General features: G+C 45.1%; 3 protein-coding genes across 4 annotated transcripts; 1 reads left to right on the top strand and 2 right to left on the bottom strand.

Moving 5' to 3' along the window:
- Positions 1-8512: 8512 nt before the first annotated feature.
- LOC124702614 (uric acid degradation bifunctional protein TTL-like) lies at positions 8513-12479 on the bottom strand. Of its 2 annotated transcripts, none has more exons than XM_047234777.1 (6): positions 12203-12479; positions 12008-12081; positions 11873-11930; positions 11690-11791; positions 11071-11227; positions 8513-9174 (listed from the first exon to the last, which is right to left on the bottom strand). In XM_047234777.1, exons 1-6 carry the CDS (start codon positions 12335-12337, stop codon positions 8711-8713), a joined length of 990 nt encoding a protein of 329 aa, XP_047090733.1. In that variant the 5' UTR covers positions 12338-12479; the 3' UTR covers positions 8513-8710. The 2 variants fall into 2 exon arrangements, with proteins under 2 accessions (XP_047090733.1, XP_047090734.1); XM_047234778.1 differs by having other exon boundaries at positions 8513-9099.
- Positions 12480-15263: 2784 nt separating this feature from the next.
- Positions 15264-18815, bottom strand: LOC124702615 (cytochrome c oxidase subunit 6b-1-like). The gene is made up of 5 exons (XM_047234779.1): positions 18682-18815; positions 16673-16933; positions 16503-16585; positions 16340-16421; positions 15264-15597 (listed from the first exon to the last, which is right to left on the bottom strand). Exons 1-5 carry the CDS (start codon positions 18715-18717, stop codon positions 15544-15546), a joined length of 516 nt encoding a protein of 171 aa, XP_047090735.1. The 5' UTR covers positions 18718-18815; the 3' UTR covers positions 15264-15543.
- A 25579-nt stretch (positions 18816-44394) lies between these two features.
- Positions 44395-49173, top strand: LOC124702613 (abscisic acid-inducible protein kinase). Its single transcript, XM_047234776.1, has 9 exons — positions 44395-44682; positions 46752-46826; positions 47649-47750; positions 47826-47879; positions 47972-48064; positions 48150-48242; positions 48327-48431; positions 48521-48619; positions 48712-49173. Exons 1-9 carry the CDS (start codon positions 44563-44565, stop codon positions 49000-49002), a joined length of 1032 nt encoding a protein of 343 aa, XP_047090732.1. The 5' UTR covers positions 44395-44562; the 3' UTR covers positions 49003-49173.
- The last annotated feature ends 16646 nt before the right edge of the window (positions 49174-65819 follow it).

Raw genomic sequence — 65819 nt, 5'->3', positions numbered from 1 at the left:
AAATCCCGAGGTTTTTCCCGAAAGTTGGATTTCCGCACAAAAACGAGACACCATAACAGTTCTGCTGAAAACAGCGTTAGTCCGTGTTAGTTGCATCCAAAATACACAAATTAGAGGCAAAACAATAGCAAAAGTGTTCGGGAAAGTAGATACGTTTTAGACGTATCACACGCCGGACCGACCGGTGTGAGGGCCGGTTGACCGGGCCATAGGCCGGGTACTGTCGAAATGTGAGGTGATGCCCAGATTTTGAACCACAAAATCATGCAAAAACTCATATACTTGTACATATATTACAACAATGTAGAGTGAAACATGTGCATAGTGGTGAGTGACACTCTAATGGCATGAGGACTTAGACAAACCCTAACACTAAAATCTCGAATCCCTCAACAAATGTACAATGTAAGAGGGAATCAAGATGTAGGAAGGAGAGGAGGAGGATTACCCGAAGACATTGCACTTCCTTGCTCAAGGGAGCGAGAAGAACACCAAGAAGAGGCTTGATGAGAAAAAGACCAAGATCTCCAAATAGGGCTTGAGAGGGACCAAATCCCTTGGTGAATATCTTCCAAGGTGCCTGATCTATGATGGAGTGGAGTTTGAGGAGGTTCTAGTGGTGGGAATGCCCTAGGGAGTGGTGGAGAGGTAGGGGTAGCGCCAATGGAGGTTGTGGGAGCAGGGGGAAATGAGGAAGAAGATCCCCAAAGGGTAACCCCTAGCCCCACTTAAAGCAGGTCGTCGACCGGCGCACCTCCCGGCTGACCGGCCTGGAGATCGGGCGGGCCGACGCTAGGGCTGGTCCAACCGGACCAGGGACCGGGCAGCAGTTTTTGCCTCATTTTGCCCTATTCTTTGTGCAATTGTGTGTGCAGGATCAGAAGATGATATGTACATATAGATAGATAGATGTATGATGAGAGGAGCACAGACATGGGGTAGAAAACGCAAGATTTTCTAGGCATACCCATTGGAGTGAAATCCAAACAAGATGCAAATACCAACAATGGGCATGATTCAAAATATATCAAGAATCATAAATCATTTTTGCAAAAGTTTTGCAATAAGATCATTTAGCCTTATATAGTGAAATCATTTTGCAATTGAGGCTAATGAGGGGCGGGGGATTACTCCCCCTGTGTTAAAGCGCAAATGTCATGAGACCTCGAAGAGACATGCTTGGGTCCATATAATGACATTGGGTCTATTTATGTTGCACACATAGGTATGCATCATACCAAGACATGGAGAGAAAAGGGGCTCTATAAAGACGAAGGTGGCGTGTACCGCAACACGCGTCCGCTATGCACGGCTGCAGCGTGCACTGCGACACGAGTCTAACCCTGGGATGTTTGGTGTACTCAGTTATAACCGCGGGCCTTATACATAAATTTTATCTATACTCAGTTTTCCCCTCGAGTACTTAGACTGGCAAGTGCAATATACTAAGTTTTACCCTCAAGTAGCTGGTCAACAGAGAGTCAACAAATGAGATTAACATATCTAATTGAGTCATTTCATGCGCAAAAAAATCCAAAAAAATAAAAACATAGTGGCACCTACTCATGGAGTCTTCCTACGCAACATGCCACCTAGAAAACCTTAACAAACATATATAAATCAAGTTTTACCACAAATTGCCACTTCTCAGAATCACTAGTGTAGCTATGAAGATGCATGGTTTTCCACTCAACCCCCTTTGCAAAACATCTTCCCCAAAAACATAGTTTGTCTAAATGATGCCATAATTGTCACACTCATGTATATTTGAATTGCAAATAATTTTATGTAGCCCAATATGAATTATATTGTAGAAAACACGCATTTTTCATTTGTAATTCTTTTGTTTGAATCCCTTAGTCTATTTACTATTTATGTGCCCTTGGATTCTTAGTACTACTCAGTTTTGCCCTCAAGTTCTGTCACAAATGCTCTCAGAAGTCCAAACTTATCCTGATTGGTTGAGCCGTTGTCACACGGATCGACTCCACGAACCGTTGATCAACTGATCTAACGGGCAGTATACCCCTCTCCGTCTCTTCGTGACCACCCCTCTCTCTCTCTCTCTCTCTTCGTGGCCACCCCTCTCTCTCTCTGTCGGTGGAGAGTGCCACCCCTCTATTTATGTGCAATAACGAGTTTGCCACGTAACATAGTTTGCGGATTTCGGTGAATGCATTATTTGTCACCCCTCTAACAATTATCAACTATCTTTAGCTTTCATTTTCTTTTAGGGAATATAGTTTGGGATATAGTATTGGTAATTTGAAACGGCCCAAAAGTGGTATAATTTTGGTATAAACATGAGGCATACATATTTGCGGATTTCGGTGAATGCATTATTGTCACCCGTCTAACAATTATCAACTATCTTTAGCTTTCACTTTCTTTTAGGGAATATAGTTTGGGATATAGTTTTGGTAATTTTAAACGGCCCAAAAGTGGTATAACTTTGGTATAAACATGAGGCATACATACTTGCGGATTTCGGTGAATGCATTATTGTCACCCCTCTAACAATTATCAACTATCTTTAACTTTCCTTTTCTTTTAGGGAATATAGTTTGGGATATAGTTTTGGTAATTTGAAACAGGACAAAAGTGGTATAATTTTGGTATAATGATGAGGCATACATATTTGCGGATTTCGGTGAATGCATTATTGTCACCCCTCTAACAATTATCAACTATCTTTAGCTTTCCTTTTCATTTAGGGGATATAGTTTTGGCATATTTGAGGGATTTCTGTGAATGGATTATTTGTCACCCCTCTAACAAATATCAACTTTCTTTAGCATTCCAATATAGTTGGTAATTTCGGTGAATGCACACACTAACTATGAAAACAACTACAAGTACATGTAACTGAATAATGGATGTGTAACAAGGTATCGCTTGTAACAACTTCTAGCGCCTAGTGAGCAATGATAACAATCCGATCGCAATTATATAACAGAAAAAACAACCAGCCATCAGATTAGCTTGCTTCTTCAACTCGATCAGCTGCCTTAACTGCTTGTTCATTTTCTTCAGTTCTCCCTTCACTTCCACCAGTCCTGCATTGGGAGCATTAGGCATAATCGGAACGGCTCCTCTCTCCGCCGCATTCTCTACAGCAAGTCCCCCCCCCCTCCCAAATTGCGCTCCCCAATAGCGCCAATTGATTCCTGCAATTGAAGCCTCTGAACGTACACATCGATCCACTTGAAATGCCTGCATTTCTTCAGGATCTGAAAACAACAACGTGAACCCTAAATCCCAAATTCGAGGGAATAACAAGAAAATCGAGAGAAGACATAGAAATTGGAGCGAGATCTAACCTTATCCCCCTCTCTATATGGCAAGCTCTCGCATGCAAGGAACTCACGTCCACGGTTGCCGTTGTCGTCCGTCTTACAGATCGACCGCTTCAGAGGCTCCTGGCGTGGGCAGTCAGGGCATCTTGTCAAAGGCACGGGTCCATACTGCGGCCATGAAGAACGGGATGTCAAAGAGAAACTAGACATCACCCGCCTACCAGAGAAGGGCTGCCGCTAGCGGAGAAGAAGAACAATGGGGCACGGGGAAAGAAAGGGGAAGCAATGGCACGGGCACGGGCGCGGGGAAAGAAAGGGGAAGCAATGGCACGGGCACGGGCGCGGGGCTGGCTCGGGCTCCCATTTTGCAACGGTCACCTGGGTAAGTTGTGGGTCCGGCGTGCTAACGTGGACAAGTTGTGGGTCCCACAATGATCTGGATAAGTGGAGACGTGTTCAATGCATGGCACCAACAGCGGCCCCACTTGCCAGCACCAACCAACATCAACTAAATGGGAATCCTCCGTCCGAGCTCCTTCTGTGGGTTTAAGACAAGGGATTGGGGAAAACTGAGGAAAAACTAAGGAGCTGGGGAAAACTGAGTACAACTAAGGACCCGAGGGCATGGAAATAGAAAACCCTATAATAAATATTCATTATTTTTGTCTCTAGAGCACTATCTCCAATAGTAGGATCATCACTCTACCTATACAATAAGAAACACTAAGAAGGTTCAAGTACACAAATTAGATCCATAAGACTCAAGGAAGACACATGGACAAATTAGATCATCACTCTAACTATACAATTTTGTGGAAATAAATAAGTCTATTAAAAGCAAAGGCAAATATAAAAATGATACACAAATATATACCTCATAGTATATTAACAATTGTCCATGGACAAGAAGTATTAGGAAATATTTCCCGATGGTAGTTTGAAAGCATATCCAATATCATATTTAGAACAAAGAAAGCATATGACAAAGTATAAGAATTGAACACCAAGACAAGAGAGATATTCTTGACAACCTCAAATATTTAAACAATCACACATAACAATGATTATAATAACATGGAGCAAATGGTTTTCCAACTTTAGATGTAGAGATCCACATTTTAGGTAAACCTTACCAAGAATATATCTCACAAACAAGATCCACAAAGATATTACCAATTAAGCCATTTGAGCAAATTGGAACTTGTTTGAGCAAACATACCACATAATAAAAAGATAACTTAGATATCAATTCTATGTGACACGACCTCAATTGTTAACATTTTCTATGATTGTAACATGCACTAAGCATATTACTCCCCCCATAATGTGATAAAGCATTTATTCTCATAAGAGGAAAATAAGATCGAACTAGAGATAATTAATGGACATAAAAATTTGAATTTCTCATGAGGATGACATACCATATAGATACTAGATAGTCTCGAAATATCAATTCTAAACGGTATTCCTCATCTACATGCAACTTTTACGATTGTGAAATGCACAAGGCATATAAATCCCCAAAATATACAAGCACATGCTAGGAGAAAAGCCAGCACATGCAAAGGGGCGAGTAACATTCAATGTACATAAGTTGAATATATGTTACCGCAAGGAGGAACACTGGATATATGATAAACACATGATAATACAATTTACTTGACTTGAGACAATATAGTTGATGAAGATTACTTAATTATTCATGATATAGCCAAGTCTCCAATGCCCTCCACTAAACACCTATTGATAAATTTTTGGCTTGTTGGCCCCAAAAAAAGTTGGATCCTAATAGGTTAGTCACAATAGGCTTGGCAACCCAAATGGTTATTTTCTTGGCACCACTTTGAGTGGTAACATATTTGGCAAACATATTGCCAACCTCATCCTTCCTAAGAGAGTAATAATGATCAATTATGATAGGGTTGGATGAGGTAATAATAGTGAATGAAGAGGAGTTGTGTCCCTTGTCATGGCATATGTATCAAGTTCTTTTCTTCTCCTTCTTCTCACTTGATTTCTCCACAATGGGAGCATTAGCTTCTTATTCTTTGGAAGTTGCATTTCTTCAACTTGAGGTTGAGCATGACCATTAACTTGAGGCCGCTTACCTTGTTGCTTCTCACGAAGAGGCTTTTTATTCAAAGGGCAAGATCTAACATCGTTGAAAGGATCGTATGGCGCACCTAGAGGGGCAGTGAATACGTGCTACCAAATTTTTAGTTGCTTTACAATTTATGCTTGACACAAAAGGTAAATTCTCTAGATATGGAACTAAGTTAATTTACCTAGATGACAAGCTACACAACTAAATAAGCTACAACTAAGAAAGATTTAATAAACAACAACGATAGAGGTAACAGAGAGTCGAGCACGCGGAAACAAAGGGATGATTCCCGTAGTTCCTTCCTTTTCAGTGTAAGTATGTTTACATTGGAGGGGTGTGGTCACCACAAAGGCAGGCCAACACCACAAAGGCCTCACCCTAATCTCCGGTGAGCAACGCAACAAAGGCCTAGCTAACTTGTCCACTAAGGGATTTCCTCGAGGCGGAAACCGAGTCATTACAAGGTTCTTGGGGCACGCATCCACAACCAAATTGGAGCCTTCCAAGGCTATTACAACACACCAACAAGTTATCAATGGTGTAAACCAAAACTAGGATTTCCAAAGGAAACCTCTAGCCAAAGGGCCCTCAAGTGAATGACGGGCAAAATAAAATTTCTTTGGTGAATATGTAGATCATGGTCTTCTCCTTCGATTCTCTAAAGATCAACAACGTTTGGTGGTTAAGGGAGGAGATCTAGTGAGATTGGTGACTCAACTTTAGTGTTGCTTCTTGGGAGATCTAGTAAATTCTATAGATATGCAACTAAGTGAATTCACCTAGATGTTAAGCTACACAACTAAGCAAGCTACCACTAAGAAAGATGCAATAAACAGTAAGGATAGAGGTAACCGAGAGTGGAGCACACGGAGACAAAAGGATGATTCCGGTAGTTCCTTCCTTTTGAGGGGAAGTATGTCTAGTTGGAGGGATGTGGCCGCCATGAAGGCCAGACCAACGCCACAAAAGTCTCATCCTATTCTCCGGTGAGCAACGCCACAAAGGCCGAGCTCACTTGTCCACTAAAGGATTTCCACAACCACAACCGAATTGGAGGCTCCCAAGGTTGTTACAACACAACAACAAGTTATCAATGGTGTAAAAAACAACTAGGGTTTCCAAAGGAAATTCTAGCCAAAGGGCCCTCAAGTGAATGAGAGGGAAAATCAAATCGCTTTGGCGAAGATGTAGATAATGGTCTTCTCCTTCAATTCTCCAAAGATCAATAACTTTGGGTGGTTGAGGGAGGAGATCTAGTGAAATTGGTGGCTCAGCTTTAGGATTGCTTCCTTTGATGAAGGAGCAGATCTTCATTGGGGAAGAAGCTGCTATATATATGAGAGCAAAGCAAATCTGACCGTTCAACACGAAAACGCGTCCAGCTGGTACTTCTTGGCAGACAAGCAGATGCAGCCAAACGCGGGGTATGGGTAGTAGTACTGGCCAACTACCGGCCCAACTTCCGGAAAAGCCTCCAAACCTTCTGACTAAAATCCAATTTCCGGAATTCCACCGGAAGTAAGGCGGTAGTACCGGCTGGGGTACTACCGGACAACTTCTGGCCTTCGCAGGTGTGGGTGTGCGGTCAGCAGAGCATCTCGGCGGTAGTACCGGCCATATTGGCCGGAACTTCCGCCCACCTGGAGCAAAGCCGAAACACAGCATAACAGCCACAATTTCTTCTTCGAGGCATCCAATATTGACGTGTGTGATAAACTTAATAACATGTGTACATCAACACACATAAAACTGATCACGCAAAACTCATTTGGGGCGGGAAATGCTCTTTCAGTGGTGCCCTTCAATTTTTGCACTTGAAGCAAGTACTCTTGGCTGGAGCAGTGGCAAGTCAACAACCTTGGCTAAGGCGGGTAGAGGAGGGGGGCAGAGCAGCACCTCACGCAGAGAATGGCCATCAGCCAGGCCACACGCGGAGAAGGGACAACAGTGCTGGAGCGCGACACACATAAGCATACGGGAGAGATAGGAGGAAGGGCTGGGCATCGGAGGTTCGAACGAACCGGCGGATGCATCAGCCAGTCGGTTGCATAGGGCTCTTTTGATTCATAGGATAGAAAAGGTATAGAAATAGAAAAAACATAGGATTAAGATGTCATGCCTACTTGAATTATATGGGAAGATGGAGTGTGTTTGATTGTAGCAAAGGAATCTATAAGGTATGACCTAATGTTTTTTCTATAGATTTTGCACTACATGATTATTGTAGGATTAGTTTCTATAGGATATGTTCCTATGAATCAAACAACTTGTGTAGGAAATTTTTCCATAGGATCCAAATCCTACACAATTTCTATACAAATCATATGAATCAAAGGAGCCCTAAGAATTTTCCATCTTTTAAAGGTTTTGAAACAAATTTCTATGGAAACTTGCAGGCATAGTAATTTATCTTTGGTTAATGGAACAAAACCTCATCAAGGAATTGTACATGTCCAAAAAAAGTCCCGAGGAAAAGAAAGAATGAGTGGTATGCCAAATTCATGGTTTGGGATGTCTCATGTATGCTACTCCCTCTGTCCAAAATAACTTGCTCAAAAGATATCCTAGAGAGTAGCATGCGAGATCATGTTAAACATTTATTTGATTACGTGAAAGGGATTATTGATTACAATGGTTATAATCTCATATTTCATGGTTATGCTGTTGCTGATTGGCAAGGGGATTCAAATGACAGGATATGTACTTTAGGTTATATGGAGTACTTACTTTGGCAGGAGGTGCTATTTCTTGGTGTAGCAGGAAACAGGACCCGGCTGCTCTTTTGTCCATGGAAGCTGAATATATCGTTGGTGTGAGGTAGTGAAGGCAGGTGTATGGCTAAGGGAATTTCTTGCTTCGCTTAAGGTCATGGAAAGTGCATCACAACCTGTCACTATTTTCGATGATAATACGACATCTATCAAGGTTTCCAAATATCCCAAATTTCATACGGAGTAGCAAGAATAAACAAACTGAGACAAGGCATCATTATATTCGTGATGTTACAAATAGGCTCAAGTTCATCCGTTCGGATTATTTTCCCAGTACAAACCAGGACTTGGAAAGGTGGCGAGCAATCATCTTTCGGACATACATATCATGTGTTAAGAAGTAACAAAACTAATCACAAATATTAAGTTATAAAAAATATTTAAACACACTACTCCTTTGCCATTGCAAGGTTCCCGTTAGATGGAACAATATTATTAAGTATAATAGTGTCAGTGACATGTAATCAGACTCATAGCCATTTAAACATGTTCTAGGAACACTTCCCTGATCAGATGCAACTTACACACAAGTTGACATCTTAGCTGCCACGGTAAGTGGTAAAGGAGAAAGGAGAATGCAGCAAAGGAACATGGAAATGCTCGGTCGTCTGACTCTTTTTTATCTCAAATATGATGCTCACATAAGGGAAGAACCCTGACGGTGCATACTTGGAGGTATTGAAACTTATGCGGTAGAAACCAGGAGCCACATTGTCGACGATGTCCATCAGTTGACCGCTGCGTCCATCATTGTTTGTAATTGAAGAGCCTAGCATTGTCCATCCGTTAAAATCTTTGTTCTCGAATGATGGGGGACTTGACACAGCCTTCCACATCTCCAGGTGAACTTCAATTCCAGATGCTGGTGATCCAAGAGCAGTGTCCAACACATGGGTTGTGATAGGAGGGCGTGTCCGGTTCGAACTACCTGTAGTTTGAGAAGCTTTATTGGCAGAAGGCTGGGGTAAAGCTCCAAGGTGTGCTCCAATAATCCGCATGCGGTCTTTTGAAAGTTTCAATAAAAAAATTAAGAAGGTAAAATTACCAGAAGTTGCACAGATATAAGAAAAAATACTATCAATATGTTCCACTTCCAAAAAAGCACAAGAAAACGTGCACAAAACAATTTGGCCAATTACGGAAAAATAGAGTGCGAACAATTGTACTGCAAAAACAACTGCCAAGATGGATAAAAAAGACAAAACCCCCAGAATGAGAAAATCCAGGCCATACAACTGTCTTTCCAGCATATGCTCATTCAGCAATATGAACTATATCCGTGACGTTTCAACACAGTTATCTTCAAGACGATGTTTAGAATGGAAGTTAAATTGTTTACTTCATTTTGACTATAGTTTCTATTTGTCTAGATGTAATTGAGTTGCATTCAGATTAATAAATGGAGAACTCTTTAAAACTGCCGGCTGATGGATTAGCTGGCTCGTGTTTTGTCTCTTGACTGCCCTCCTCCACCCCGCTGCTCCTCCTCTATCTACTGCTCCTCTGGCTGCTACGACAGGCGACAGCCACCCCTTCGCGGGTTCGCCTACTACTCCAGCTGTTGCAGCCCCGCTCCTCCACCTACTCCTCCGTCTGCTGCGGCCGATCGCCCTGCTCCTCAGCCTACTACTCTGGCTGCTGCGGCCGCTGCTACTCCGTCATCCTCGTCGGGTGCTCCTCCTGTGGCGCCACGCGTGAAGGACGGCGAGCTCACCATGGATGCCATGGACCACCATGGATTATACTTGTTTGTGCAGCCATGGACGCTCGAGGGGAGAACTCCGATCAGGTCAGGGAAGTTGGGTGGAGAGAGGAATAACTGCAGGGTCGCAGGATCAGGCTCCAGCAAGTCCGATTCATTGCCAGCAAGCTCGTGGACGAAGGGCTAGATGATGGTGGAGGTCAGTTTTTTTTGAGATATTTTCAATGTTGCAAAAGGTGTTTCTGATTTCAATAAACGACTATTGATTTTGTTGTTTAAGCATGGGTAAAATGCTACAATGATTTGTGTGCGCATGCTACAGAGAGATTTCTCCAAGGCTGCATACGTGTTTCTGTTATGTTGGAAGAGTTGGGCACAAATGTTGCATGTATTGGTTTTCTTGTTGTAAACATCGACACGCTTTACCGACGTTTTATTCTGAACAACAGGGATTTGTTGCATCCAATATTTCTTTTTGCTACATTGGTGTTGTCCAAAATGTTACTACATTCTACACTTCGCAAGTTTTTAAGATTCACGGGAAAATGCTGCAAAATGATGTTTGCACTTCTGAAAAATTACACAGAAAAAAATTTGTTCAGGATTTTTTTTGCAGCAATGATCAGGGTCCACCCACGCATGTGAAAGCAACGTGGCAGCCAAACTGCATGATGCTTCAGCAACCTTGACTCCTAGTGCTAGAACCACAGTAAGCAAAGTTCTTGTATGTGATAATTGCAGGAGTAGACCTTTATTTAGTATTCATAAATACAAGTCAGTATATTATGTTTGCATAGTTCGTATACCAACCTATTGGGGGCTTGCTCCAAAAGAAAACCTATGAGGGGCTTGCTCTAGTATGGGAGGCAACCATATTTCCAGATCAAAGTAGAAAGATTAGACAACATCAAACACGAGCCTTTGCATGCAAAGTAGCACCACCCTATGGAAAAAAAACAAAAAAATGCATAGTAGAATTGTACACTCAATTTTACTGGCCACGAAAATGATTTCCAGGCTTGGTAGCATTCAACAGATAGACCAATAAGACTACCATTGGAAGAAAACCCAAGCATGTGAGGACAATTTCTTTGAACTAAATGGTAGATAACAAAGAAAAGGCACAAGTAACGCAAGTGGAGAAAAAAGTAGATTTTTTTACCACGTACTGTGTCAATAGATATAGTTGATCAATACCTGCTGCTTTATCTGGCTGGCTAATATGGCCTTCAGCTGAAGTAGTGGGAGCAGCAGCCTCTGACGAGAAAAGCTTTGCAAGGCGCAGCTCAGTGATCTTCAGCTCTTCCTGTGCCGCACCCTCAAGTTCAACAATTGGCCTATTTGCATAACGCCTCTGAAAAACAGAAGGAGTATGGTAAGATAACTCTAAGGCCATTACAAAAATAGGAAGGAAAAAAGTCGCATCAAAGCTTTCTAGTAGTACGATTTGGGGATCATGTAATAGTATGTAGATGCACTGTATCAAGGATAACTCAACATTATGTACCCCTAGCGATGTAAAAAAAAAAAAGCCAAATGAACAACATAAATTAGTTTCAGTACAAGAATCCTGATTCACATAGGAAGGGCACTACTATAAATTAAGAACAAGCAGTACTTCCATGATTCTGATTTTGCTGATATTCCACGGATGACAATACCGCATTACTTGAGAGAGAGGACTAATGGCAAACTGTTGAGCACAAACAAGCCTCATTGCTGCTAGAAGAATTGTTGAAATGACCCAAACAGGCATATATGCGTCAATTACAGGAACCAAATACAGTATTAGAATTTAGGATGGACATATGCAGACCTTAAGCTCAGCTAAGACCTCAGGGGCAGTCCTCCCAGACGCGCATATCATGAACACGAAACCAAACTTGTCCCTGTATCTGGCGTTCCACTCGGCCAGCTCCTGTAACAGTTCGAATAAAGGGAATTGAGTCCACAAATCAGATCACAGACGCAAGGGACGCAGCGAACAAGGGCGTGTCACCTGCGCGGTCGAATCAGTGGCTGTGGAAATCGCTGCCGATTGCTCCTCCTTGCTCCACCTGCAGCCAGTGACTGAAGATCATCGACAGCAAGAAGCGAACTGAAGCCCAACAGAAGTAAGAGTAAGGAAACCAACTTGGAGACGGAGGGAGAGGTGGTGCCGATGGCCGGGTGCGCGGCGAAGGCCTCCAGCCATCCATTCACGTCGACCTTGATTCGTTAGCGATGGCACGCGCGCGAGCAGCAAGGATCAGTACGGGAAGTGAGGTGGATCGGGACGGGAGGAAGGGAAGCGCGGGGGAGAGAGACTCGGCGATCGAGGGCTACCTACCTCGTTGAGCCAGATGCGGCGGGCGGCGAGGAGCGCGTCGGCGAGGGAGGCGAAGGGGGAGGCGGCGGCCAGCGCGGCGGCGAAACGGCGGCTACCGTTCACGCGCAGCACATCCTCCACAGCCAACGTCGCCATCTTCGCTGGTGGCTTGCTGGACTGCGCAAATCTCCCCAAGGAGGCTCGGGATCCGGAGACGGTACAGTCCAAGATTTTGCTTTGGTAGGGACTGTGGAGTGGGGAAGGAAGAAGATGATGATCCAGAAGAGAAAATGTGGTTCAGCTAAAACAAAAAGAGATTTGCTAGAAGTAACTTTAGGCTGCTCATAGTGGGGAGTAACTTAGACTAGTAACATATGCCATGTTACTAGTCTAGGTTACTACCTTCATAATGGGTAGTACTACCTCCGTTCCGGTTTATAGGGCTTGCACGTATTTCTAGGTCGTAAATTTTATCAACATAATACAAAATATATATTATAAAATATATATCATTAGAAATCTTAGATATTCTACTTTCTAATGATATAATTTTTGTAATATACCATTGATATTATGTTGGTCAAATAGGCAACCTAGAGATACGTGCAAGTCCTGTGAACTGGGACAGAGGGAGTAACTTATATGTGGTGTCATGCATTGTGTCATTTATTATGTTATAGACTCATTTTGCCTTGGGGTGTGTGATGTTATGGTAACATAGCTAGTTACCACCTTACTCTCTTTCTTCATTTATTCGCATGACATGTCACCAAAATGCCTTGAGATGTGTGATGTTACTAGCTATGTCACTCCCACTACGAGCAGTCTTATGCTCGGTTAAGTTTTACATCATTTAATTTGTATCGTGATTTTCGTTCTAGTTATAAGTTATAATTAAAATTTAACGACATCATCTGACAGAGAACGAGAAACAAGAAACAGGAACCAAAAAAAATTGAAGAAAATTTGGTATTTGGCGTTTACCAAAACACATCGTTTGATTGTGTCTTTGCTAGCTACCATTACAATTTTATGATACATTTGCCGCAACACATCACATTTAAAAAGGAAAAAAATACACTTTTGGTTGGAATGACCATGCTATGACTGGTTTTGAAGAAAAAAAAGTGCAAAACTTTCCGTTTTTTAAGATTGTGTGTTTTAGTAAATCTGTCACAAAATTGTAATGGTACTGGCAAGAAACAATGGAACGGTGTGTTCTGGCAAACGCCAAAAAATAGCGATGTCCTGTAACAATTTTTCCAAAAAGACGGAACGCAGATTTCGTGCTCCCGAGCTCCAGTGCTCCTGGTTAGTTCAAAAAATTCAAAACCATACCTGTGAGTCTTTAAAAAATTGAAAAAAAAAAAATCGGATGTAGTTCATGAATTATCCCACAAACGTGTAAAATATCAATTCCAAATACTTTGTATTCTGAGCTGTAAAAAAGTAAGAAAAATGTAGATATGTAGAAGTATGTTTCAAATCCCCAAACTTTATCAGATTTGTCATTTTTGTGTAGCCCACAATACAAAGAATTTCAAGTCAGGATTTTACATGCTTGTGGGATACAACACTAACTATGTGCAGAATTATTTTCAGATTTTTTGAAAACTTGTAACCATGATTTTAGGTTTATTTGAACGACGAGAGCACTGGTGCTCAGGAGCAAATGATACTTTCCGAAAAAGACGTGGTTTAATTTTCTTCCTAGTTTTTTTTACCTCAGTGTTCATATTGAGTCAGCACAATTACAAATTTCAAAAGAGTGTGAGCAAAATTCATAGACAAATGAAAAAGAAAATATCATAAAATCATGTTTACAAGTTTCAAATATAAATATCAAAGAAAAACAGTTATTTCACTAGGTGTAGTTCAATGAGCACGCAAAATTTCAAGTTTAGATCCAAAATCATTTAGGAGATCTAAAAAGGTTAAATACATTGATGAATAGTATTACATCCGTTTCGATGAATACGACGCATGTGTTTTTTAAGGCGAAGTTTAACCAAAAAAATTGAGCAACAAAATCTTAAATATATTGTACCTAATTAGTATCGTTGGATTTCATATTAAAAACACTTTCTAATGGTGATAATTTTACGCCAATAATTTTTATGTATTTGAAGTAATTCTTGGTTAAAGAAAAAACATGGAAAATAAGGGTGCCTTCATTGAAATGGATGGGGTATCAAGCTGTAGACGCTACTATCCATTGTAGAATTTGTCTTTTACATGGCTACAAAATGAAGGAGTTCAAACTTGAAATATTGCATGTTTCTAGAACATCACATTCCTTTTTTTAGGGAAGAACATCACATTCCTAACACACCGTATTATATTATTATTTTTAAGAAACAAGCTGTAGATATACACCAAGTTATTGCTTGGTGTTCATGGGGTATTTGCTCTAACCAAATATGACCAATTTGTCGTATGAAGAAATATTGATTGGATACATTTTTTATGGCATTAGTTGTAAATCCTTCTTCCTTTTTACTAATGATCATCTTTGTAATGAAATTTTACATGCCTTTCATGCTGTAAGAGACTGTACAACCATTTGCATATTTTCTGCAGAGGCTCTAGCCATGATGGTGCCGCTAGGAGAGACAGACTGAGAATGTACTCCATGCATCGTTCCACACTTCTTAGTCGTGGTTTTATTTTAAAACTTTGTTTCAAAATTCTTATCACAGTTTCAGTTCAAAATGAACTAAAACCACATCAAGATTTATGAAACAGAGCGAGTTGATAAGCAACATGAATATCACTATATCAGGGCGAAATGAGTAGGGCAAAGGATGCAAACCAGAGACAGCATAAACCCACAAACAGGTCGTCAGACTAACAAGTTTTAGTTTTGATATAATGTGGGCTTGCAGGTTTACTCTACATCCTTAGCAGCACAGCAGTTTGTCTTGTCAGAACCGAGGTATGAGGTACTTCCGTGCAAATTTTGAAATGGCAACCTAACAGGTGGAGATCAACCCTATAAAAACGGTATTGGCAAAATTTAAGCACGGTCTGAAGAAATCCTAAAGTGCATGCTTGCACGCTCACCAAACTGGACACGTAAAAGTTACAGTGAAGATAACAAAGCATGAACATGACAAGATTTATGTCAACATGTATTTTCTCCAGGCGAGCAACCTCATCATCCTGAGAGAACAGTAGCACGAAAATTATAGCCATAATGCACGTATCCCTGGCGGGAAGTGATCGTTAGGAAGAGTCCTAAGACATCATCCAGGTAACTGAAGAATATTTATTTTTAAAGTTCTCCAAAAAAGAAAGACGATCCCTCCAGCTCCCATAACCTGTCATCAATCAGAGAGGCAGAGTTTTCCCTTTACGCAAGATTACAGAGGTCCTGGGAAGGTGCCGTTTTCCCGTTGCTCATTCCAACGGTCAACCTGCAGATCAAACACAATATTAACAACGGTCAACTCTCAAGAGCCCAAACGTTATTTAGGACTGATATAAACATGTTACATTGCGACTAGATGCAATATACAACTAAGAAGTGGCAGATTCAATCATGCTTATAAGTGTCCATGTGAAACTGATGATTAATGTACAAAAAAATATGCATTACAGTAGTAGTGACTCAACTCAATTCTCTCTAGCTCATGTAGACTGGTTTATACGAAAACCAGCAAAAAAAAAGTTTCAGGGTTTACAGTTTTGCGTTGTTATAAATTAAATTATCAGAAGTAACAGTAAGCAGGATAAATGATTCTAGAAAATAGAGCTGCCAGAGTGTCATTCACCAGGCAAACCGATTTGACACTTAAAAATGAATCACAAGTTCATGGATCCAAAGGTATTCATCTTTTTTTGGAAGAACTACATATCCAGCTTAATAAACCCACAGTGCAAGGAGACCAAAGTCAGTGAATACCACTTTCATACCAATAGTAATCTTTAATAAACTATGTCTGTACCAATAACACTGCAGAAGCTTATTTTGGCCTCTTCAAAATTCATCTATATAAAAACATTAATGGCAGTACTGCCAATTGCAACAATTATCACCACATGAAGAGCATACACAAACGAGCTAAATCATGGAATGCACAAAAATACTTTGTTAATCTCAAGTTCTCAATACCGAAAGGAAACTTTACAGACAGTGTGAAAGCAGGAAAAACATACCCATTCACCAGGGCAAAGAGATCGGTAGTATTTTGCGAACTTGTCACATTCAGGGGCATCATCTCCTTTCGCAGCAACACACCTGATTAAGCAACCACAATTACTGAGAATGCCTGCATGTGAACCAATACACCTCTCCACTCTATGAAAGCAATAGTCATACCTATGATACTCAACATAGCGCGTGAAACAGTGCCTTGATTGATTAGTTGTTGGAAAACGGAAATCTGCTGGTGCTGTCTCAATCTGTAAAATGAAACATGCTCAGTAATTGGCACTTATAACATGAACTGTTATTTTACCATTAATTAGTTTATAATAATGGTATCAAACCTTGATTTCTGCTTTCTCTTCAGCCTCTTCCTCAGCAGTCTCAGTTGCTTCCTCTGTTGCAGTGTTGGTTTCCTCTGCTTCCGACTTGTCAACATCATCTTGCACAGATGTTTCACTCTTATCTTCTACAGTAGCTGGCGCCTCAGCAGCTGGAGGGGCTTCATCATTTGATGCAGGGACAGGTTCAGCCTCAGTAGCAATTTCAGGTTTCTCCTCAGCTGCTTTTTCCGCAGGAACCTCTTGTGGTGGGAGTGAATATTCCTGCAAATGGAGGTCAAGTTTAAAACACAGGTTCTGGATCTCAAAAGACCAAAAGTGATGGAATACCACAATACACACAAACCAACTTACATAACAAATACTTAATATATCATTATTTATGTTTTGGGCAGACAAAGAAAGAAATCAAATCCTGCGTGTAACATGAACAATATTCTAATTCTATCATGCAGCACATAACTAATAATCACATGGTGCATAACTTTGAGAAGGGACACACATACACACACATATCTAAGTTTTAATTATCATAGTCTACTCTACATTGCCTAGCCAAATATGACTATTGATAGAAGGCCTAGCTCCAGATTCTTTGCATCTGCGAAAGACCAAGTACTACATAGTTTCTAAGAAAATTGCATATACATTCTTACAATTCTTCATGTACAACAAATAGTTACTATATAATGCATACATGCAAATTCACATAACTACCTTTCTTTTGTGAAACAAGCCATATAACTAAATCATCACTAAGACCTACAAAATCACAAGCTATTTCAAATTTCAACAAATTGTATGAAAATGTCACAGAAACTGAAAAAACAAATAAAATTGCAAAGTGCCTTAAAGCAGTTGTCTACCACCAATATAAGCACATCTATAAAAAAATAAACAATGCAGTATACAAAAGCAAGCAACAGTACTAACTTCCACGCAGAACCTTTTGCCACACCAGAAGCTGACGTGTAATTATGAATATATATACATGAGATGCATTTTCTTCAAGAATGTTATAGACACAACAGACTTTCAAATTTTGGTAAGGAAAGGATGATTACTAATGAGCACTACCAATAAAAATCTGTAAAGTGAACTATTCCAATAAAGTATCCTGGTTCACATTCACAAAGTAACTGCGTAACTGACCCAGCAGTATTGCGAGAACCATTTATATCATCTTCTGAAGTTCCAAGTACCTAGATTTTTTTCTCTTTCGACACAAGGATCGAGGCAAATGGCAGTGGTCCAATTGGTGGGTTCAGTTGACCCTATTTATGGTTAGGACAACCAATGAGGCTGAGGCTTGCAAATAAGAGATCACATATTTAGAAACTTCGCCTGCAATATCTAGTATATACAAAGATGTCCTAATTGTTTTGGAACATTCTAGAACCACCAGCAAAATTATACTTCTGAAAAAATCTCAACCCATCTAGAATCTAGAAAAAAGTATGAGCTCCTACTACTCATTTACAACAAATCCTTCAAAACAATTTTCAGTTTCTCCAGCCTCAAATCGACCACACTACTCAAACCTCTGCACGAATCACACCATCAGCCCACTTCACTAAAAAAAATTGATCCCCAAACAACCCAACTACACCCTGAACAGCATAGCAGACGTAAAATTCACATCCACGGGCACTTAGCACGAGCCAATTACTGGTTTAAGCTGATCAAGACAGGCCGGGGGCACGAACTACTAACTATTCCACTCCGACTCCTGACAATTGACGCGTACAGGCTCCTATACTCGCAAGTACATCGACCAAATGAGACAACCACTCCTCATCTCGGAATCCGCGAAATACAAACAACATCTGTAAGCCAGCCAAAACCTCAACCGCTGAACAGCAACCCCTAGACCCCTACGGCGAAAACCCATCAGAAACCGCAGATCTGAAGGCGCCCGCTGGATCTACCTACCCTGCCGGGCCGAGAAGTCTAGATCGGGAGCTGCTCTGTACAATAGGAAACGGGGTAGGGGGTGTTCCGGCTGTGTTTACCTCGGCGAGGGTCGGGGCCTTGGCTTCGCCTGCCATGGTCTGGGACTCTGGGTAGCCTGGAAGCTTCTAGAGATGGCGGCTGCGAGAGAGTGGGCGAGGGAGACCAGCAAACTCGATACAAGAAGAGGATGGAGATTACCGTGATGGCTTAACGGGCCGGGCTGTAATATCGGCCGTACGAGCTGGCGGGTTCGTCGTTTAGAGCGACCTGAAGCGGATGATTCATAGGCCGGTCCAACGCGGCCCAACAAATAGGTACTGCGTTTTTTCTTTTTTTCTTTCTGCTTAAATTTTAAAAATTATTTAAAATATTTCAAATTTGAAGCAATAAATAAAAAACGTTCAAACTTGAAAAAATTTCAAATTCGAAAAAAAACTAAAATTGTTCAAAAATGAAAAATGTTCAAAATATTAAAAAGTTCAAAAAACTAAGCAAGAAAACTGAAAAACCAGCAATAAAATCGAATAAACAGGAGAAAAACAGTATAAAACCAGCGAAAAAACACCCGAAACATCCCACCCCCGCTATTGGGCCTGACCAAGCTAGCACCCGCTGCGGGTTGTGCCCTAGTGGGCGGTGAATAGGGAATAGTGGGTTCGTCGACTTTTCGTGTACACCAACTAGGTCGGCGCGTACGTGTGTCGCACACCTCGCCCGGGTACATACCAGAGCAATTGGGTGTTGGCCTTTTTTAATCATGGTTTTCTGTTATGTTCTGTTTTTTCTTTTATGTTTATTTTCCTTTTATTTTTAAGAATTAAAAAAATGATAAATTGGACTTCTACCACCTCTAGGGTCTCCCATTAGACTTAACACCTCTTTAGCATATAATATATCCACCATATGGTAATGAAGAACTAGAGCCAATTGGACTCCATGAGGAACCGAAAGCGATACCATGATTAATGTATCCACCATATGGTAATGAAGAACTAGATGAGGAATCGAAAGTGCTACCATGATTAATGTGCTTGATGCATCGCTATACCACAACGCTTGTCCCAAAAGAGTGCTACCATCATGATCTTTCATCACCAAGGTTGAGGTACCATGATGTGCTTCAGCATCAAAATTGATATCCGGAACTCTCATCTCTCTAGTCTCTGCCTCTAGGGCCCAATGAACTAAGTCGATGATCAGTTGGCCTTTGTTGCCATCGAGTTCCTTTTTTATCAGACTGACCAGCAGCCACATAGAATCACACAAGTTTCATCCCTTGTGGACTTTGTGCCATGAATCAAATCAGTTTTCCATGCATGATCTAGGCCGGTGAAGTTTAAGGATTTTGATCTCGCACCGCTTTCTTTAATTCTTGCCAAAATATACGTACCTAGGTGCACACAAAGAGTCCCTGGAATATGGTCTCCTGCTCCACACCGCAAGTCTTGTAGAATGCAAGTTCCTATATATGTCTCATTTTAAGCTCTTGTCTGCACGGAATATGCTCATTGATCACCCTACCGGGCTACCACCGTAAAGAACGAAATTTGGTTGGCACTTCTAACTTCCATAAAATCGTCCACCAATTGTGAGAGCTTGACACATGCTCAATTTGTTGGGAAGATTAATCCATTGCTTTGTAACTTGAACGTGTAAAACATCCGCTTTTCTCTAGCGCACATGCCCATAAATCACCGTTAAGCCTTCCCAAAAAGTATGTGGTCTCTCGTCCCTCATTTTTTTGTCGAATCTTTTCCTTTTTTCAAAGTCTTTTTTCTTAAGTCTTTTTTTCCTTTTCAAATCACGTGATAGTCTTAAATTCCATGTTTACACCCCTCGAATTTTGTGAAGCGTCAACACAAAAATAGTCATGCATCTAATACAATAGCGCAAAACACCAAGGCCATCGTGCATGTCACCTGCAAAACTGCAACCTCTTAATCCTTAGGGTGTAAGTGAGATTGACTGCATCAAAGTCATTTAGTTTGAATTTTGTTGCTCAAAAGTTGACTTGTGGGTTTGCACATGACTTACGAGTGGGATTCCACATGTGATGCAGCCATGCCAATAGCCTTCCAGATATGATAATCCATATCAAAGAGGTGCAACTAGCATGTGGTGCCACATTTTAGTTTGGATTTGTCGAATTGTGTCTTATTTAGATTATCATCCAATCTCCTATGAAAAAGTAGCATCATAAGTAAGAAAAGAATGAAAAATAAGCAAAAAAAATGATTAAAGAAGATAAATCATAATCGATATGGTTGGATACGAGTTTGCATGCACGTCTGTTTTGTGGGATCCCCACACTAAGGCGTATAGTCTAAGGGCATGATGGGTTGCATGCGCTAACTTTGGAGCTATGAGGGAGCATGCCCTAGGGGGCATGGCCATAGGGAAATGACCCAAAATCCACGTTGTTGACGTTGTTTGGTTTGTCGGGTCATATACTAGAAACGTAGAGGTGCAATTGATTGGATGCTTGAAGTTTCCGTTTCTGGGAGGAGGAGCAGAGACAAAGTAGTGTTGTTTGGTTGCCAGCAAAGCTGCCATAGGGACACCCACAATGAGATGTGCTCGCCGTATTAAAAAAATGGTGAGGTTACGACATCACAACCATAGTTGAATTATGAACTAACACACACAATTGAGAATTAATGACATAGATACTTAAGTTGAACATCACGCGCATCCAATGTAATCTGACTACTATTTACACCAAGGGAACACTCCCCTGCCACAAAAAGAAGGATTTAAACGACCTCCCAACAAACTAACTAGCCAATAAAACTAACAATACTTACATTGTCGTGCCATGGCATCTACAAACATGAACGTCTCGGAGGAGGTGGTGTTCTTGAGTAGCATCATCTTGAAGCCATCGCTCAACAGCTTGAAGACGGCGATGTATTTTTCACGCGGGGTTGTCTTCTCGTCGAACTTTTCTGCCCTCTCATGAAGTACAAGTTGTCATGGTATTGTGCGTTTTTGTGGAAGTGATACCTCTGTCTTGATATCGTGTGCGTGTTTAAAGTCAACTCAATAGGCCATACATGGTTACACACGATTAGAGATATTGACTTAACTAGGGGATTGACTAGATCAAAATATGTTTTATACACCTAGCATGTTCCGTTCATATATAGAAAGATATAATTCTAACAGGTACCACTATATATGTATGCTAAACTCATAGAACTTACCAGGTCTTGCCGCCACACTCACATGCGCAAGTACAACGATCTTGAGCTGCCTAGCCATGACATGCGCAATCTCAGTGGGCAAGGAGAGAGCTACCTGTGAAATCGCTCGCCTTGAGCTGCATGTAGAACCAGCGAGGTACAACAGGGAAATCTTGATGCCCCAAGCGTGCACGACGCCCCTCTCGCCCCCCGCTGCCAGATGCACATCCACTCCATGAACATCGGCCCTCTGCTCACGTCATGCTCACGGTACAAGTTGACGGGGCTGTTATCCTCCTGCTCTGGGAGAGGAGCGTCGTGTTGTGCTGTGATCACCAACATTAACGAGCACGTACACGCACGGCCGTGGCGCGGTGATCACCGGCATTGATATGCACGACGACAGTAGGACGCGCATAGCCCCATGATCACCACGAAGAGGGCTGTAACATAGTGCGGGTTATCCCACCCGTCTATGTGGATCCTTTCTTAAATCGCGGTGAAGGCCGTTTGGACGCCGTGCCGCGACATCCACGAGCCTCCCGTATGCGAAAGCAACTGCGGCTCGCTCCTGTACTGGAGCTATGCTGGAGACAAGCTGACCGGGCTTGGAAAATGAAATACCGCGTCCATCCAGACGGTCGATGCGACGTGCTCAGCTGGCGGTGGGACGGCGTCTCCTTCGCGACTATTTTATCCTCCGATGTCCGATCCAAATTAACACTACGTGAGCAACTATAATCAATCGTCAGTTCATTCCGACTTCGCTGCTGCCTCCGTGCCGTCAGCTATGTCGGCAAAATATCGCGATCCTTTTCACAAGGACTAGTGATCGATGGCTTAACCAATCAGCCCTGCTCTCGTAAACTAGCTCTAGGTAGCTGTTTCTGCGTAGCCTCTTCCTGGTCAACCACCTCGATGAACAAGATTGGAAATGGATTACCGGTTTATCTTTTTGTGCACGTCAATGCCTTCTCACGAGCTTCGGATCAGAACAGAGCATGAAGACGCGCTCACGAAATGAAATAAATCCCCCGGTTGGCTTCCACGCGATCAAAACCACTCACCTACGTAAACATGGGTCTTGCCGGTACGCCTTCGATCCTCTCCCAAGTCCAAGCTGTTTGCGTAGTTGTTTAAAAAATCAATTGTTTCTGCTAATATTTTTCTACACCTATCTATTAATAACCATCAATATTTATATAATAAATATAAAAAGTAAATAAAAATATACATAGATCCAGACCACCTAGCGATTATTGCAAACGCTCAAACGAGCTAAATGCGTGCCAGTGTCTTTACCTCTGTCTCACTGGAGTCGGACAAAACATGTCATCATAGAACTTCACTGGTAGAAAAACGACCATTGGTCGCGGTTCGCAACTGCCATTAGTCGCGGTTGCGCAACCGCGACCAATTATGCGCGACTAAAGGCCTCCCTTTAGTCGCGGTTCCTTACGAACCGCGACTAAAGGCCCGTCCACGTGGGCGGCAAGGAGCGCCAGGGCGGAGGACCTTTAGTCGCGGTTCTTCCGGCCAGCCCGCGACTAAAGACCTCCGCGGGTTTAGGGTTTTAGCCCCCCCCCCCCCAAACCTGGTTTCTTTTTAATTTGTATTGTTTTATTTATTTTGGGTTTTAATTTTGAAGGAGTTTCACATATTCTACGGTACTACATATATACATGCATATGAATGTACAATTTCAAACAAATTTGAAATTAGAACCAAAAAGAATTCAAGAGGAATATACAATATATATTCAATATTGGATGACCATATACAATTTTGAACAAGTTTCCATCCATAATTTAGTGCATATGAAGTTCTACGTCCTCTACGTAGTGTTCTCCTCTAGGATCGATGACTTCCCTCGCGAACCATCCAGCTAGTTCCTCTTGAAGTGGCTCGGAAGCGAGCTTCGGACTAAGCGTCTTCCGGAGGTTATTCCTCTTGATGTTGGTCTCGTACGACCGGTCCCGCTCATTAGTGTATCTTCGGATCCTCTCACAAACATAGTATCCACATAGATTGGTCCCCGGTGGCTGAATATCCCCAGATCCCGAGCAATCGCCCTTCTAAATTGTAGCTCTTTTTTGAATTCACCGACCTTTTCATCTACGAACCGTCTCCAAACCCTACGAGGCAAAGAAAATTAAATGAACAAGAGAGTTATTAATTAGTTACTTGATATTAGGAAATGAACGAAATAGGCCGATCGATATAGAGCGCAAATGAATGAAAATAATTACTTTTGCATCATTTTTCTCATGTCGGCCCAAAGCGCCGCATCCATATTCGGAGAGTCGTGGATGAGAACTGTGGAGGTGTGAAATTGAATTACCATCGGAATCCAAATGGAACCTCATGGACACGATACATGCACAACCATGCGTAACTCATCGATTAGCCACATATCATGCATGGAGTAAACAAAAGAGAATGTGCTCAAGACGAAACACTCACCCAAAATGGTAAGGAAATAGAATATCACTTTTGAGTTCCTGTTTTCTAAGAAACCGCCACAAGTCTTCCTCCACGTCGGCGGGGTGGTGTTCTAACACATATGAATTAACGATGTGTGGGTCAATGAACCCAACATCATGGATGTTCCTTATTCGCATTTCCCGCTTCTTCATTCCGCATAATAGCGTACACAACAAGATAGTTAGGACAATATATATATATATATATATATATATATATATATATATATATATATAGGATAAATACTTCCTACTCACGGGTGTAACTACACCCACGTCTCATATACTACCATACGGAAGTATATAACATACTTTATTGGTTTGAGTATGTTCGTACACTATATCTAAGATACTTCATACCAACTTTGGTGAAAAAAGTTTAAATACACCCATAGTTCGCACTATATATACAAAATACATGCATATTTATACGTAAAAAATGAGTCTACGTAAAAAAATGTACATACTGCCTACAAAGTATTATATATACTACCAAAATAGTCTTATATACTTCATACTACATGTATATACTCTTCAGTATGATAGATACTACCTAGATTGTGTGAAACACACGTGGGAGTAACTACACCCGGGTGTAGTATGAATATGTCCTATATATATATATATATATATATATATATATATATATATATAGGATAAATACTTCCTACCCCTGGGTGTAGTTACACCCATATCTAATATACTACCATACGGAAGTATATACGATACTTTATCAGTTTGAGTATGTTCCTACACTATATCTAAGATATTACAAACCAAGTTTGGTGAAAAAATAAGTGAGCATGTAGTTTGCACTATATATACGAAATACATGCATATGTGTACGTAAAAAATGAGTCTACGTAAAAAAATGTGCATACTGCCTACAAAGTATTATATATACTACCAAACTAGTTTTATATACTTCATACTACATGTACATACTCTTAGGTATGATAGATACTCTCTAGATTATGAGAAACACGCGTGGGTGTAACTACACCCGGATGTAGTATGAAAGAGATGGGGTAGAAATTAATAAATCACTTACAGAACGTAGCAACTGATGATAGATTTGTCGAGCTCGCGCAGATTGAACAGCTGGAACAATTCACTCCGATGAATTGTTATATAGTAATGTTTGAAGTGATGCTCATATCTAACTTCCGCATAAATATAGTCTTTGGCGTTTTTAAGTTTTATGTAACCCTTGTACCAATTTAGCAGACCTTTCATTTGTCGAGGTAGATCCTCTTCCTGCGCAGGCTCGACGAGAGGGCCATTCTCCACATATGTAAATACTACGTCCTTCATTCACGCCTCATCAAGGCCTAACAGTGCACGAAGAGTGATACCTAAGGTGGCCGCTTGTTCTCTGGCACTCGTTACAGTCAATCCATGTGCTGCCGCAGCTGCTATGATATCGGGGGCATCCGGACCGGCGGCTTGCACTATGAGCGGGGCGATCGATTGTTTACTTTGTTCCCCGAGCTGGGCAACTTCTTTCCCCCTTTCTAATTTTTTCTCGGCCTCCTCCAAGGCTTTCTTCTCCTGCTTCTCCGCCAACTCTTGGTTCCTCTTGAACGCGAGTGCTTGCCTACGAAGTTCACGTGCATAGTCGTCGGGCGATTCTTCGCGGCTTGGGACGGTGTGTTCAAAAATGACTTAGCCCAGCTCTTTTGCTTCTCAGAAAATACTTGCTTGGGCTCGGGCTCTCTATTCTTCTTGCATTCCTCCTTCCATTTCTCATAATCGCGAGTCGCGGCCGCGTCGACTTCCTCGGCAAGACGTTCCCAAGGCCTCGTGGGGAGAGGCTTCGATGATGGACCCGGTACCTTTGTGGTCTTAGGTACATAAGGGTCCGGGTTGATAGTCCAGGACCGCTCCGCTTCTTCGCCGGAGGTGGATTGGGGGCGGCGTCCGCTACCCGCCCGGGTGGATCGGGGGCGGCGGCCGCTACCCGCCGGAGGTGAATTGGGGGGCGGCGTCGGCCCTCGTGAAGGAGGTGTAGGTGAAGCACCACCACCACCACCACCGCCACCGCCACCACCACCGTAGGGGGGTGGACTTGTTGGCGCCTCGCCTGAAAACTTGATAAACTTCTTTTGCCATAGAATGAACTGGCGCTTGACATCTCCAAGTCTTCTCGCCCCTTCAGGTGTAGCAATGTCAATGCCCGAGTCCTCAAACCCTTGGACTATGTCCTCCACCGTGACACGAGCATAGCCATCTTGAATGGGGTTGTTGTGGTGGAGTGCTCCAGGTAAACATGGTAAAGCACCGCCGATGGCTACCTTCATGGACATGTTCCCGATAGGATAATACGGATGACATTCTTTCATCTCCTTTATATCGTCCACGGGGTAGCGAGGAGGCTCGGTGCAGTAATTTCGACCACCGCAGGCTCCGGTGCAGTAATTTCGATCGTCGGTGCACCAGCCCGGTGGGGCCTCCGTGGAAGCCACGCTCGCTTTTCTGCCGCTGGCTTCCGAGATCCAGTGGATGATCTTCATGCTGCGCCCGAGCTGCATCTCTTTCGGCTACTAGTGCACTCACGGTTTTCTTCATCACATCCATTTCTGATGCCAACCGCGCCACAACATCTGCTTCCCGATCCATCTTTCTCGTACGGCTTCTGTAACCGTACGGGTCATCGTTCTGGGGGAACCCTATTTTCCACGGAATGTGCCCCATGCCTCGTACACGTCCTCCGTGTTCGGGATTCCCGAGGGCTTTTGTCGCCGCGTCGTTCTCTCCGTTGAACTTGATCTTCCCCTCTTGAGCATCCCTCATTGCCTCAATAAGCTTTTGGGTGGGTTTAATTATTTTTCCCCGGTAAACACACTCCCCCGTCTCCGGGTTCAGCCGATCCCCCATGCCCGTACCACCAGCTTTTGGCCCTTGGGTCCCATCCCTCCGTACCTGGACGGATTCCTCGCGCCCTCAGCCTCGTTCTCCATCTTCTCCCATCTAGGCTCCCAAAGGCGATACCCTCCTCGGCCCCATAATATGATTGGACTCCTTCTTAGCCGCATTTTCCTTATTTTTTTTCGATATTTCAAGGAACTGCTCCGATTTCTTTTGCTTCACAAATTCTGGCCAATCATGTTTCAGTTTCTCATATTGTCCTTTGAAATCCGGAGTCTTGTTCTCCTTGACAAAGTCATGGGCTAGATTTTGCTTGTATTTCCGGAATGCGTTGGCCATCTTATGAAGAGCGAACTCTTTGACTAGCCTCCTCCTCTCCTTGTTTTTCTCAATCTTGTTACCCTCCTCATCGAATTTGTTGTATTCCGGAGGTAGAACGAAATGTTCCATAAGCTTGTTGAAGCAATCTTTTTTTGTTCTCTTATCAACAAAAGTGAAACCAACTCGTGCCTTCTTTGGCTCATTCCACTCCTGGACGGTGATCGGGACGTTGTCTCTAACAATGGCTCCGCATTGGCTGACAAACTTGGTGGCGTTCTTGCGGGGCTCCAGCGGCCTACCGGTTGCTTCCTCGACAACCTCGATGGTGCATGTTTCTCCTGGTTTCATCGTCTTGGTTGCGCCACGCTTTGACGACGACGTACTCGATTGTTTCGACGATCCGGCCGAGGGCTAAAATAAGAAAGAGAGTCGCGCGCGTTAGTACACACATATTTATTCAAATCGGTTAGTTTGTATCACCGCAGGCTCAATGTATATATATATACCTCGGCGCCGGAGGTGGTTGCTACTTCCAATTGAAGATCGTCGTTTATCGACGTTTCTTCGGCATCATCTTGCCGACGGCGCCCTTCATCTTCACCGTCAAGGTTCAGATAAGAATCGATATCATCTTCTTCTTGTCCGGTCGGCACATATAGAACATCGCCTTTTATGATGCCGAAGATATGTTCTTCAGCGTCCGGATCATAGTTGTCCATAATCGGGTCAGCTCTATCGTCCGCCATATGTCAGTCCTGAAAACATGTAGTAAAAACAAATTAATTGTGTATATGCCAGCATTATCACATCTCTTCTACATATAAAGAGAGAGAGCGACGAGGGAGGCGAGAGGGGGGACACGTGTATTAGATGTGTATATGCGGACGATCGACCTCGCCTCGCAGTGACCGCGTGACCGAGAGACCGGTGGCGGTGGCGAAAGGGCGGTGGCGGTGCCGGTGCCGGTCCTCTCTCTCGTAAAAAACAAAAAAACCCGCGCGTATACGGAGGGGGAGGCGAGGCCTCGCCGCCCCCTCCGTATACACGCGGGGTCGGTGACGAAAGGGCGGTGGCGAAAGGGCGGCGGTGGCGAAAGGGCGTGGTGGTGCCGAGGACAACACACATAACCCTCGCCGCCCTCTCGACCCAAAAACACCGCTCGTATACGGACGGGCGATGAGGGGCTCGCTGCCCCCTCCGTATACGCGCGGTGGTTAGTTTTTTTTTACACAATCTTTTTTAAGTCAAATTTTAGTTTTTTTACACAATCTTTTTTAAGTCAATTTTTAGTTTTTTTAAGTCAAATTTTAGTTTTTTTTACACAATCTTTTTTTAAGTCAAATTTTAGTTTACAATTTTAATTAACAAATTGTGAGATAATTAATAAAAACAAAAAAAAACAAAAAAAGGGGCCGGCGCCGGCCACGGCCCCTTCGTCTCTCCCTCCCTCATCTCTCTGCAGCACATGGCCGGCCGCGCGCGTGGCCGGAGGCCGGCGGGCCGGCGAGCGCGCGCGCGCGGGCGGCGGGCGAGGGCGGGCGCGCAGCGGCGGGCGACGGCTGCGGCGGCGGCGGGCGACGGCGACGGCGCGGCGCGCGGCGGCGGGCGACGACGGTTGCGGCGGCGCGTTCATCGAGAAGACGTACGGGGCGGCGGGCGACGGTTGTGGCGGTGGCGGGCGACGGGCGACGGCGGCGGCGGGCGACGGGCGACAGCGTCGAGGGCGCGATGGCGACGGGCGACGCGGCGATGGCGCGGCAGTTCGATCGGCAGAAAATGGAGCGGGCGAGGAAGAAGAGAAGAGGCGCCCGAGGAAGAAGAGAAGAGGCGCCGCCGCTCTTATTTATAGAGGTGGGGCTTTAGTCGCGGTTGGGGTCACCAACCGCGACTAAAGGGTACCCTTTAGTCGCGGTTGGTGACCCCGACCGCGACTAAAGCCTTTTTTCGCCCCTTTTGGGTTCCCGCGGAAAATGACCTTTAGTCGCGGTTGGTGACCCCAACCGCGACTAAAGCCATTTTTCAAAATTGAACTAACTATTCATTTAATACAAATAAAACTAATTCATTTCAAAATCTAAAAATACAAATAATATATCAAAAAAATCAGAAAAATAAAACTAATTCAATTCAAAATCTTAAAAATACAAATAATATATCAAAAAAAGCAGAAAAATAAAACTAATTCATTTAATAATCTTAAAAATACAAATAATATATCAAAAAATTAAGAAAAATAAAACTAATTTAATTCAAAATGTTAAAAATACAAATAGTATATCAAAAATTTAAGAAAAGTAAAACTAATTCAATTCAAAATGTAAAAAATACAAATAATATATCAAAAAATCAGAAAAGTAAAACTAATTCAATTCAAAATCTTAAAAATACAAATAATATATCAAAAAATTAAGAAAAGTAAAACTAATTCAATTCAAAATGTTAAAAATACAAATAATATATCAAAAAAATCAGAAAAATAAAACTAATTCAATTCAAAATGTTAAAAATACAAATAGTATATCAAAAAATTAAGAAAGGTAAAACTAATTCAATTCAAAATGTTAAAAATACAAATAATATATCAAAAAATTGTATCCGCGCCAGCTTCTTCCCGCTAGCTTTAGTCACGGTTGCACCCTCCAGCAGGACTAAAACTTACCCAAACATCCTTATCCCACCCGCCACTTTCTTCCCGCCTCCGTCTTTTCCCGTGCGACGTGTAGCCACCGCTTCCACGTGCCTCGCCCCGCCGACGCCGGCGTGCGACGTGTGTAGCCGTTGCTTACACGTGCCATGCCCCGCGTGCGCTATATAGAGCGACGAGTGCGGGCGCAACCACACGTCGCCACCGCCTCCGCTCATTCATCTCCGCGATGCCTCCACGTCGTCGAGGGGCGTCCGGTTTCCGTGGCGTTCGAGTGCGTCCGAGCGGTAGGTTCACCGCCGAGATACGCGCCGGTGGCTTCCGCCTCACCCTCGGCACGTACAACACGCCGGAGCCGGCGGCGCGCGCTACGACGCGGCGGCGTGGCGCTTTCGGCTGCCGTGGCGCGACATGAACTTCCCGGATGTTGAATCGCTAGAGGAGGCGGAGTTCCTCGCGCCACCGCCGTGCCTCGTCGACGACGAGGACCGTCGCCGGCACCGCCGGCTGCAACGCAGATCGCCATCGCCGAGCGCGACGAGCGGCTGATGCGCCGTGGAGGGCGCAGCTTCCCAACGATGTCGACAACACCGACGCGTTCTTTGCTAACCTTAGGGCACAACGCAGGTCCAACAGGCGCCACCATCGGGCCGTAGCCGCCTTCGAGCTCGAGAACCGGAATACAACTTGGACCGAAAACGACCCTCGGTGGGATGACATTTGGACGGAGACAACCTCCGACGACGAGTAGAGACTAGACTAGTAATTTATCTATTTTATTGTAATTTCAATAAAGTCGTTGTCGGTTCTATTAGTTTAAATTTAGTTTATAAAGTTGTTGTCGGTTGTTTTTGTTCAATAAAGTGGTTCCGTCTTTCCGCGCGGATACATGGCCAGATTCGAAGGAGGAGGCTCTGTCTTTCCGGCGCCGGCCCCCTCTTTCCGTCTCTGTCTTTCCGTCGGCCCCTCTTCCCGCCTCTGTCTTTCAGCCGGCCCCCTCTTCCCGCCTCTGTCTTTCCGCCGACCCGTTCTTCCCGCCTCTTTCTTCCCGCCACTTTCTTCCCGCCTCCTGTCTTCCCGCATCTTTCTTCTCGCCACTTTCTTCCCGCCTCCTGTCTTCCCGCTCCCATTTTTCCCGCCTCTTTCTTCCCTCCACTTTCTTCCCGCCTCCTGTCTTCCCGCCTCTTTCTTCCCGCCACTTTCTTCCCGCCTCCTGTCTTCCCGCTCCCATTTTTCCCGCCATTTCTCACTACATATATGTAGCCCGGCTTGGCCAGCATTATCACATCTCTACAATCTCTCATCACTCTCTCATGGCTTCCACCGCACCCACTCTAACCTACAAGCAGGTGGAGGAGCTTTGCGCCTCGAACTACCCTTGCCCACCGGGCTACCGCGTCCCCGCCGGCTGGAGCCTAAGCGCCGGCGGCGTGCCGGTCCCTCCCCTCCCTCGTGTACCGCGCGCCGGCGGCCATCACGAACCACTACTACCTCGACCTCACGCCGGAGCAGCGGATGAATCCCCGCCGGCATCCCGATAACCAGCATACTTGGGACGCCTTCTTCATCAATCGGCGTGAGAGGGCGCTCGCCAGTATGAGGAGGACGGTCCGCCTCCGGGAACTTCCACGAGGCCGGCCGTCGGCTATGGTGGTACGGCCGGACTCCGCGAGCGTCATGGACTACATCACGGCCGGCGATATCCCCCGCCGGCGCTACCCTCGGTTCGAGCCACGAGCGCCGCCCGACGACGACGACGACAGCAGCGACGACGACGGCGGCAACTTAGAAGGCGACGACTACCAGTACAACGGCGGCGACTATGAAGACTACGAGTATGCATATTATACGCCTAGGCAGGAGTATGCCTAAATCACTCCAAATTTCATGTATCATCAGTTCTATCTCGAATCAATCGAATCATTCGAAAATGGACACCAGAACACATCACGGATAATATAATTCACATGATCCATTCAACAAAGTTTAGTACAATAAATTATTACACATCATTTCTTTCCTTGTGTCCCTGCTTGCTTACGATTGGGCCGTATCCATGGAGCATCCTCATCATTTAACTTAATGCTTGGGTCGGTGTTCACTTTGAAGGGCGGAATTTCACCAAACATATTATAATCTTCTCGACATGTCCGTCTTGTCCTCCACTCCCACGATGTTTCTTTTCCCCGAAAGAACAATGTGGCGCTTTGGATCATCGCATGATGTACCGATCGTTTTCTTATCTTTCCGTTTCCTCGGTTTGCTACTCATATCCTTCACATAGAAAACCCGAGCGACATCTTTCGCTAGGACGAATGGTTCGTCAAGGTAACCAAGATTGTTGAAATCCACCATTGTCATTCCGTATTGCTGGTCCACCTTTACCCCACCTCCTGTTAGCTTGAACCATTTGCACCGGAACAAAGGGACCTTAAAGGAGGGTCCATAGTCAAGTTCCCATATCTCCTCTATGTAACCATAATATGTGACCTTTTGCCTATTCTCGGTTGCTACATCAAAGCGGACACCACTGTTTTGGTTGGTGCTCTTTTTATCTTGGGCGATCGTGTAAAATGTATTCCCATTTATCTCGTGCCCTTGGAAAGTCGTTATAGTCGAAGATGGTGTCTTGGCCAACATGTACAGCTGATCTACAACCTTATTGTCATTCATTAAATGTTTTCTCAACCAGCCGCCGAAAGTCTCCATGTGGGCCTTCCTAATCCAGGATTCAAGCTTCCCCGGGTTGTCCGAGCGTAAAATATTCTTGTGTTTCTGAAAGTACGGATCCACCAAGCTGGAATTGGTCAGAACTGTGTGGTGTGCTTCAGTCAGAGAATGGCCGTCCATACATATCGTTGATTTCCTTCCGATCGTGCCTTTTCCACTTAGTCTCCCCTCGTGCCGCGATCGAGGAAGACCAATCGGCTTAAGGTCAGGAACAAAGTCAACACAAAACTCAATTACTTCATCATTTCCATAGCCCTTGGCGATGCTTCCTTCTGGCCTAGCACGGTTACGAACATATTTCTTTAATACTCCCATGAACCTCTCGAAGGGGAACATATTGTGTAGAAATACAGGACCGAGAATGGAAATCTCTTCGACTAGGTGAACCAGGAGGTGCGTCATAATGTTGAAGAAGGATGGCGGGAACACCAACTCGAAACTGACAAGACATTGGACCACATCGTTCGTAACCGTGGTAGAACTTCTGGATTGATTACCTTCGAGAGATTGCATTGAGGAATGCACATAGCTTCACAATGGCTACTCGAACATTTTCCGGCAGGAGCCCCCTCAAAGCAATCGGAAGCAATTGCGTCATAATCACGTGGCAATCGTGAGACTTCAGGTTTTGGAACTTTTTCTCCGCCATGTTTATTATTCCCTTTATATTGGACGAGAATCCAGACGGGACCTTCATACTCGCTCAGGCATTCAAAAAAGATGACCTTCTCTTCTTTGGTCGGAGCGTAGGCGGCACGACCTTGAAACCATTCCGGATGCCGGTTATCAGGGTCTTTCAAACGTTGCTGGTCCTGCCGTGCTTCCTTTGTATTATTTGTCTTCCCATACACGCCCAAGAAGCTTAGGAGATTCACGCAAATATTCTTCGTAACGTGCATCACGTCGATTGCAAAGCGGACTTCTAGGACTTTCCAATATTCTAGCTCCCAGAATATAGATTTCTTCTTCCACATGGCTGCGTGCCCGTCGGCTCCCTTCGGAACCGATTGTCCGCCAGACCCTTTCCAAAGATGACTTTCAAATCCTTGACCATATCAAATACCTCAGCACCAAGATGCGTTCCGCAGTGCTTCGGCCGGTGATCTGCCTTGCCGTTGTAATGCTTGCCTTTCTTTCTTACTCGGATGAATTTTCGGAAGAAATCGACGATGCCCAAGGTACACGTTCTTCTTACAATTTGGCAAATGTACACTTTCAGTCTCATGTAAGCAGTGCGTGCATGCATTGTATCCCTTATTTGACGATCCGGAAAGGTTACTAAGAGCAGGCCAATCGTTGATGGTTACGAAAAGCAACGCTCGTAGGTCAAATTCCTCTTCTTTGTGCTCATCCCACACACAGACACTAGGTCTGCCCCACAGCTATAAAATTTCATCAACTAATGGCCTTAGGTACACATCGATGTCGTTGCCGGGTTGCTTCGGACCTTGGATGAGCACTGGCATCATAATGAACTTCCGCTTCATGCACAACCAAGGAGGAAGGTTGTAGATGCATAGAGTCACGGGCCAGGTGCTATGGCTGGAGCTCTGCTCGCCAAAAGGATTCATGCCATCTGTACTTAGACCAAATCTTATGTTCCTTGCGTCAGCTGAAAAATCTTTGAACTCTCTGTCGATCTTTCTCCATTGCGTTCCATCTGCGGGGTGTCTCAACTCCCCGTCAGACTTACGGTCCTCTTTGTGCCATCGCAACAACTTGGCATGCTCTTTGTTCCTGAACAGACGTTTCAACCGTGGTATTATAGGAGCATACCACATCACCTTGGCGGGAACCCTCTTCCTGGGTTTCGGCCCTCAACATCGCCACCGGGGTCATTGCCTCCGATCTTATAACGCAATGCGAGTGCATACCGGGCATTCATTCAAATTCTCGTATTCACCGTGGTAGAGGATGTAGTCGTTGATGCATGCATGTATCTTCGTAACCTCTAAACCTAGAGGGCAGACAACCTTCTTTGCTTCGTACGTATCGGCGGGCAACTCGTTATTCTTTGGAAACATATTCTTCAACATTTTCAGCAAGTTTTCAAATGCCGAGTCAGCTACACCTGCCTGTGCCTTCCATTTCAGCAAATCCAAGTGTGCAGCCCAGCTTTTTCGGACCATCATCGCATCCGGGGTACAGCGCCTTTCTGTGATCCTCTAACATGCGATCCAAATTCTCCCTCTCATTTTCAGTTTCGCAGCGTCTCCGTGCATCAGCAATGGTCCGACCAAGATCATCAATGGGCTCATCACATGCCTCTTCTTCACCTTCCCCTTCACCTTCCCCTTCACCTTCAGCATCCTCCATGAAAGTATCACCGAAATGAGCAAGATAGCTTTCATCGATGAAATCATCCCCTTCTTCATCTTCTTCCATTATAACCCCTCTTTCTCCATGCTTGGTCCAACAATTATAGCTTGGCATGAAACCGTGCCGAAGCAGGTGCATGTGAACATCTCTTGAGGAAGAGTAACCCTTCTGATTCTTACAGTTAACACATGGACAGATAACAAAACCCCCCTGCTTGTTCGCATTAGCCACTACGAGGAAATCTTTCAAACCCGTAGTGAACTCGCCGGTGAGTCGGTTACCGTACATCCATTGCCGATTCATCTGCATTATTATAATATAAAATATATAATTAACCATCATGCATTTGTTAAACTAACTAGCTACAAACAATATAAATTAAACAATGAACTACACACATGCGCATATTTTATCAATGACACATGAAAAGGTTCAAGTTGCTAACCGCGATCGAGGAGGAAAAAATAAATAAGGAAGCTCAAGTGTGGCTCCAACACTTCATATCATGTTTGTTTCATGCTCTTGGGCATTTTTATCAAACACCTTGTGTGCATAAGAGGAACCAAAAGCAAACCTACACCCCTTGTGAAGCTTGTGAAGAGAAGTGGCACCAAATGGCTAAGTGCTGTGAGCTGAGGCCCTTTTATAGGGATGGGCCTTTAGTCCCGGTTGGCCTGGCCAACCGCGACTAAAGCCCCTCCCGTCCACCAGCTGGCCAGCGAGCGCGCTAGGCCCAGCTCCGAACCGCGACTAAAGACCCCATTAGTCGTGGTTCCTATATTTTGGCGACTAATGGGGCTTCTCGGAAGGCCATTTTTCTACCAGTGCTTGTTATAGTAGACAGATGAAAATTTATCGTGCTAAGATCCCAATGAACTAGCACACGTGAGCGGTAACCATCATCAAAGATGTGAACCGTAGATGGAAAGATACAAACACGCAACCACGCAAATGAACATGAAAACTGACCGGATCCTAGGAGATCCGCCGGACATACCACTTCATGTGCCCTCCGCCGGTACAAAGCTCGCAAAAGGAGCGGGGCACCTTATTCTAACCTCAGGTTGTCACTGCTGCCTCACCATCTCAAAATAGACACTTAAACTTTCTAAAATAAGAACTAAAATCCCCCGATGGTGAGGGGTTGTGGTCCGCCACACCTCCAAGGCCCAAAAGTTATTGGAGGCGGGACGCATCAGAGGTGGCACCGACGAGGGGGACATAAACCCTAGATCAATTCTGGATCACCTCTTCACATGTTTACACGGTTAACATGTCGCCAAAACGATTAAATAAACTAGCGGTACTTCCCTCGGTGACCTCTTGTGTTCTGCTCTAAGTGTCCAAAACATTTAAGAAAGAATACAAATTTGTCTAATTTTGAAGTTCTGGAAAAATATAGCCATTGGAAAATTCTTCTTATTTTGACTTTCAAATGTTATGGTTTCATATGGTGTCAAGTTGATTCAACACGTCCAGATAATGTGGTAGCTAATTAGGTGAACAACTCAAACATATATTGCACATCTGACATGGCACATGTGTTGCTCAGTTGCCATACCGAATATACGGTACCTATTTAAGTTCTATGTCTAATAATCTTATATTTACTAATTGGAGGCACCGTAAAAGCCTCCACGTTAACCCACATCATCATAATAATTAGGACAATTAGATCTAAAATTTATGGTTAGGATTAGTCGAGAGAGACGTGATTTATTTTGTACCAAAGAGAGTCACGTTGGCACGTTAAGTTGTTTTATGTTGCACCGTACAAGGTTGCATGTTAATCCTAGGAGCGGCTCGATGAGATGGCCCAATATATGACGTCTTTAGATTTCAACTTTAGATCTACGATAGGGTTCTGAACATATCTCGGCAGTAAAATAAATTTAAAGGGCTGATCATGTACACAAAGTCTTAATTAAACGGCTAATCGGCCAGACATGAGATCACGAGCAGCTGGCTGCTCCTAAGTCCTAACAAGAAATCTCTTAATGTTTTCTTTTAAATAAGGAGTCTGAGTCATGTTACTCATCCATAAACATGCAGATCGGAACAACTTTATTGGTTATATCGAAGATACAAAGTGCTCTCGCCACCATCGTCGCCGGAGCGCTCTCGCCACCACACCTCTCTATATGGTTGATGGCGCCCGGCGCACCAGGCTGCATCTTCACCATAGCCAATCCTGCAACCAGCTTCGAGACCACATAAACCTTCATCTTTTCAGGTGTGATCAAGCCGTCAAGGCGTAAATCTGGATTGCATCATCCTTTTGACCGCTACCAACGACGGGATCCAGCGTAGCGCCTATGGTAAACAACTCACGGATGGTAGATGACTTCATCCATCGGGACTTCCATCCATCGGCACTTCAAAAGGCCACCAAGTTTCAAAGAAAAGAAAAGATCTCCAATTTTGATCTGTCATCTGCGTCGAGTTAAATCAAGCAGCCTTCATGGCTTAATCCTCTGATTGATTGGAAGTGCCCATGCATGGCGGAGAAGCCTCTGATCTGCCTCCCGTTGCTGCTGGCATGTCCCTATGTGTCTCTTACGAAGTGAATTCAGATAGATCTTGATCTTGGCGAAGTGAATTCAGATAGATCTTGACATCGATTGTCTGCGTTGCCATAAGCTGGCCTCAAAATTGGTACATGACGAAATTGCAATGTGTGACCATGCGGTAATTTATATTTGCCTACACAGCTTTTTCTGATGTTGGTTTAAGGTAATAAAACAGCTCCTACCTACTACGTGCAGCTCATCATTATTAAGTATATGCAACTAGCAAAGCTCCACTCATCGTACCCGATTTTTCATGCTGCAAGCTGATTTGAACAAAAACGTAATTCATGGAAATTGTAAGACATATGTGATATTTTTGTGTACACCCTCCATACTGGTTTATTAGATTGACACGTTTTTTTTTTGCGAGGATTATTAGATTGACACGTATTTCAAGAAAAAAAATTAACTCTAAATTTGGCTTAAAAAGTAAATTATATATCACAAAAATATGTCATTGAAAATATCTTTTGAATATGAATTTGATAATATAATTTTTGTCACATGTAATTCATATTATGTCGATCAAATTTATAATTAAATTATTTTCTTAAACTACGTGTTAGCCTAATAAATCACTATGGAGCTAGGGAGTAGAGTGATTAAGTGATTTAATTGTTAATAGTTACAACTACTTTCAACCTTAATCGCATTAATAAGGTGATGCAGACAAATGATGCGCCCACATATTAAAGCGTGTGATTTACTCCTAGCCACATAATTCATTTATTTAAGTTTGACAAAAAAAAAAATTCAGTACAATGGCGTGGGTAGGTTCATCTTATATGCAAACCAAAGAAAAATATTCCTAGCTGCACAAGTACTTTATATTAAATGGCTGTATAGCAGAAAAATAAATATGTTTTGTACACCATTCTTGAAAACAAGGATATTAGTTTAGCTATTTTTTGTGTAAGCATGACTGCACGCGGAACTCAACAGCTTACTAACAAACTGCCAGGAAGTTTTTTTAGCCGTGAAAATTGATAGGAGGTGAACAGTTCAATCACATATTTGATTGTTAATTCTTACTTTTCCCTAGGACCATGAAGATTTTGCCTTATTTTTTATAGTTAACGAAGGTAGCAACTCCCTACTTTTGGTCAAACAGGTGTTTATACAATACACTGCAATTTCTCCCTCTTTCAGTTCTTATTTGGCTTGCCTTAATATATTTACGCCCGGGTACTGTTTCTAAAGCTACCTTCTAACTGAATTGTAGGTTCCATGTACTCCGGTCCATGACATTTTTATATTACTGGTGATTCTTTGTAATGCAAAATGCCCACATGGTAGTGTCCATTATTATATCCTTTTTATATGTGGTCCTCTTAATTTATCATACCATATTTTATCTTTTTCTTTCTCCATTTAATATAAGGTAAATTTGCACAATGTCTAATAAAAATGAAAATTTTATTTTCTGAGAAACTATAATATAAGAAATATCTATCTTTTTTGTTCTTACATGAAACACTTAGATGCTATACAATTAATTAGTGATCCAGGAAAACCATGTCTATTTAGAAGATGATTAAAAAAATAGCAATAGGTAACTACAATTTTAAACAACTATTTTCTTATTGCTTATCTTTGATTGCTAGCCCGTGCTGGAGCACGGGTTGATGACTAGTGTACTTAATGTCAATTAAAAGGAAACGGAAGGAGTATCTCGAAGCCTACGATCTAGTCAGTGGCGGAGCATGGCACAAACTCTGGATGAAGCTACTGAAAGGTACGTAGCCCCTGGCTTATGGAGTTGCAAACGTGGAGTCGAAGGCTCACGAAACCAAATGCTCATAGAAAATGGTAATGCCGTACAAAATGTACACATCTTACATTCAAGTAGGGCCGTCGAGCTGGAAACCTGTCTGGAATCCATGGCTACGTACTGTCCTTTATTTTTTTGAGCATACACACACTTGTGCCCTTGTGCGCCACCAGAGACCCAAGATGGGATCGAAAACTCGAAAAGGCACCGTGAGTGCCTAACCAACATCCTCTTTGTTGCATGTCATTGTGCGTTGTCTATGTGATCATCCATCATCTTCTTCAAAGTGTTCTTTCGTGAGCACTCGCCTGCCCAAGAAGTGACGAACTGCATGTGTTGGTAACTGTTACTTCGCATGGTCCTATATATGCGATGCAAGATTGGCAGACACATATGGTCACATGCGCGTTGCTCCATATTCTTTTGTGACTCGACAATCTGGTGACGCGCCTTCGTTTGGTCCAATCAGCTGGAGTACGTGCAATTTTCTAAGAATGGAATTTAGGTAATGCTCTTTCTGCCAAAAGATTGCACACATGTCCGGAGATCCGGAAACCTGCTCGTGCATGATTTAAAGTTCCATTTCCATACTATATCAGAAAAAGATTGTGGTCCAGCCTCCACGCATAGATTAAACCTTTTTTTGGACATGATGGATTAAGGACTTTCGATTTGCAAGATTTCAAAGATGCGGGAATAGAAAAAAAATGATTGCAATGTCATAACTACTCCAAATATATAAGATTATTTGTTTGCACCAGAGTTAGTTTGATTCAACACTGGAAAAATTAGGCCTCTTCTCAAGGAGTTTGTGTCTTAATATAAAAATTACACCGTAGGGGATTTTCATATGGTAAAGGTGTAAAAAAAGGAGTTTGCCTGATTGAAAATCGCTGTGTAAAATTTCTATATGGTTCATTCCACACAAGGGGGGAAATGCTACGGTTTCTAATCCTCCACTTTGAATCGGATAGGCCCTTATAGCACTTAAATTGTTCTTCCGCGGAGGTTGGAGATCTGAATGAACTAATGGTACATAATCACTCTTTTATGATAGATCGCTCCCACTGGTGACTTGCCTCCAACCATCGACCATGCTCCCCTATGCTTGATCTCTTCTCCATTGCAATGCACTCACCTGATCAACTTGCCTTGCTTTCCATCTTCACTACCCGTTCACCTCCTCGACAATGCATCTAGTGACATTAAAATGGTACTGAATAGTATCATTTTTTTACAAATGCTAACACTAAATAAAATCATCGTGCCATAGAATTCTAAACAAGAATTTAAACTACATTTTGTGAAAGGAAAACGCAAGACAAGAGATTGTTAGAAGAGAGTTCATTATATCACTCCTTACCTAACTATTTTGTTCGTAATCATTTGTGACTATGTGCACCTTGCATTGTTAGCATTATCACATTCAATACATGGTATCGCTAAAAATGTTCAACTCTCTCACTCAAATGCTCCATTTTTCTCCGGCATCTATATGTACCTCCACACGGAACAACCGACCCTCACTTGCCTCATGACACAATGTGTTCGGGCTTTGACCAATGGTGGAGCAAGAGTATGTAGTACTAGGGTGCCACTTTTGAGAAAATTTATCCTTTCAGAGATGCACACCCGGTAAAAAAAGTGTTTTTATAAAGAAATATTTTTACCCGGTGTCCTGTGCACCCATGCGTGCATGTGGATCCACCACTAACTTCAAAGATAACTTGAAATGCACTCACCCGAGTTTTCTCGTGCGTTTCTGGCTATGTGGAGGATTGCCCAAGCAAAAGAAATCAAGATGTCCAATGAGAAATTTCACCAAAGGCTGGAAGAAGAAGGAACGGCGAGGCAAGGTAAACGTGATTAAGTCGACGTGCTTGGCTGTGGCCGATGTGATGATGCTGCTTAGGGAAAAAGGTAGAGGCCCTGGTTTAAAATGTGTGATGCGTCTTCTATTGTTGTTCATTTTGTTCCGAATAATTAGGCTTGTACTTAAGATGTGTTTTCTTTGGTTGTTTAGTTTGTAATGAACAATTAAGCTTGTACTCAGAATGTGTGATGTGTTTCCTCTCTTGCGTTATTTGTTTAATGTATACCAAATAATTAAGCTTGTACAAAGATGTATGATGTCTTTCCATTTGTGTTGTGATGTGTTTCATCTCTTATATGTGTGTCATGTGTTTATTATAGTGTTGTTCTCCTATTTCCCATACATTTTTTTGAGCCAAGCTTAATTTCCATGCCGTTAATTAACAAGGTAGAGGGACTTGTACCATGAGGTTTTTTTGTCATATATACCGATAATCGGGAGGGTAGGCCTCAAATACGACCAAATTGCCCCGGGTTTTTTAGAAGCGTAGCAGCATGACTATTTTAGTGGCCCATAAAACAAACCCTATCCCCACTCCCTTAACTATATAATACATGAAGCACACTTGCCCCACAGCCCCACTACCCACGCCGCTACACTCTCCTCCTTCCCCTCTAAATCCTAGATCTTAGGCACTCCTCTATCCACTTCGAAACGTAGTTTACTATGGCTATCCTATCATCTTAGTAGTACATAGGTCCTTGGGTGGTCATGTCGCTCGATCTGGTCCAGCCGCGTCGGAGTCCTCCGCCACTCAGGTACATGTTTGTTATCCATCGTGATTTGTTTTGTTCCGCTTTCAGATTTGGTCAACCCGCACCAAAGTCTTGCTATCCTCACGCTTGTATTTATTTCAGATCCACCTCAAGAAAGATGGTGACGTGTCAAATGACCTCATGAAGGACGGTGGGCCAAACCGCTGCACAGAGAACGACATGCAAGTCGTCGGTGAGGTCATCAACGCATGTTAAGTTGAAGATGTCATGGAGGACAGCATGTGGGTCGTTAGCGAGGTTATATTAGCGCATGACAAGTTGAAGCTGATAAGATCTAGAATAGCAACTAGGAGATTAGTCCTAAAATAGGTTGCAGCAGGTAGTTTAGTTTGCTGCCCATTTTACTCAGTTTCATGAAATCAACTGCTTTAATTACATATTAACGAGCACTTCCAATGTTGGATGTTTTAGAATGTAATGTAATTAGTTTTATGGGCTAACTACATGAATTATCTTATCTTAGTGACATGTAAATTACAATTAGATGCTATGAACAAACTAATTTGTTAGCATTGGTCGTGAACCTTTTCTGCTATCGAAAGGTGCATGAAACATGGAAAACACGACACTAAATTTTGCACCGTCTTAATGTAGCAAGGCAGATTGGCGTGGTACCGTGGTGGAAGAGTGCGCGGCAATTCCAAAGTGCCGGGAGAAAAAAAAATAACACCGTGTATCTACCCTGACATAGTTATTTCTGGTGGCTTTTATTTTCTGGGGCAATGCGAGCACGACGATTAGTGGTGTGCCTCGAAGTTTAAAACCACCAAGCCCGTCTGCCGTGTTCCAGTGATATGTGACAGAAACTAACTTGTAAAATTTGTGAACAATAAACAAGCCACAAGATCGCATTTCGTTGCGTTTAAGCTATGAAAGTTGGAGCTAGGTATGTAGTCTAATCAGTTTTTGATTTTTTTACAAATCACAAATGGTCAGATTTAAGTTTCTAAATTTACAAGCATATAATTTATCCATTCTCTACATACATACATACATTTGCTTCCACAATTTTCTAAAGAAATACATTTTTGCTAGGTGTTCAGGTGTATTTAGGTTTCGAAAATTCCCCTTACCGGGTTCCAGAGTTTCGAGTCAGCCTTCAAAAGCAAAGTAGGTGTGAAATAGCTTACAATCCTCTAAACCATACATTCCGTAGAGAAGTTTGCGATTTTCAATTGTCCTTGTAGATTCAATTGACAATGGTAAGGATTCGAAAAGTCTCTTTGACTCCTGAGCTCGAGTGACCCCTCTACATAAAAAAAATCATATTTATGTTTTAACTTTTTTTGTCGTAGTCAATGATATATCCTAGAATCATACTAAATCACGGTGTGAAGTTCTTTTTTTATTATGGGATACACAAAGCTGGAAAATAAGCTGATACATGTTTGAAAATGTGCATTGTGCACTATACTTTCAAATTGGTATTTTGCAAGTTTGCTGGTTACATCACTAACTACATCCACATTTTATTTCAGATCTTTTATTAAATGTAAGAAATATGATTTTTGATTTATTTTAGTAACAAATCACACCTGTTTGGATTGAAGAATGGGAAAAACACTACTCCCTCATATTCATATTAGATGACACTAATATAGATATATCTAGATACATTTTAATTTTAAATACTACATCTATTTTATTGATAAGTAAATGGATCAGAAGTAGTATTAGAGCAATTTCAATAGTGCAGCCGGGTGCTGGCTATAAGGCCGGCTATAGTCAGCTTATAGCTAACTTGTACAATAGTTGGCTTTAAGGATTGATAACTTTATGTGTAAAAGATCCACCACACATACTCACAAAGTGTCTAGTAGCACGTACAAGAGCTGGCTCTTGCATGAGAGTCCATCTCTCTTCTCTCTCAATTTCTCTTTCATCCACCTAAGCAAAACAACACTATTTTAATTCTTATAACCCGCTGAGTCAGTCTTATTGTACTTGCTTTTAAAGTGGGTTACCGTCTCCGGTCACCGGTCCAGGCGAATCAGCCACCAGAGTCAGTCAACCACGTATACACAACACGCGGGACTACTCTATAGGGATGATTGGATGGAGTATAATTTCCGGCGGCGCGCTCCGGACTCGCCGTTGTGAGTTTTTTAATAGCGTGCTCGACGTCGACCACTCGCTCCGTTGTCCCGGACGGCACCCGCGGCGACACATGGCCGCGCTCCAAGCTGACGTCTCTCTCTCCTCCCCTCCCCACCTCCAGCTCAAGGCTCGCCTCCCGAGTTAACCCCATCCCCATCCCGTCCTCGACCTCAAGGGTTCCAGAACACTCACCAGCCAGCTCCTTCCACCCCCCACACCTTCTGCTTCCTCCCTCCTCCCTGTGCCATCGAGCTGCTTGCTCTCCTGTTACTGAGAGGGAGGGCGTGAGGAACGACCAAGAACAGGATGGATCGGTACGAGGTGATAAGGGACATAGGGTCCGGGAACTTCGGGGTCGCCAAGCTGGTGCGCGACGTCAGGACCAAGGAGCACTTCGCCGTCAAGTTCATCGAGAGAGGCCAGAAGGTAAGCAAAATAGACTCGATCAGATTCTTAAGCGGCTGATGCACATGTATGTGAACTATTTTCCGTGTGGTGGTGCCCTGGGCTTCAATCAATCTTTACTGGTGTGCCCGTGTGATTGGGTTAAGCGCGTAGGGTAGGAGGATCGGATGCTTGGGGCACCTCTGCTCTGCCCTCTGTTTTCTGCGGTAGCAGAGCAAATTGTTCTGCTGGACAGATAACCCCGCGATCTCATTAGTTTCCGTGTGTCGGTGTGTGCTAGGTAATCTTCCAAAATGCTGGGAGTGGTATTGGTGGATAGGACGTGATTTTCGCCTTGTTTCCTGCTTAGTTGAGTGGGTTGTGCAGCGCTTCAGTGGTCTCTTGGCGTCCGACCATGCATGCTGTGGCCGGTAAATGCAGTTGCTACCACTCTGCTTCTGAATGTCTCCAGCTGAAGACCATAAATGTCACATTGACACATTTGATTTTTTGTTTTTATTTACTCTGTAGTTCAGGGACAGAGATTTGGTGCACATGAGCACCAGTGATCTCACTTCGAAAAATAAATTAAAAATCATATTTCTAAGCTTCACAAAAATCTGAAAATAAATCATAATGTAGACGGTATTGTATCCCATAATCGTTTAAATTTTCAACTGAAAATAATGTGTATTTTAGGCTGCACAAAAATAACAAATGCATAGATCTGAGTATAGTGATTCAAATCTACAAAAAGAAAACAGATTTTGTCATTTTTGTATAGGTTAAAAAATAGAACATTTGAAATTGAGATTTTGTAGGTTAGTGGGGTACATCATTAGATACTTTTAGAATTTTGTTACATAATTTTTTTGAACATATAAATATAATTTTCGACGGTGAGAGCACTGGTGCCCAGGATCCAATATGACTTTTCGGTAGTTCAGTTTCTAAGAAGTTTCTAAAAAACCAGGATCTTCGCAAAAACAATTTGGGAAATAACCAACTACTATAGATTGAATCTTTTCGTCATTTAAATTGCAAATTGTCTGACCAGCCAATCATATCTGTGTCTGACCGAACATCTTGTCTTTATTTTCTGCACGTGATTAAACAATCTAAACTCTTGTGTATATGTGGCACTCTCTCGGCCCCGAAGGAATCTAGCGGAGCCCAACTATTCTAGAAATAGGCAACGTCCGTCATGGTAGGTAGAGGAAGTATCCAGGGTAATGCCACCCTGCCGTTGCTTCCCATGCTTCCCTCCAATAAACAAAGTCCAAAAGAATCATTGGCACACAATGAATCACCGTGGCCGTGCTACTATTGTTTATGTTCATGGCTTCGTTTGTTGTTGCTTTAGTTTTCAAAAGCATTTTTGCATTTCTCTTCTTGGATGCAGTAGTTAGTTCAAAGCATATTTTATTGGGATGTAATAAAAATTTAAATTTTACCGCACTCGGTAAAAAAAAAAACTAATGAATGATTCGCCTAACTAAGTAGATTCCACAGTGGAGGACTACATGATTCGGCAACCACGGTCCAATGGCAGCAGATCGCGTGGTGGCTCGATCCTAACGCTTGGAAGGCTGTGTTGTGCTAAACTGGTGTCAAATCTCATCTCCATCTTCTTATTATGCTGAGGTTTTCTAGAACTTTTTTCAACTTGCTGACTTTAGACTATATATTTAGTGTACTTGGTACCATCTTGATATAAATATTTTGTTATTTAATGAAAAAATACTTTATTCAGTTTACTAGTTTTTATAGTTGCCTCTTGTGAGTTTAGTCCAGCTTTTGTTGGGGGTTTCCGGTGTCTATATGTTCCGATATGTCAGGGAACATGTTTCTGTTCGTTTATTGATGCTACTGTTATAATACAAATTACTTGCGCTGTCCATCTCCGTTTTATTCTTCCTCTTCTTGGGTCATTATTTTAACCTCAAGATTACCTGAGTTTAATCTTCCATGTACCTTTGTTGCGGAGTTATTACATTTTTGAGTTCTTTTTCTTTTTGTGTGTTCTCTCTCTGAGGCCCTTTGAATGAATGTTGAGTATCTAACTATCTATGTTCATCAGTTATCTCTGAACATTTATTTTTATTACATAGATTGATGAGCATGTTCAAAGGGAGATTATGAACCACCGGTCGCTGAAGCATCCAAATATAATTCGATTCAAGGAGGTAATTTCCTAGCTTCTGTGACAGTGATTGTCCCTGATATAAGCTAAAAATTGAACGAGTGTAATGTTTCGGTTCTTTACCACTTTAAAGAGCACCCTGATGAAATTTAACTCGGGGTAACTGATCACATATACGTATGTTTCAGCATAATAATGTGGCTTTACATGAGTATAGAAATGTTGTTCTATGATTTCAAGTTGTTGATCAGTGATTGATTTCCGAGACTGACTCGCATATCGAAAATTAACTATATGGCAGTATAGCTATTTTGAGTTGACCACTTATTTTTAATACGATGGCAAGTGAAAGCAGGGTTTTGATTACCGGTCGGTTATTTTGAGGCTATGAATCTTTACTACTTTGGTGTTTTGTTATATTACTTCAAACATGCTGGCTAACCACTTAACTAGTAGGCTACTTGCTTTGAATGGCTAAGACAATTTATTCTGTTATTTAGATTTGCACCCCATACTTCAGAATGTTTCGAAATACATGATTGCGTAGAGTTCATATTTACCTAGGCTGTTGACTATTTAGCAGGTACGTAACAAGTAGAAAGATGGCATCCATGTGTTTTTATACGGCGTGAGCGTTTCCTTTTGGTTGAACAATACTTTATTACTTTTAACGAATCAAAAGAACTTGATCAGAACTGTTTGAGATGAGAAGTTCTTGCATGGTATCATCTTCTAGTGAAGGAGTATCATTAGATTATTTAGCTGCCGCAAACTTTTCTCTTACCATTCGTCTTGAAATGTCATCTGATTATCAAAGCTTTAATATTCAAACTGTGTCCATGCTTAAACACACCTAGTTTTTCAGGTTGTGCTGACTCCCACACATTTGGCAATAGTTATGGAATATGCCTCTGGCGGTGAGCTATTTGAAAGGATTTGCAATGCAGGGAGATTCAGCGAGGATGAGGTAGATAATATGTGCACCAACCTTTCATACTTCCTTGAATGATCCGAAATCATTATACTAATTATTTGTCAACAGGGAAGGTTCTTCTTCCAACAATTGATTTCTGGAGTGAGCTACTGTCACTCAATGGTACGTGCTCTGTCAAGCCAACTTGAAGATAGTAGCATCAGTCAAACACTCTCCACGCACTATCATCATCTTCTTCTTCCTTTTTCCTGCAGCAAGTATGTCATAGAGACCTGAAACTGGAAAATACTCTCTTGGATGGTAGTGTCGCACCTCGACTGAAGATTTGTGACTTCGGTTACTCCAAGGTATTCCCCCTGCAGATAATGGCCTTCAAACGTTTCATTTCATCGCCTAAACCAGCACCATTGTTTTGGTTCTCTTTCATTTCAGTCTTCTGTCTTGCATTCTCAACCGAAATCAACCGTTGGCACACCGGCATACATCGCCCCAGAGGTCCTCTCTAGAAGAGAATATGATGGAAAGGTAAAGTTTGTTTCTGTTGCTGCATAATTTCGGTGGTTTAGTTGCCACATCTGAAGCATTCAGATACCACATATGTGATCTTAGGTCGCCGATGTTTGGTCTTGTGGAGTAACGCTTTATGTGATGCTTGTCGGAGCATATCCTTTTGAGGACCCTGACGAGCCAAGGAACTTCCGCAAAACAATCACTGTGAGTACACCCGTTCCCACCTTAACTTCCTGGTGCTTTGGGATCACTTCTGTCTGTACTACGAAACTTACTGTTGGTGTCTTCCACAGAGGATTCTCAGTGTACAGTACTCCATCCCAGACTACGTTCGAGTCTCAGCAGATTGCGTGCATCTACTGTCCCGCATTTTCGTTGGAAATCCTGAGCAGGTTTATATACTCTTGTCCTTGATTAATTCATTTCTTAGGCATCAAAGTGCATCAGATCTGTGAGCGTAGTACTTGCCTTTCAATTTTTGCAGCGGATAACCATTCCGGAGATTAAGAACCATCCATGGTTCCTAAAAAACCTGCCTGTAGAGATGACCGACGAGTACCAGAGGAGCATGCAGTTGGCAGACATGAACACGCCATCACAGAACCTAGAAGAAGTTATGGCGGTCATCCAGGAGGCGCGGAAACCAGGCGATAACGCCCTTAGGCTTGCTGGGCAGGTTGCCAGCCTGGGGAGCATGGATCTAGACGACTTTGATTTCGACGATATCGACGACATTGACATTGAGAATAGTGGAGATTTCGTGTGCCCGTTGTGATGGTCACGAGTGCTTCAAAAGTAGCGGCATTTGATTTTCTTTGTATGGTTTGTCCGAGGATGGATTCCTGTTTTTCATGCTTTTGGGTTGCATGTTTTCTGTGACCAAGATATTGGCCTTACTGTATATAAACAAAGAAAGACTTATTTACATTCTTGTATTCTAGTGAAATCCTTACTGCTCTTAGTTGAGTGTTTAGCCGGTCCATGAGTTCACCAGCTAATGAGACCACCTTTTGCAAGTTGCAATGTTGTAGTTTCTGGTGGACTTCCTCTTGGCAGAGCGGCCGTGATTGGCGTGAGCCAGCTCCCTCCCCAAAGAGCATCTCTAACCATGCCTAAAACGGCCTTAGAGAAGCAAATATGCGCCCCTAACGGCCGGAGCGGACTCTAGCCGGAACCCTAAACCGATTAGCGGCCTATGGCCTATATATACGCGATCAAGGACAAAAAAAAATCCCCCCTCCACTCCTATATTTGAGCGGCGGCCGACCGAGGAGAAAACCAATCCCCTCACTGTAAGGCCCACCGCACCACCTTCGGCCGCCGCCAAATCACCCGCCTACACCACATCCGCGTTGGAGATGGCCGGATCTTCCCACCAATGCCCCCCTCTGCCCATTCGCAGCGCCAGGGGCACACCGCGTCGCCGACCTGGCACCCCCGCTGACCTCCCGCTGCCACCGCATAGCCGCTACCACGACATGAGGCATCACGAGTGGGGAACGTGGGTGGCCGAGATCACTGACCGGAACACCGGATGACCATGCTTCCTCGGGAGCAAGTGAGGAGCAACGGCCGCGAGAGAACGTCACGACCATGCTTCCTCACTTGCTCGAGGCACCGGGACCAAGTTGTCATTCCATTACCCCACCAAGCATCTCCCCTGACTTTTTCCCTCCCATGCATTTATCCCGGAACAGAACGACAAGCTCCTCCGCCACCATTGGTGCTTTCACCAACGCTCTCCACTGGTTCCCGGCACAGCCTACTGCCTCTAGTTCTCTACACCGCTGCAATGATCCAGCATACCACTGACGTGGGCACTACCCTTCGGGTAACCCACATTACCCTATCCTGTATTGACTAATTGGAGGCCCATGAAGACACCCGACGGCGAGATGGGCCACCAGGACGGCGCACTGTAAGGATCCTTGACGGGCAAGACAAGGAACCGATCGAACAAGGAAAGATCGGATCTAAAACTACCGTAAACCTAGTCGTACTCGGGAGACCTCTTGAGACCTAGCCTCCTATATAAAGGCCAGGAGAGGGGCTGCCGAGGGACACGATCAATCTTAGCCATCTTAGCCGGAGAAAGCTTAGAGCTAGGGCATCTTAGCAACATGCCATCTCGACGAGATCTCAGCCGAACTATTCGGCACCCCATTGTAACCCATTATCATCATAATCAAGAACGACAGTGCAGGACGTAAGGGTTTTACCTCATCGAGGGCCCCGAACCTCGGGTAAATCGCTCTCCCCGCTTGTCCGTGAACCGATGTCTCGTGTCGCCTACAGGATTCCGTCAACCCTAAGCCCCTATCGGAGGGCATTGGCGAGGAGTACCCTCGACAATTGGCGCCGTCTGTGGGAACCCTGTCGGCACAAGGCAGGTCATCGGCAGCACCAGTTACGTCCGCGGCGTTCTTACTCGAGTCACCGACACCAGCAAAGTCAAGAGACCCGATCCGCCGCGGGTCCTTCGAATTTGTGCCGCACCACGAAGAGCTTCACCCGAACTTTATGGCAACGTCTCGCAACACGGAAGCAGCTTTGGTGGCGTCCACTTCGTCGTCGACTCGGAGGTTTTCTCCGCCTCCCCGGGCCGGCGCGTCCCACTCAAAGGCCGAGCCTCAAGAAGGTGTCCCTTCGGCAAGCAACCCTAAAAGCTTCGCCCAGAAGCATACGAGAGAGCAACCGGGAAAATCTCGACGCCACGGCTGGACAAAGGAAGAGACGAAGGAGTTCGCACCGTGAAGAGGAAGGCCAAACAGCAGCCCACCCTCAATGCTATGACATGTCATCAATCAGAGGACGCACCCGTTCTCCACACCTCTCAGCTACAGAGCAGCTTGAAGCACCGTGTTACCTCCACTCTTATTTTGATCCTAAGGATGGTCGGGAAAAGTCCAGCCATCTGTTAAGGAACTGCCGACACTTCCTCGAGATTCGGCAGTTCTGTGATGATCTTAGAGCTGAAGCCACATCAAGAGTTCGCATAATGGAAGAGAAAGCGAGGTCCTATGATCATCAGCCAGAGCCATATGTACCAGAACCATACGAGCCGATGGAAAAAAGCGAGTACGAACCAGTTGAGGCATTCCCAGCACTGCGTGAACAGATCAACATGATCCACAAAACCAGCTTTTCGAAAAGAGAAATCAAAAAGTTCTCCCGAGAAGTAAAATACGCGGAAGTTGCCATGGTTGATACGCCGGATTTCATTGATTGGTCAGATCAGAGCATCACCTTCAGCAGGGCGGATCACCCGAAGGCCGTCCCAAGGCCCGGTCACGCGGCCCTCGTCTTGGAAGCACAGATTGGAGGATACAATATGGGCAAAGTATTTATGGATGGTGGAAGCGGCTTAAACCTGCTATTCGCCAGCACAATGAGGGCAATGGGTCTAACGGTCGACATGCTAAAAGAATCCGACACAGGGTTCCACGGCATTATACCGACTCGACCCGCCTACTCGCTGGGAAAAACATCATTGGACGTAGTCTTCGGCACGCCCAGTAATTTCAGGAAAGAAAGGATTGAGTTCGAGGTAGTCGACCGGGAATCTCGGCACCACGCCATCCTCGGCAGACTCGCGTTTGCCAAGTTCATGGCCGTGCCTCATTATGCATACCCGAAGCTAAAGATGCCGGCAACAACGGGACCCCAATAACCGTTCACGGCAGCTTCGCTCGGTCAGACAACTGCGACAGGGAATTTTAGAAGATCGCCTCGAAATTTGGAGCCAAGGAAGAACTCAACGCGATCGACGCCATCACAGATCACACACAGCCACCAGCCGACAATCGAAACGCAAGATCCGATGAGTTCGATACTACAAAGGAAACCAAGAAACCGCAGGTGCACCCAACCGATCCGAAGAAAACGGTCAACACCTCGGCTGACCTAGATGTCGCATAGGAAAGCGCGCTCATCGAGTTCCTCCGTGAGCGCCGGGAGATATTTGCATGGGAGCCATCCGACATGCCAGGTATCCCCAGTGGAACTCGCCGAGCACGCCCTAAATGTTGACCCGACAGCCAAGCCGAGATGACAGCCGATGCGACGATTCTCTGAACCCAAAAGAAGAGCAATTGGTGAAGAAGTTAATCGACTCCGCAAGGCGGGATTCATCCGAGAGCTTAAGGAATCTGAATGGGTGGCTAATCCAGTCATGGTGCCAAAAAAGGACACAACCGCCCTTCGCATGTGCATCGATTACACCGGCCTTAACAAACACTGCCCCAAAGATCATTTCCCATTGCCTCGAATAGATCAGATAGTCGATTCTACAGCCGGGTGCGATCGTCTCTCTTTCCTCGATGCGTACTCCGGGTACAACCAGATCAAACTGAAGAAAGAGGACCAGGAGTTAACCGCGTTCATCACTCCACACGGCGTTTTCTGCTACAACGTCATGACCTTCGGGTTAAAAAATGCAGGAGCTACTTATCAACGCTGCATGCAAGCTCGCCTCGCGGAGCAGATTGGAAGAAACATTGAAGTCTACATCGACGATATCGTGGTGAAAACAAAGCACGCAGCCACACTCATCGATGACTTGCGAGAGACCTTTGACAATCCGGACGGATACAAAATTAAGCTAAATCCTAAGAAGTGTTTCTTTGGAGTACCAGGAGGGCAAGTACTCGGATACTTCATATCAGCCAGAGGAATCGAGGCCAATCCCTTGAAGATCAAAGCTATTCTCGACATGGAGCCGCCAAAGAACCTGCACCAAGTGCAGCAGCACTGGCGAGCCGATTAGCGGCGCTTAGCAGGGTTTATCGCGAAGCTAGGAGAGAAAGCTTTTCCCTTCTACAACTTGATGAAAAAGTCGAAAAGTTCGAGTGGACAAAGGAAGCACAAGACTCCTTTGACAACCTGAAGAAAATCCTATCGACCTCTCCGGTGCTCGTGACTCCGCGCGAAAAGGAGACACTGCTGATGTACATAGCCGCTACAGCTCAAGTCTTCAGTAGCGTTTTGGTCGTCGAGCGAGAAGAAGCAGGGAGAGTTCATGGTGTACAGAGGCCTGTTTATTACCTCAGCGAAGTACTTACCCCCGCAAGACAGAGGTATCCTCATCACCAGAAGTTGGCATATGCAGTATGGAGGTCGGCTCGCAAGCTGAGGCACTACTTCACGGAGCACCCGATCAAAGTTGTGAGCGAAGCTCCCCTGAAGAGCATAATGACCAATCCGGAAGCCACAGGTCGAGTGTCTCAATGGGCCATCGAGTTAGCACCACACGACATAACTTACGTCAACCGAACGGCGGTAAAATCCCAAATCCTCCCGCATTTTGTGGCGGATTGGATCCAATCACGGACACCGACAACACCCGACATGTCGGGGTCATGGGTAATGTACTTTGATGGGTCAAAACGAAGTACAGGAGCAGGGGCAGGAGTGGTGCTGATATCACCACAGGGAGATAAAATGAAGTATATACCGCGTATGAATTTCTCCCTACCGACAAACAACGAAGCGGAATACGAAGCGCCGCCGCACGGAATGAAAATGGCGAAGGCGTGTGGCGCTACGCGCCTAGAAATCTACGGAGATTCGAACTTGGTGGTCCAGCAGTCAATGAACTTATGCGATGCGACCAGCGACAACATGGTTGCTTATCGGCAGCTGTATCGTAACATGGAGGCTAAATTCGAAGGATGCGAGCTTAAGCACATCGGCAGAGCCGTAACGAGGAAGCCGACACTTTGGCGAACATCGGGTCCACATGCTCCCCCATTCCGGATGGAGTTTTTTACGAAGTGATCACTCAAAGATCAATTAAAGAAAAACCGTCTCGCAAAACCATCGGGTGAAGAACTGGAAAAAAGCTCATTGCAAAAACCTTCGACTGAAGAATCTCCAGATCCTTTCTTCCGAGCAAGTCCTCCTCCTCGAGCCTCAATGGACCAAACCATTTTTAGCGTACCTGTCAAAACAAGAGCTGCCAGAAGACTCCGTGGAAGCTAAGCGAGTCGTTAGACGATCAAAGGCCTTTACAGTAATAAATGGTGAGCTTTACAAGCGCAAAGCATCTCGTGGATCTTCCGGAGGTGCATCGCCATTGACGATGGAAAAGCACCGTTGCGCGAAATACATGAAGGAACCTGCGGGCATCATGCAGGAAGCAGAGCCCTCGTGGCGAAAGCCTTTAGGGCAGGATTTTACTGGCCAACGGCAGCATCGGATGCCAGGGATCTAGTCATGAAGTGCGATGCGTGAAAACGTTTCTCGTCGAAACCACACCCTCCTGCAACGGATTTAATGACGATACCTTTGGCATGGCCGTTCGCTCAGTGGGGACTTGATCAAGTCGGACCACTGCCAAGATCATCACCCGGAGGACACACGTACTTACTGGTTGCGATCGACAAATTCACTAAGTGGATCGAGGCAGCATCAGCTGCGAAATCAAAAGGCTGAAATGGCGGTTCAATTCTTCAAAGGAATAACATGTCGATTTGGTATGCCCCATAGCATCGTCACAGACAACGGTTCCAATTTCGATTCCAAGGAATTCAGGAAATTTTGTGACGATGGGGGAATCAAATTTAAGTTCGCATCAGTCTCTCACCCACAGACCAATGGCCAAGTGGAAAGGATCAATGGTTTAATAGGGGATGGTTTAAAGAAACGCCTTAAAGGTGCAGCCGGAGCCTCGGGTTGAAGAATTACCATCCGTGCTATGGAGTTTGCGTACCACCCCCAACAAGTCAACTCAATACACTCCGTTCTTCCCGGTGTACGGAGCCGAAGCAGCCCCGCTAGCACCGACGTTCGATTTGAAGCACCTCGAGTAACAGCAGTACACAGAGTCCTCCTCCAATATCGCGTTACAAGATGCTCGTCGATCTCCTTGACGAAGCACGAGATATTGCCTTGGCAAGAACAACGGTCTACCAGCAAGCACCGAGAAATTATCACAACCGACGAATACGCAATCGAGTTTCGGTGTTGGAGATATGGTACTTCGGTTGAAACAAAAAAGACCCTTGAAGCTCGAATCCCCATGGGAAGGACCATACATCGTCACCGAAGTGATACCGGAGGAGCCTATCGGCTCAAGAATCCAGAATCAGGAAAAGACGTCGAGAATCCATGGAACATCGCGCAATTGCGACGGTTTTATACATAGGATACGATTGTTCTTTTTTTTTCAACGGCCCATAAGGTTGTTTTGCATTATGAATAAAGATCTAATCATATTTCTATTACCCTTTTTTCTTGCTTCAGGCTTTGGCACCCGAACGAAACGTTCGGAACCGCTCTATCGGCTCTTACTCCCATCGGGAGCGTTGGCCTAACTCCCATCGGGAGCATTGGCTTAACTCCCATCGGGAGCGTGGCCCAGAAAAAACGTGTTTACACGATGACATTAATTAAATACTCTCAGCGAGAGCTAAGATTAATGGCATACAAAAACAACCAATCCAAGCCTCGAAAGTACGCGAGTGCTGCAGTCGATGGTTACATTAAAATAAGGCTCAAACAGGTGGCACCGTGTGACGAAGCCGAACTTTCGCATAAATTACATATAGACTTCGCAATAACATTGCATAAAATATAACGAAGTCGTCGAGTAAGCAGAGTTGAACCGATCACTCAGCCGCACTCGACAATAAAGTATCAATCAAATAAACATAAGCGTACAGCGTACGCAAGCAAACAGATCTTATGCGAAATACAAGACTATTACGTTCATAATCGGGATCCCCTGGTCCCAATGGGCCTTCGGTTCCTTTTCCGGACATGACTCCATCCGAGAGACAATGGTGTGAGCAGGACCTCTCGGCAGCATCATAGTACCGGCCTAAATCCCTTTCGTTGTTTGCCACGGCTCTTAAGTCTAAAGAAGGATGGCATGCCAATATTGAAGCAAAAGCAAGCTCAGCACTCAGCTAGAAGCTCTTTCCGCACCAGCAGCCGAATCCTTTCTGGAGATTTGAATCGGGTGAACAAGCCAGACAGAGTATCGGGTGCCTGATCCAGAGGAAACAAGGTGTGCCAAACCATCGTAAGAAGGGCATAGTATTTGTCAAAGTAATAATGTGCCTTCATCACCCGGTACTTGAACTTCGCCATGATGACGGCCTTCGGACGATGCAGCCATAAACCATGTGTTGGGTGTGCAACGTCGGTCATCGCCTCAACCTCTTCATGAATTTTTCTGTCCTCTTTAGCTGCATCCGAAGCCACGACTGAAAAAGGAACGAATGTGAGAACATTCAAGCTATACCTAGAATCAGAAGGCAAGCTAACACTCACAGTTCAAACTTTCGGTAGCAACATGAAGACCATCAAGAGCGTATTGTTCAATGGCAGTCGCTATTTCTCCCTTCTTCTTCACCAAGGCAGCCATCGCACGAAGGGAAGTAATATCCTTATTTAAACTAGACACCTGGTCACGTAACTGACGAACAAGGCCTGATTCATCATTACCCGAAGGATTCGGAAAGAGCTCGGCACGAGAGGAAGATGAGGGAATCTGCAACACGTCCTCACTTCAGACCAAGCATTGATATAAAAAAAAGGAAACTCCCATCGGGAGCATTGAGTGCACATCAGACAAGCAAAAGGATGTTTGGCAACAAAGCCGAATTTAAAAAGAATTACGAAAGTATCATGTACAACAACAGTTCAAGGATTAGCCGACGTTGAACCAGGGGCTGACTCGGGAGCAGGCTCGGCTTGTGCTTCAGCCACCAACTTCAGAAGCCGGTTAGCGCAAGTTATTGCCGATCTCTTGAAAGGCTCAAGGTCGACTAGATGATTTTCATCATCAACAGGCAGCGCTTTAGAGAACTCTTCCAATTCCGACCCCATCCCGTGGCCCATAAGCAACTCGGAAAGTAAGAACTGCACCAATTGAGCGACTGCGACATTTCAGCACTCTCTATAGGTTCGTAGGGATCAACAAGGAAGGCTTCAGCCATCTCATCAAGAGTCTTGTCCAACTTCGCCTTAGGGAAGATCATCGAATATAACTTCGACGAGCCGCTCCCTTGGACTTCCGCAATAATCCGAGGATCCGGACATTTGACTCAGCGAGCAAGTGACAAGGCGTCGGCCGTGGAATCTTCCCGAAGCCGGTGGCGTCGGCCGACGGCTAAGTTGGCGGCCTCCGAAAAGAGAGTATTAGTAATCAATGGAGAAAGCATCAAGAAAGGGACGGAGCACCGCAAGGATTTCTACCCAATAAATCTTTGATGGATTCACGGAGGACACCCTCCTTCTCATCAATCGCAGCCGCCGCTGCGCGCCTGGCATCTTGGTCATCCTTCATTTGACGCTTCAGCCGATTCACTTCTTCCTTCAACAAGGCATTCTCACTTTTGGCATCGGCAGCAAGCCGGTTGGCTTCGACCACCTGATCAGCCGAAGATTTGACGACCTTCCGAAGTTGGGAGTTTTCGGCTTCAAGGCGAGTAAATTGTTCCGCAAAGTCCGCTACAGCATCGACTGTAGCATAAATTGGCTGCAGCCAGGAAAAAGTCAAGAGGATTCAGGTGATGGAAATTCAGCAAAGCTTGACAGATTAAAATACTTACGTGATCACGGCCAGCCGGCGGGGTGGGAGCATCATCGGAAGGAATAACTCTCGACACTGGGACCTTCTCTACACCCGTTCGGGATGGAGGTGTCACCTTGGCAGGAGAAGGGTTCGATTCCTTAGCCGATGCTACTCTTTCAGAGGCTAGTTTAGCCCTCTTTGCAAGAGGAACATCGTCATCGTCATCGGCAGAGCTGTTCAAGTATGGCGAGCAGTTAGTATACAAGGTGACAAGAAATGAAAGTAACAAAGAGTATAAATGCTCACAGGTCCAGATCATCTTCGTCCACGAAGAAACTTGTTGAACCCTTCTTAGCAGGAGGAGGTTAAGCAGCTTCGTCGGCATCATTATCTCCTTCCGAAGAACTTGATTCAGCCGAAGCGATAAGATCATCATGTATCTGCTGTTGACGTCAGAAACCCCCTGGCGGGCAGAGACGGGCAACACCGTAGAGCCGGGAACAACTAGGGCTGCGGCTGGCCCCAGTCCCTCAGAGCGACGGCCCGCAAAGCCTCCTGGTCGCACGCGCCGATGCCAACCGCAAGGGCGTGCCACCCGACCTATACCTGGTCGGGAAGGTGTGGATGATGCCTCGCTTAGTTTCCTCGCAGGGCACACACGTAAACGTTAAATACGAGCCTCGATCGGCTCTCGAGTTATCCCGTGAATCGGCTCAAAGAGCCGATCCACCCATGATTCGGACGAGGTGTCCGAATATATGGTGGTCCCGCTTGATCAAGATAAAGCTGATTAGATCTACGACGATTTAGGGTTTTCACCGCATAATCGGATCATCCTACTCACGATTGGGCCTCGCGCTCGCGCACGGTGACCGTAAGCCGATCCTAGACAGTGGCCTAAAAACCAACACGAGGTTGATCCCCGGAACATCCTTTCTAGGGCTAGCAAACGCCACCCTACACGCCGCTGGATCCTCCAACCCTTTGTAAGGCCTAACTATTGCGGATGTTAAACTAATCCTTGATGAAACAAGGAGCAACCGTAACGGATCAGATCTACTAAACTATGATCAAGCGGGGTGCCGCCCCTACACCTAAGATAGGTGTAAGGGCGGCTAGACATGCAAGGGTTGCACTACGAAAGCATGTAATATGAAGAACAATGCTAACCCTAACATGTCTAAGATAACTACGTTGCTCGCCATCAAAAAGGCTTCGATACGAGCAACGCATGAACAACGTGGGCAGGCTTGTGCTGCCTAGATCGCAAGATGCGATCTAGGCAGCATGATGCTTACCGGTAGAAACCCTTGAGACGAAGGGGTTGGCGATGCGCCGAGATTTGTTTGTGGTTGAACGTTGGTTGTTGTTTATTCCATAAACCCTAGATACATATTTATAGTCCAAACGGACTTTCTAATGTGGGCGTGCACTAAACCGTGCACGAGATAAACTCTAACTTTTAATCTAGATACAAACTATTGTAATTAAAGATACATGGGCAATCTGGCCCAATTTCACCGAGCAAGGCCGCTTCAGAGATCTTCAACGTGTAATCTTCCAAGCCCATCCTGATCGCGGCCCACCTCCTGATTTGGCCAAAATCTGGTGATAACACATGCCCCCTGGTTTTGGTAATGATAATTTCAAAACCGCTCTGTTTTCCTTCGAAGGGTCATGTCGTGGCAGAGCAGAACCGTCGCAGTATGTTTCATCATAACGACTTGCCTTCCCAACTTCTCTGCACGATTTGACAGTTTTGGCACCATGTCCTCGAAAACTGTTCGAAAATTAAATCTCCATCCCCTTTATTTAACTGCATCGAACAGTTCTCCTCTTCGTCCTCTTCACACTAGCACTCCCAAAAGCCCTTCGCGCACCATGTCTTCCTCTTCCTCCACCTCATCGGAACTCTCCCTCGGGTCCTCCTCCTCCCGTGAGACGCCACCGGACATTCGCGCACCAGAAGAATGGGACTCGGAAGACCACGCCTCCTCCATCTGGTCCGAGGAAGACAAATCCTTGACCAGTGGGGAGAGCGACCTCCGCTTCCTCGCCGACGGGGAATCGGAGGAGGAGAGCGATGACGATCGCTTCTCCTGGGATGACTTCACCTCCTCCGAGGAGGCGAAGGAGGAGGAGGAGGAGGAGGACGAAGACAGCTCCTCCGACGAGCCGCCGGCCAAACGCCGCCACCTCTGGCCCGGGAACCTCAGCGACGTCGACAGCGACGACGACGCTGACGAAGAGGACGAAGACAACGAGGGTCCTGTCGGCGGCCGCTGGAGCAGCGATGACGAGCCGGTAGGGAGTAGCGCCGGCAGCTGGCGATGACGGCGACGACGACGACGAGGGCAGCAGCGGCCCCTAGATAGGATCTTAGCATAGGGCCAGCAGTAGTAGACGGGGCAATGTATCCCCTAGTACTTCCTTTTGAGAGCAATCCGCTCTTCTATGTAAGAAATCTGGTTTATCAATGAAGAAATTCCCCAATTTGATTTTGCCGATTCCCTTTATGATAATTTAGCCGATTGTCCTTCGTTCTGATTCTGCCGATTGCCAATCTGGTCAATGCCCAATAAGCCGATGGCATCGCATCGGTCTCTCACGATAAATTTCGAGATAGATCCATCCGGACCCAAACCCCTGGTCAAACAAGGCCAAGCCATAATCGCGCAAACCCTAGGCCTTTCAGACATTCTTCTGCCACATCCTTCCCTTCCAGATCCTCTTTGCCTTCAGAAGAGCCCTAGGACTGTTGCCGGATCAATTCAAACGCCGAAGCTGCCACTTCTGTAGGACAGGCATCACTTCTGCAGTGACGTTTTATAATCCTGCTCTGTTCTCTTTCAGCAACCATTGCTCAAAATCAAACTGAGATGCAGAGCCAACCGATTTTAGCAAAATCGGCTTTCTTATAGCAAAGGACCTCTCGTGGCAAGTTGCCCCCGAGCCTCAGCCGGGGTGGAAACAATGATGAGGACCCGTAATTCGTGCAAACAGGCCTGGGCTCGACCATGTCCGAGAGTGCTATCGTGCGGGGCCAACCAATTGATCACCTTTCATCCGTTGACAGTCTATACAGCCGATCCAGCAGGCTAGTAATCTCGTGTTGAGTAGGTGCCCTCAACATAGTTCTGGGCTTATCGCTGAATCGTCTTGCATACTGAAACTGATAATTTTGCAACATTAGCACCATTCTTCAGGTAAGTTGGGATGCAGAGTTAGCCGATCCCAACGAAATCGGCTCCCGCGAGCGCGAGAACCTTCAAGGTGAGCTGCCCCCGAGCCTCGGCCGGGGCGAGAATAGCAGTGAGCCGACCACGTCGATCATCCTCGGTTTCCAACCCGTAATGCAGTATCAGCCGATTCAACAAAATCGGCTCTTTAGAGTGAGGAGATTTCAGGGCGAACCGCCCTCCCCCGAGCTTCTTCAGTTCAACCCTTGCGCCTTGCTGATCAGATCGGCTCATTATCTTCGGCAGGCTGCAGCAACTTCCGGTGAAGATGTCCTCGCATTTCTGACGCCCTCCAAACTCTGGGCGCAACAACCCCTGGAATTGACAGTTACTGAGTCGCAACGTGACAGGCCGATGGCTTCGTCATCGGCTGTTCTCCTGTCCTAGAAGAGATATGCTCCCTTCATTAGGCTCATCCGTACCCTGACTTGCACGCTTATGCTGCCCTTGCCGTTAGTCAGGGTCTTAGAAGATGTCACGTTCCTTGCTGCTAACGCCGCTGAACTTGAAGGAAAATTTTTGAATTTTCGGCCGATTTGTGTATCGGCCCTCATACTCCAATACCCATCATCAAAGGATGAGACGCCTCCACTGTATATGCTCGTATTTTATCCACCTGGGTGCCCCCCGGAGCCGATTCTGTCAAGAGAATTGATGGTATCGGCTCTGTTGGATAACATGTTGAACCCAGGCAGAATGGATGGTGAGGATAATTTTGGCCGATTGCTGGAATCGGCCTCCCGTTGCTTTCTCGGTGAAGGTTTTGTGATGTCCCTTCACAAATTTTTGGGGCCGATCATAAGGATCAGCCTCGCCACGTTCGCTCATCGACGTTTGCTTTGTTACACAGTCAGGCCTGTGGATAAAACCAGCCTAACCCCATTCTTCGTCACGTTGATGCGCTCGCAGTCGTCCAAATTGATGCCTGAGAGTGGCTCTTGGCCTGATGTCTCCCAAACGTCCATGCCAGCCGTCGAAACTTCGACTGAATCATCTGCGTGGACGACTTCTACTTCATCTCCATCCCACTGTATCAGGCATTGGTGCATCGTGGATGGAATGCAACAGTTGGCGTGGATCCAATCTCTTCCTAGTAGGACAGCGTAGGTACTCTTGCTGTCGACGATAAAGAACGTCGTAGGGACAGTTTTCCTTCCTACGGTCAGATCCACATTCAGAACACCTTGTGCGTCAGATGCTTGGCCGTTGAAATCGCTCAGTGTTACGTTGGTCTTGATCGGATCCGAGCTGGAGCGTCCCAACCGACGTAGCATGGAGTATGGCATAATGTTGACTGCCGCTCCGGTGTCCACCAACATCTTGTTGACAGGCTGCCCATTGATGTATCCTCGCAAGTACAGGGCCTTCAGATGCCTGTAACTTCTTTCTTTCGGCTTCTCAAAGATGACCGGCCGTGGGCCGCAGTCTAATTGTGCCACAGGTGCTTCATATAATCTTGGAGCGCTAAACTCCGTTGGAAGAATGAAGACCATATTTGTGCCAGCCGATGTATCATCATCGGCTTTCCTCTGCTTGGGGCGCCACTCTTTTCTTTGTGGCCGACCTTCTTCGTCCGGGGTTCGCCGAATTTTGGCGGCCGGATCGAGCCGTGGCTTCCTTAGCGTGTGCAGGTACAATCTTTCAGCTTCTTCCAACCCACGCGTACGCTGAACCCTTCGCTTTTGGGAACGGCTGAGCCCGTCGGGGCACCACTCGGGCCGATGATATTTATCTTCTTCATCATCGTCCTCTAGTTCCTCGAGATCTTCCACCCGAGCGGACTCGGCGTGCTTGTTCCGAGGCGGGAGAGGCCCTAGACGCTTGAACACGGACACGTTAGCGGCATCCTTCTTCCTTTGCTTGCATTCTGGGCAGTTCTCGATTGTTGGCAATCGGCTCATTCCTGAGTCCCAGCAATGTTTGAAGAAAGGACAGTCCCAGTGCCTATCCATGTCATCCTGCCCCTTGACCTTCCTTCAGCGCGACGATCGTACCCGTCGTTGCTTCTATCATGTTGACGGTACCTCCTGACCTCTGCACCAGACCGACAATTCCTTTCATCATCTACGTCGTAGTGCCGACGTCGGTCGTACTACCGCTCATATTTGTTGAGGAGGTGCTCGGAGAGTGGACGTTGATACCGCACGCTTCTCATTCCCTCCCCGTCGGGTACCGCCTCGTCATCATCTTGGGGCCGGTCGCGTGGATCGGCCTCCTCTTCATCCTTGCCACGGGCGTGGCTACTTTCTGCTTCATCTTTGCCATGGCGGCTTGCAAGCCCTGCCATGTTGACACCAAAGGAGAACTTTGGCTGGCCTATGGAGTGGCTGAGATCCACCATGTCGACGCCAGGCGACGGACTTGAGTCTCTATCGATCTTGATATCGTGCGGCCGGGTCTTCTCAGAGGAGCCGATGAGTTCGGCTTCGAGGGTTGCCTTGATCTCGTCATGTTTCCTTTTGAGCTCCTCGGGCGGATCCTCGTACTTCAGCGACCTGGTGCGTTCTTCGGCGGGGCGGACAGGTCCACTCCATCGAGTGCGCCTTCGGTGTGAAACCCTTCCACCCGACGCCATGGGAGCGGGTTCGGTGGAAGGAGCCGATGAGTTCGGCTTCGAGGACCGCCTTGATTTCGTCATGCTTCTTCTTGAGCTCATCAGGCAGATCCTCGTACGTGACCGGAGTGTCTTCCGCCATCTCGGATGTAGATGGCGATGTCGTGGATGTCGAAGGTTGTCCCACCGGGCGTGCCAGAATGTGTTGACGTCGAAACCCCCCGGCGGGCGGAGACGGGCAACACCGTAGAGCCGGGAACAACTAGGGCTGCGGCTGGCCCCGGTCCCTCGCAGCGACGGCCCGCAAAGCCTCCCGGTCGCACGCGCCGATGCCAACCGCAAGGGCGTGCCACCTGACCTATACCTGGTCGGGAAGGTGTGGATGATGCCTCGCTTAGTTTCCTCGCAGGGCACACACGTAAACGTTAAATACGAGCCTCGATCGGCTCTCGAGTTATCCCGTGAATCGGCTCAAAGAGCCGATCCACCCATGATTCGGACGAGGTGTCCGAATATATGGTGGTCCTGCTTGATCAAGATAAAGCTGATTAGATCTACGACGATTTAGGGTTTTCACCGCATAATCGGATCATCCTACTCACGATTGGGCCTCGCGCTCGCGCACGGTGACCGTAAGCCGATCCTAGACAGGGCCTAAAAACCAACACGAGGTTGATCCCCGGAACATCCTTTCTAGGGCTAGCAAACGCCACCCTACACGCCGCTGGATCCTCCAACCCTTTGTAAGGCCTAACTATTGCGGATGTTAAACTAATCCTTGATGAAACAAGGAGCAACCGTAACGGATCAGATCTACTAAACTATGATCAAGCGGGTGCCGCCCCTACACCTAAGATAGGTGTAAGGGCGGCTAGACATGCAAGGGTTGCACTACGAAAGCATGTAATATGAAGAACAATGCTAACCCTAACATGTCTAAGATAACTACGTTGCTCGCCATCAAAAAGGCTTCAGTACGAGCAACGCATGAACAACGTGGGCAGAGCTTGTGCTGCCTAGATCGCAAGATGCGATCTAGGCAGCATGATGCTTACCGGTAGAAACCCTTGAGACGAAGGGGTTGGCGATGCGCCGAGATTTGTTTGTGGTTGAACGTTGGTTGTTGTTTATTCCATAAACCCTAGATACATATTTATAGTCCAGCGGACTTTCTAATGTGGGCGTGCACTAAACCGTGCACGAGATAAACTCTAACTTTTAATCTAGATACAAACTATTGTAATTAAAGATACATGGGCAATCTGGCCCAATTTCACCGAGCAAGGCCGCTTCAGAGATCTTCAACGTGTAATCTTCCAAGCCCATCCTGATCGCGGCCCACCTCCTGATTTGGCCAAAATCTGGTGATAACACCTGCTTGCGACGTTTGCTCCTGAAGAAGGCGTCATCTTCAGCAGTTTCCTCCTCTCGGACATCGCTGTCCTCAAGGGCATGCTGAGCATCCTCGGTTCCCTCAGAATCGTCATCATCGTCTTCTAATACCACTCCACTCTCGGGTGAGGGAGGATAACATTGGGCGACAGCGGGGACCTGCGGAAGAATAGAAAACATGAAAGGCATAAAAAAAAGGAGGTAATGACAGTAAATGAAGAACGATAAGGTTACCTCGGACGGAAGATGCTTGAAATCATAAGGAGGGCGCGCCGATGTCAGGACAATGGTGTCCTTGGTGCTGAGGCATGTCAGGCGACGAACTTCGTTCTGGAGCTCATTTGCCGACAGGTCGGCAGAGTTGACCCTTGACTTGTCGTTTTTGCCAGTGAAAAGCCGCTGCTGGTGAGGGCGAGACATCAGCGGCTGCACTCGACGTTGTAGGAAAACTGAAACTACTTCAGTACCACACATCGTCATGCCTCCTGAATTCTTCAAAGTGACAATTTGCTTGAAAAGTTCGTCGGCTATCGCCTTTTCTTCGGGAGAAAGGGCGTTGTTCCAAGACATCTTCTTGTGAGCCACCAAGACATCGTCAAAGGGAGGGAGATTTGAACGCCGCCCAGAAACGACAGGGTCCCGAAGGTAGAACCATTTGTTGCGCCAGCCCTGGACGGATTCCTTCATCGGATAGTCGAAGTAATCGACCTCCTTCCTGACAACAAAGCCGACCCACCAACAACGGGGGGCCATTGCTATCATTGTGACGCTTCACATAGAAAATCTTCCTCCAAAGGCCCCGAGTGAGGCTCAATGCCGAGGAAAGCTTCACAAACAGGTGACAAAAATGGAAAGGTGGAGGATGGAATTTGGGGTCAGCTGCCGAG

This window comes from Lolium rigidum, chromosome 3, assembly GCF_022539505.1.
Source record: "Lolium rigidum isolate FL_2022 chromosome 3, APGP_CSIRO_Lrig_0.1, whole genome shotgun sequence".
Lineage (NCBI taxonomy): Eukaryota > Viridiplantae > Streptophyta > Magnoliopsida > Poales > Poaceae > Lolium > Lolium rigidum.
The sequence above is the reverse complement of the archived record's forward strand: the minus strand, read 5'-3'. Positions and strand labels throughout refer to the sequence as shown.

Bases quoted from the DNA above. Each gene is read 5' to 3' on its own strand.
- LOC124702614 (XM_047234777.1), bottom strand. From the start codon at position 12,337: ATGGCGACGTTGGCTGTGGAGGATGTGCTGCGCGTGAACGGTAGCCGC. The intron at 11,931-12,007 runs GTTGGTTTCCTT...CACTGGCTGCAG, and splicing joins ACCTCTCCCTCCGTCTCCAA to GTGGAGCAAGGAGGAGCAAT. The intron at 11,228-11,689 runs GTCTGCATATGT...TCTGTTTTTCAG, and splicing joins AGGTCTTAGCTGAGCTTAAG to AGGCGTTATGCAAATAGGCC.
- LOC124702615 (XM_047234779.1), bottom strand. From the start codon at position 18,717: ATGGCAGGCGAAGCCAAGGCCCCGACCCTCGCCGAG. The intron at 16,422-16,502 runs GTATGACTATTG...TTGCTTAATCAG, and splicing joins CGCTATGTTGAGTATCATAG to GTGTGTTGCTGCGAAAGGAG. The intron at 15,598-16,339 runs GTATGTTTTTCC...TTTGATCTGCAG, and splicing joins CTCTTTGCCCTGGTGAATGG to GTTGACCGTTGGAATGAGCA.
- LOC124702613 (XM_047234776.1), top strand. From the start codon at position 44,563: ATGGATCGGTACGAGGTGATAAGGGACATAGGGTCCGGGAACTTCGGG. The intron at 47,751-47,825 runs GTAGATAATATG...ATTTGTCAACAG, and splicing joins GGAGATTCAGCGAGGATGAG to GGAAGGTTCTTCTTCCAACA. The intron at 48,243-48,326 runs GTAAAGTTTGTT...ATGTGATCTTAG, and splicing joins GAAGAGAATATGATGGAAAG to GTCGCCGATGTTTGGTCTTG.